The sequence below is a fragment of the Musa acuminata genome, chromosome BXJ2-8 (genome assembly GCF_036884655.1).
Source record: "Musa acuminata AAA Group cultivar baxijiao chromosome BXJ2-8, Cavendish_Baxijiao_AAA, whole genome shotgun sequence".
Taxonomy (NCBI): domain Eukaryota; kingdom Viridiplantae; phylum Streptophyta; class Magnoliopsida; order Zingiberales; family Musaceae; genus Musa; species Musa acuminata.
The window spans coordinates 38,654,104-38,726,192 of NC_088345.1; the positions used below are offsets into that span (position 1 = coordinate 38,654,104).

At 36.1% G+C, this 72,089-nt stretch overlaps 4 protein-coding genes across 7 annotated transcripts; 2 read left to right on the top strand and 2 right to left on the bottom strand.

Moving 5' to 3' along the window:
* Nucleotides 1-10,753: 10,753 nt before the first annotated feature.
* Nucleotides 10,754-18,666, bottom strand: LOC135619439 (vacuolar protein sorting-associated protein 9A-like). The gene is made up of 5 exons (XM_065121448.1): nt 18,401-18,666; nt 16,979-17,126; nt 15,195-15,365; nt 13,740-13,919; nt 10,754-11,993 (listed from the first exon to the last, which is right to left on the bottom strand). Exons 1-5 carry the CDS (start codon nt 18,517-18,519, stop codon nt 11,202-11,204), a joined length of 1,410 nt encoding a protein of 469 aa, XP_064977520.1. The 5' UTR covers nt 18,520-18,666; the 3' UTR covers nt 10,754-11,201.
* Nucleotides 18,667-20,019: 1,353 nt separating this feature from the next.
* On the top strand, nt 20,020-24,188 carry LOC103994899 (uncharacterized). Of its 3 annotated transcripts, none has more exons than XM_018830795.2 (3): nt 20,025-20,175; nt 22,442-22,496; nt 22,999-24,188. In XM_018830795.2, exon 3 carries the CDS (start codon nt 23,010-23,012, stop codon nt 24,024-24,026), a length of 1,017 nt encoding a protein of 338 aa, XP_018686340.2. In that variant the 5' UTR covers nt 20,025-20,175; nt 22,442-22,496; nt 22,999-23,009; the 3' UTR covers nt 24,027-24,188. The 3 variants fall into 3 exon arrangements, with proteins under 3 accessions (XP_009413633.2, XP_018686340.2, XP_064977521.1); XM_065121449.1 differs by lacking the exon at nt 22,442-22,496 and adding an exon at nt 21,794-21,900 and having other exon boundaries at nt 20,027-20,175; XM_009415358.3 differs by lacking the exon at nt 22,442-22,496 and having other exon boundaries at nt 20,020-20,175.
* Nucleotides 24,189-25,459: 1,271 nt separating this feature from the next.
* Nucleotides 25,460-38,224, bottom strand: LOC103994898 (probable protein phosphatase 2C 12). The gene is made up of 9 exons (XM_009415357.3): nt 37,806-38,224; nt 36,908-37,079; nt 36,552-36,705; nt 36,383-36,446; nt 34,413-34,520; nt 33,624-33,749; nt 33,311-33,546; nt 25,965-26,166; nt 25,460-25,883 (listed from the first exon to the last, which is right to left on the bottom strand). The coding sequence occupies exons 1-8, from the start codon at nt 38,001-38,003 to the stop codon at nt 25,965-25,967; spliced, it is 1,260 nt and encodes a 419-aa protein (XP_009413632.2). The 5' UTR covers nt 38,004-38,224; the 3' UTR covers nt 25,460-25,883.
* Nucleotides 38,225-50,490: 12,266 nt separating this feature from the next.
* Nucleotides 50,491-56,361, top strand: LOC135619440 (uncharacterized). Of its 2 annotated transcripts, XM_065121451.1 has the most exons (4): nt 50,497-50,631; nt 50,881-52,633; nt 54,255-55,342; nt 55,411-56,361. In XM_065121451.1, exons 1-4 carry the CDS (start codon nt 50,558-50,560, stop codon nt 56,333-56,335), a joined length of 3,840 nt encoding a protein of 1,279 aa, XP_064977523.1. In that variant the 5' UTR covers nt 50,497-50,557; the 3' UTR covers nt 56,336-56,361. The 2 variants fall into 2 exon arrangements, with proteins under 2 accessions (XP_064977522.1, XP_064977523.1); XM_065121450.1 differs by having other exon boundaries at nt 50,491-52,633.
* The last annotated feature ends 15,728 nt before the right edge of the window (nt 56,362-72,089 follow it).

Genomic DNA, 72,089 nt, shown 5'->3' on the forward strand with positions numbered 1-72,089 from the left:
TTTTCTTTTTATTTGTCAATATCTATTTACACGAAGGAGGAAAGTCATTGTGAGCTTACTTAAATAAAGTTAAATAACGATAAGAGATTAAATCATCATTCATTTTTACACTGATCAAGATATGCATGTGAATTAAATCCATGCAAGTGTTTATCTCAAAAGGAAATCTTCCTTCGTCAAGAAGGAATTTATATAAAAGAATCATTTCATTTAAAAATTAAAAATTCAAGATAAATCTATGAGAGATATATTTTCATATGTCAAAAATCATGGAGCATTGATATAAAAGAAACTTGATACATTGATATAAAATCATTTAGGCTCATGAAGTCCGGAAGAGAAATACAAAATCATGTATTCGGACAGTATTGTTAGGATCAAGAAAGTCTGAAAATGAATATGTATTCGGATAAGGTTTTGCTATAGATTTTCAAACACAATCATGAAGGTAAAATATGCTTATCATCATAGAAATTTTGCATTCAAAACACATAATTTTCAACATGTTATTAAGGCATGTAATCGTGTAAAATTCTCTTTATAGCAATTAAGTGATTGAATCAAGAAAGTTTGAAAAATGAATTTAATAAGTTCGGACAAATCAACATTCCTAATTCTCTTCTAATGAAATCAAATTATTCTTCACTTAAAGGCTTTGTAAAAATATTAGCTAGTTGATGTTTAGTATCAATGAACTCTATAATTACATTATGATTAGTGACATGATCTCGTATAAAGTAATGTCTAATATCAATATGTTTTATTCTTGAGTGTTGAATGAGATTCTTTGTTAAACATATTGCACTTGTGTTATCACATCTAATGGGAATATTTTTAAGATGAACTTTATAATCTTATAAGGTGTTTTTCATCCACACAACTTGTGCACAACATGCACTAGCTACAATATACTCAGCTTTGGTTGTTGATAGTGCAACCGAGTTTTATTTCTTGGATGATCAGGAAACAAGAGCATGTCCCAAAAATTGACATGTTCCTAATGTACTTTTTTCTATCTAGTCTACACCCAACAAAATCCGTATTAGCATAAGCAATTAACTCAAAATTCACGGATTTTGGATACCATAATCCTATATTTGTGGTACCTTTAAGATATCTAAGTATTCTTTTAACTACTTTGAGATGAGATATCTTAGGGTTCGATTGAAACCTAGCATAAAGTCCTACACTGAACATGATATTCGGTCTAGTTGTAGTGAGATAAAGTAAACTTCCTATCATAACCCTATAAGTTTTTTTATCGAAGCTTTCTCCACTTTTATCAATTTCTAACTTAGTGGAGGTGCTCATAGGAGTGTTGATAGCCTTTGAGCTATCCATATTAAATCTTTTTAGCAAATCTAAAGCATATTTAGTTTAACTAATAAAGATGTCATTGCTTAGTTGTTTAATTTGTAAACCTAAGAAGAAAGTTAATTCTCCCATCAAACTTATTTCAATTTCAAGGCTCATAGTTTTAACAAAAAATTCACAAAGAGATTCGTTCGTAGAACTGAAGATAATATCATCAACATAAATCTGGACAATGAGAAAATTATTTTCAAAATTCTTGATAAATAATATAATATCGACTTTGCCTTTTAAGAAATTATTTTCAATAAGAAAAGAACTCAGTCTCTCGTACCAAGCCCTTGGGGCTTATTTTAAACCATAGAGAGCTTTAGTTAATTTAAACACATGATTAGGGAGGCTATTATTTTTAAATCCAGGAGGTTGTTCAACATAAACTTCTTCAGAAATAAAGCCATTAAGAAAAGCGCTTTTGACATCCATTTGAAACAACTTAAAATTATTACTACTAGCATAGGCAAGGAGCATCCTTATGGCTTCTAATCGAGCCATAGGAGTGAAAGTTTCTTCGTAATCGATACTTTCTTCTTGGTTGAAACCTTTGGCCACTAATCTAGCCTTGTTTCTAACCATGATATCATATTCATTTTGCTTGTTTCTAAAGACCCATTTAGTACCAATAACTAAATCATCATTTGGCCTAGGAATAAGCTTCCACACCTCGTTTCTCTCAAATTGATTTAACTCATCTTGCATTACAATAATCCATGAATTATCTTACATGGCTTTGTCAATACATTTAGGTTCAATTTGGGAGAGAAAAACGGCGTTGGCACAAAAAATTTTAAGAGAAGAACGTATTTGAACCCCCTTAGATGTGTCTCCTAAGATTAGCTCCTTAGGATGAGCATCTACATACTTCTAATCCTTGGGTAAGGATGTTTCAGAAGTGGATGCATCCAAGTTGCTAGTTGGAGAAGAGGTTTCATTTAAATTTAAAGAATCAAAATTAATATCATCATCAAAATTATTTTTCTTGATTTCTAAAATCTCATTGAAAACAACATGAATGGATTCTTCTATAATTAAAGTTCTTTTATTAAAGATACAAAATGCTTTAGGAATCCTTCATCGGATTTAGCATCAAATTTTCCTAAGACATCTTTTTCATTCAAGATAAAACACTTATATCCAAAAACTTTAAAATGTGAAACATTGGGTTTTTTATTGTTCCATAACTCATAGAGAGTTTTGGTGAGTAAGGGTCTTACTAGAACTCTATTCAAAATATAGCATGAAGTGTTTACGGCTTCAGCCCAAAAATATTTGGGTAGGCTATGTTCATTCAACATGGTTCTTACCATTTCTTGTAAATTTCTATTTTTTCTTTCTACTACTCAATTTTGTTGAGGATTTCTTGGAGTAGAGAAGTTGTGATTATATCCATTCAATTCATAAAATTCTTGGAAATCATGGTTTTGAAATTTACTACCGTGATCACTTCTAATTGATGAAATCATAGAACCCTTTTCATTTTGAACAAGTTTAAAAAACTTGGTGAAATATCTAAAGCATCCATTTTTGTGTTTCAAGAAATAGGTTCATGCGTATCTACTATAATCATCTACAATAACAAAGACGTATTTGCTACCTCCTAGGCTTGATGTAGAGATTGATTTAAATAAATCCATATGGATCAATTGCAAGGGTCTAGAGGTGCTTATTTGATTCTTAGATTTGAAGCTACACTTATTTATTTTCCTAATTGACAAGCATCACACACATTATTTTTTATGAACTTGATATGAGGAATTCCTCTTACAAGTTCTTTGGGTGAAATTTGAGTGATTAGTTTCATACTAGCATGACCTAATCTCCTATACCAAAGCCAAGCATCGTTATTCAAAACCGAGAAACACATTTCATTACAAAGATCATTGATGTCAATGGTGTATACGTTATTTTGTTTTAATGCAATCATAGATGTGTTTTTGTGTGATTTTTCAATGATGCAAGCATTAGATTCGAATTTGACAATATATCCTTTATCATACAATTGACTAATGCTTAAGAGGTTATGTTTTAAACCATCAACTAACAAAACATCTTCAATAAAGAAGTTAGATTTGTTACCTATGGTCTTTTCCCACTGATTTTACCTTTGTTGTTGTATCCGAAGGTGACATAGCCTTCGTCTATGCTAGTGAGCTTAGAGAATTAAGATGGATCTCTGGTCATATGCCTTGAGCATCCACTATCAAAGTACCATCTTTTTCTCCTAGCTTATGATGAAAGGATGATTTTTAGGTACCCATTTAATCTTGGGTGCCTCAAAAACTGATCTAAATTATTTGTCATGTTGCATGAAATTTATCATGGTTCCTTTAGGAACCCAAATCAATTTGTTCAGACTAACTTTCTTGAATGGACAACGATAAGTTCTATGTCCATATTTGCAACAAAAGTTGCATTTGCTTTGGTGTGAAACATGCAAGATAGCACCTTTAATGATGGTGGCTGGATTTTGGTGAGGACTTCTCACAAATCCAATTCCACTTTGTTTAGGAACGTGACCCTTATTTGTAAGGATCATATTCAAAGACTTGCTACCAACCTCAAATTTCTTCAAGGTGTCTTTAAGTAGCAAGTTCTCCTTTTGGAGAGTTTCTAGATCATGACATTTCATATATGGAGGTAAACTATCATTATGTTCAGTTTTTAATTTATCAAAATTACTAATAAGAATATCATGCTCCTTTTTTAACAATTTATATTTTCTACTAATTGTTTTGTATTCATTAAATAAGTCATGGAAAGCATTTAATAATTCATTAAATGATAAATATGCATCAGTTAAATTCGTTACCTCCTCTCCGATGGCCATTAGGGTGTAGTGAGCAACTTGCTCGGTGTTGGACTCCTCTTCTTCATACGCGCTTGAGTCATCCCACGTTGCTTTGAGCGCCTTCTTCTTTGGTGTTCTCTTCTTGGCTTGGGGACAATCACTTTTGTAGTGTCCCGGCTTCTTGCATTCATAGCAAATAACTTGGTATTTTTTGGGTTCAAATTTATTTTTAGTGTCATTTTTAAATTTGTTTTTTTTAATAAATTTTTTAAATTTCCTTGTTAGAAGTGCCAAGTCATCGTCAAAGTCCTCATCACTTGAGTTTTCTCTCAAGTGGTCTTCTAGAGTTCTAAGTGTCATATCCTTCCTGTTCTTTGGAAGGTTGTCTTTTGCTCTTCATGAGCTTTGCAAGTCATTTGGTAGGTCATTAATGACCTGATTAATTCTTCAAGAGGGAAGTTGTTTAAATCTTTAGTCTCTTGAATAGTAATGACTTTAGGGTCCCAACTCTTTGGAAGGGATCTTAGAATTTTATTGACGAGCTCAAAATCCGAAAAACTTTTACCGAGTCCTTTTAGACCATTGACGACATCCGTGAAACGAGTGTACATATCACCTATGGTCTCGCTCGATTTTATTCGAAAAATTTCATAAGGATGTACTAAAAGATTAATTTTTGACTCTTTCACTCTACTTGTACCTTCGTGAGTCACTTCGAGTGTATGCCAAATATCAAATGCAGTTTTACAAATCGAAATACGATTGAACTCGTTTTTATCAAGTGCACAAAATAAGGCATTCATAACCTTTGCATTAAAAGCGAAAGTCTTCTTCTCCAATTCATTCCAATTGATCATTCGAAGAGAAGACTTTGAAAATCCATTTTCAATAATATTCCAAAGTTTAAAATCCATGGAAATAAGGAAGATCCTCATTCGGGTCTTCCAATAGGTGTAGTTCGTCCCATTGAACATGGGCGAACGTGTAATAGAGTGACCCTCTTGGTTTCCGACGTATGTCATCTCTCTTGGGTTTTAATCTGATTGAGAGTTAATTCCACTATGATACCAATTGTTATGATCAAGAGCACTACGAGGGGGGGGGGGGGGTGAATTAGTATAGCGGAAAACTTTCGACGATTAAAGCGACATTCGCGTTTTTGATGAAAAACCATTTTGGAAAGTTCTTCAACTTAAGATCAAGCGAAAGTATAGTTGAAGTAAAGTAACGGAGGCAGTTTACAGTTAAGATAGAGAGCAAAATGTAAATGCAAACCGAGATTTAGAGTGGTTCGGTCAATCTTAACTTACATCCACTTTTGTCTTCCTCCTCCGATGAGGTCATCGACGTCCACTAGAGGCCTTCCTTCAATAGGCGAAGGCTAACCACCCTTTTACAGCTTTACTCCTTTTGACGGGCTTAGGAGACAACCCTTACAGATTTTCACTCCTCTCTTGAATGATCAAAACTTAGAAGAAAAGAGGGAGAAGAACTTCTAGCCTTTTACAACACTTTTAAGCTCTCAAATTCCCATAATAAATGCAAGCTTTCGGTGCCCTTTCATACAGAAAATAGTGGGGTTTATATAGGCCCCAACTGGTTTGAATTTGGAGCTCAAAAGTGTCATCTCTCTGATTTTCGGGGTCCTTGCGGTACCACCGCCATAATTGGGCGGTACTACCACTTGGCATCTGACACTGGGCGGTACTACTGCTCAATCTGGGCAGTACCACCACCTGGCAGAGCTCAGAGACCGAGCTCTAGCGGTACCTGGCATCTGACTAGGGCGGTACCACCGCTTGGCAGTAAAAACTACCGGCGGTACCACCGCTTGACAAGGGTGGTACTACTGCCCAGAATTCTTGGGAGACCAAGTCTCTTGGGCGGTTCCACCGCCGACCAGAATTTCTAGGTCCGAATAAGCTGATCCATTTGGCCCAATTTAGGTTTCTTCAGGGCCCAGTTGGCCCCAGATTAAGTTAATGGGATCACCTCCCAATTCTAACTTAATCTACCTGTTAACCACAACACTTAAGACATTAATGCTGCAAATCGTGTTTCGGTGCGTCAATCGCTTCTTCCGGCGAGTTTCCAGCGAACTTCAAGCGAACATCCGACGAACCCTCGGCGATGCTCCGGCGGACTTCTGGCAAACTCCTGGACTTGCGACAATCCTCTTGGCGAGTTCCAACGAGCTTCTTTAGTAAACTCCTGGACTTCTCGGATTGTTCCTACAGAACCTCTGACGACCGTCCGGACTTCCGACGAACTCTCGAACCCCCAATGTGATCTTGGTTTTGACTCCAGCTCAACACCTGCTGCATGTCTTACTACCATCGTAGTTAATCCTGCACACTTATCTTAACATATGGATTAGATAACCAAATAATAATTGACTTCATCATCAAAATCCGAGATTCAATAGCTTTCGAGAGCAGTCCTTCGATATGTGCCCCGGTTGTTGACAATAAAAACATACATGCTATCCCATGGGGCATGAGGTGGAATCATGATCTGTCTTCCCATAGAAATAGCATCTTATGCCGACTTGATTACTAGGAGCTCCTGCTTGTTGATGCCCAAATTGTTTACCTTTGCCTTTCTTTGAGGGTCCAGAATGTGATCCCTCATACGTAGATGGTGTAGCACTAAAAGGTCATTTTCGATCCTTTGCTTATTGTAGTTCATTATCCAATTTCTCCACCACTAGAGCTCGATTTAACACTTCAGCATATGTTGGTAAAATCAGTACTGCAACGGACTTTCTAATTAATGATCAAAGTCCCCTATCAAAATAACGAGTTCTTTGATTTTCATTGAAAGCAATATATGGAGAGAACTAGGCCAACTTAGTGAAATAATGATCATATTCCATTACGGTTCTACTTCCCTGGTGAATGCTAAGAAACTCTTATTGCTTCTCAAAGTGAACCGAATCAGGAAAGAACTGCTCATAAAATGCATCCTTAAACTGCTCACAAGTTACCATATTACCTCAAGCCTCTAACATCCTCCTTTTTGAGGTCCACCAAGTGTCTACCTTCTCTTCCAAAATGAAAGAAGCGAAAGGTACTTGCTAATTTTCCCTAGCTTTGAATGTTTTCTCCACTTGACGAATCCAACGTTCAGCAAAGATTGGATCTAGTTTGCCCTAAAAAACTAGTGGTCTTAATCTCTTAAAGTGATCTAAGGTATTATTCCTACCTCATGGAATTTCAACTCGCTGCTCCTAACGCTCAAAGTATCCTCTAATAGCATTGAGGACTCCATGTATATCATCTTGAGCATTGATGGGTGTAGGGGCATTACGTGCATTCTGCGAAGTTGGAGAAGCTGACCCATAATCAGTGACAGGTGTACGTGAGGACTGGGTTTGGTCTACGATGCGTGGAACTTCCAAGTTATTGTTTGTTCGAACACCTCTTCGAGTGCGTAGACCAGTAGCATTACGACCATGAGCACCCCAAGTGACAGGACCGCTAATCTCTAGAATTGACTTCATTACTCCTATAATAGGTTAAAGATAATCATCGGTTAAAGTCAATCCAGGGACCTAATACACCTATAGGCCCTAGACCATGCTTTGGTACCATAAAAGATGTCACATCCTGGATTTTTTTATATATATATCTTTCTACATAGCCAAGTAGATAAATATCACTTTATTCATCATTTATAAATATTTATTACATTTTATTCATCAAATCACAAGTAGAAAATTAAATATAGTGATGTTAACTTCAAGAATCATCCAAGTGGCTCTACCTAATAGTAGAGGAAGGTCCGCTCTTCATTGGAATCTGATTTAGTACTAGAAGGAGGCTACTCTGAAAATCAAAAACAAAGAAAATTCAGCAACGCTGAGTAGGAATCCCAAAAGTCAACTCAAGATGAATACATGATCAAAATTCAATCATTCCATTGGCGTATATCAAATACCCGGAGGAGCACTCCTCCAACAGCGGATAGAGAGGCTTTATCCTACGATATGAGTTTATATTCTCCCAACAGCGGATGGAGGCAAACTCATATCGCACTCCTAACAACGGATGGAGTGGTGTCCCTCACCCGCTAAAGTGGGGACACGTTCCTCCCAACAGTGGATGGAGGAACCGTCCAATCGTCACGTCTAACGGCCCGCTAATCCCCGAAGGGAATCGCCCTACCTACTCTTGATAGGGAAATAACATAATCTCACACTGGTCATGTCCATATCAGGATGAAATAACTCATTTAAAACATCTCTTTCAAATATCATCAATATCAAATAATATAAATTAGCCCTCAATTGACTTTAACTCTAGTTCAATCGATCCAATTGAACTCAATTTACTAGAACCTTACTGAACCAATTTCTAATCCTTATTTAACTGGTCTGGAACCACCCTAGACTAGTATAATTTGGACTAGATTAGGTTCAATTTAGGTTAAACTAACTTGAATAAGTCAATCAATTCGGAATCACCCCGAATCGATCTAGACTAATCAAGCCTAGTTTAGTTCAATTAATATTTAGACTCAAATCCAACAACAATATTGGGTTAGTTTGGGTCAGCCCATCTATTGGTCATGTGCATTATACATGATTGGGTATACATTACACAAAGCTAGCCCAGCCCTCGACCATGGACTGGTCATGTACGTCGCATGTGACCACCCATGATGGTTGGGCTGGGTTAACCTACGGGTCAAGGCCTGATCCGGGGTTGGGCCTGGTCTACTGATTGGGCCTGGCCAGTGGACTATGGCTTGACCTATGGGTTAGGCCTAATTGTGAGCAATTTCAATCCAATTTTATACCACAGCATATATTTATTTACTAACAATTATATAAATAAAAACATAATAACATATTAAAAAATAGATCGGGAGATAAGCTTTAATACAAGAAAATAACCTTCTAAATTCAAATAAAAATCATACTTTCTAACACATGTATAATTTCAACGTATTCTAGTTAAATAAATTTTGAATTATTTTAAATTTTAGATAAAAGAATATCAAAATTTTAGATAATATATTTTAATCTAATAAAAATTTTAATCCAGATGAGATTAAAGATAAGTTGTAATGTAAGAAATATCATATATTTAATACATTAAACATGTAAATTTTTAACATGTTTAAATTTAAAAATAAAAACCTTAAACATGGGTCAAAGAACATTATAAAAACTTCAATTGATTGACTTTAATGTAATAATAAAAATTTTAATATTTAAAGAATTAATAAATATTTTTGAAACTACAAAACTTTTAACATTTAAAGAATCAAAATAAAAACTAAAACTTTTATTTTCAAGAAAGATAGTGAAACCTATCTCTCAGGGTATAACTTCTCGTTCCTCTCGTTGCTAGGCTTGTCTAAGTGAAAAACGAAGGAGAGAAATCTCTCTCCTTAAATAGGAAGAGGTGAACCTCCATTAAAGAATTTTTATTTTTATTTTTATATTTATTTAATATAAATTATTTCTATTTAATATACTAACAAATATAATATCATCCTATTTGGAATACTTAATAGTTATTTCCTAATTTATATTAACAAACAAGAAAATAGACTAAGATTTCCTAAATTATAATGACAATTAAGGAAAAAATTAATTCCTAACTTAATTATTTGATTTGATTACGGTACGTTTCAATAAACATGGGTATGACTTATCGCCTGTGAAGAGTAAAGCTACAGGATAAGTTCCTTATTTGTGGTAAATAAAACATGGGTAGAACTAAAAGCTATTTTGAATATAATCCCAAATATTTATGCTGTTCCGGAGAGAACTTGGATGTTCTATTCCTCATCCATTTAGGACTGCAAGTTTTATTGCTACTTGGTTGAGAAATTATGCCAGAATCCAAAGCGCTGATGGGGGTTTTTAGAGTGTAAACCTTCCCTTGATCTTTTGCATTTGTCTTGGAAAGTAATATCAGTCATTCTTTCTTTTTGTAGCATAGGATTCTTGCTGTGATGTGATGATGGTGCATGTTGGAACGTCCCGATTTTGGAAGTGGGAATAGGTTATAATTGATTTATAAGTGTATTGTTAACTTAATAACATAGGAATTCCTACTATGATGATGGTGCAATGTGGACCCTTTCATTAAATTAATTTATTGATGTGATGCTCTCATTTAATCCCTTATCAGAGACTTGGGCTAGTAAATCGGGTCTCGTAATAAATGATATCAAAATCGATTAGTATCTCGGTTTAAGTATTTTGAATGAATGATTTAAACTCAACAAGGTTTACATGCTAGCTAGTAATTCCATTACGTAGAATCATCATGATTACTGATAAACCAAATGCCCTCTAATCTTATAGATAATGCTCGAGTTAAGTTTAAACATCTTGCACCAATGATTCAAGTTCAATCAAGTTGACGGGTTAATTCTCCTATTTGATCAGATGGTAACAATTGATGAACCAAATGCCCTAACGATGCAGATCGGATAGTTGTGAAGACCAAAAAAAATCCACCACTTGAGGACTGTATCATGAGACCATCATTATCTCTGTTGCAGGACGGACAAAGAGGACAATAGCTTTCTTTCTTTTTGTGGTGTCACACTTTAATCTCAAGGGAAATGCAACAAATATTGCCATGAATGACTTCTCATGCTTCTTCAAAGTAAAAGGTTTCATAAATCTATTTGGGTCATTGAAACTACACAAAAGATACTAAGAGTAAAAAAAAATGAAGAATCAACAACTACACGTAGAAGCTCAGAAACCATCAGCCATGAGTTACCAGCTACCTAGGAAACAGGATAAGGTCTAATACAATACATACCAACCGGCACAAACAGCAAAAAAGAAGCTAACATTGGTTGAAGGTGGGCAATATTTGACCTCCTTTAGTTTGTAAGTGCAGCGGTTTGTTTCCTTCCCCCATTTTAAACCGAGCAAACAATGGCTTTGCTTGCAAGCTACAGTATAGCTCTCCTTTGCTTGTCCAGGGCAGAAAAGAATACCTCTGGCTTCAGTTCAGTGCACACGGAGCAAATATATATTAAGAACAGAAGCTTAAGAGTTCTGCACATCCTTTCATGGACTTACTTCAGCAGTCGAATCGTCTGCAACTTTCTTGGACTCTGCATCATCCATTTGCAAGATCAAATCCTCCACAGAACTGCCCCCTTTTCTGCTAACTTCTTCGTGGTCCTCGACTTTCATTTCCATTTCTGCTACATATTCAGATTCCTTGACACTTGAAAGTTCAGATGGTGTTTCTGTGTTGGGTAGAGAAAGAGATTCATTACCGATGCCCATTCCTTTTGAAAGAGCTACATACCGAAGCACGAGCTGCTTGTAGCAATTCAGGAGGCTTCCTACATCATCAACTGTTAGATCTCCAGCATTAGCAAATAAGAATGGGTACTCCTGAAAATATTTGTTTACATTTTCCTCCTTCAAAATGTCAGTGGTTCCTTTCTTCTCTAGATCTGAGATCGACAGCCTGTTAATTAGCGGTTTATACTTGCCATCTACATCTTTGTTTATACTATATGATTGGTTCGGGACTTGATGTCCTTCGACAGATGCTGTGTTATCCAGTTCCCTGTTAGATTTCAACCTTTCTTCCATGGCATCCAGATGGGTTTCAGTTTGCTGATGTTCTGTGCCAGTTGATAGGCCCATAAGATGTGCTCTGGCAGATTCCATTTTCTTTTGGAATTCTATCTCATCCATTGAAAGTGCTTGTGCATCAATATTCCAGATAAAAGATTCTGCAGACAGGATATTTGTGAAGAAGTATGCAGCTTCAGAGACTAAACGTGACTGACGCCTATAACGCTGTATGTATAACAGGTTTGAATGGAGTTGTGGAGGGTTTGCCTGCAAAGTATAATATACATTATTGTCTTTTTCAGCAGGAACTACAAGATAGAAGCTGAAATCTCAATAAATTTCCATAAGAAGGAAAAGTGCAACTAGGCCTGAGTTTTTCTGGTGCTTTAGAACATACATGTTGCTTTAATTTTATAATTTGGTAGTCCCTAAGACAATAGTGGCAGTAGAAGAAGCAAGTTCCTTGAATACTTTTGGAGAACAGCAGCTTATAATGCAGACTGAACACCAAAAATAAGGGTGCATGATGTCCTGACCTGATCCAATGAGAGAATTGACCTATCAACATGATGAACCTCATGAGTTACAATCTCCTTCATTTATGGCTTGATGTCCTCATCAAAGCCCAAAACCAACTCATGATCCTAAATCATGTCTGGCAGGCAGCATGTGGGGCCTAACCTAGTAATACCTCAACATCATATGATCTGCGTCTAGCTCCATCCACAAATAACTCTTTCCTACCTGGACTTCTCACTATGCTTAGTATTAGGTCCCTCTGACATCAAACATCATGTCCTGATCCAACCCAAAATGCCTTTAAGGTTAAAGGTAGTAAGTTCATTTAACATAATAAATCATCTCAATTATTTTCTCGTTCCCAATTCAGACTAGGGTGTCAAACATGATGTTGCTGCATGTACATTTAACACAAATTGTGAGTAACAACAAGTTCTTTTGTAATTCCTGTACAGTTGATTAGATTTCTTCAACAACAATTCAGTTTCATCTGGTTTGGTTCATATGGCTAGTATGGTTTGAATTGCTTAGACTTTTTAGACCTTAATTGTGATACCCTACCTAGTCCCACATTGGAGTGAAAGGTGAATACGTTGATATATAAGATTTGGTAGGCTTAACACTAGCAACTTGGTTAAATCATCTCAAGCCATGTGTTCAAAGGCACATTCTATCTTACTGTGCCAATGATACTAGAGTGAACTCAATATCCCATCGTGTATGTGTGGGAACGGCTCTCGAGTGTTACTAGGCATTAATGCGGACAAATACTTCTAAGTTATAGAGATAGCAATACACCATAGTAAGTGAAAGATGGGTTATTTTAGTATATAAGATATAATGGACTTACTATTATTAACTTGGGCTTAAGGATTATTTTGGGTCACATGGTAAAGGCCAGTTCTAACCAAGTTATTGGGCCAATAAGCGTATCAAACCAGGTCATGAATAAATATTTATTTGGTTTTTATTGCCCCATAACCAGATCCTTGTTTACTCACATCACCTTCAAGAATTAATATCATCTAATTTTCATACTTAAACTACATGGACTTTTTTGTTTGGTAGCATTAACAGATATTTTCTTTTCTAATCTTGTTATAGTCACAAATTAACTTTGGTTAGATAAAGTCACTTTTTTGGATAAAGTGATAAAATTGAGAACTTAAATACTTGCATGTAAATACCAACTTATTCACCACAATGTCAACTAAAATGAAAAAAGAAAAGGAAATCAATCTAGTTATAACCCTGTCTATTGTAACTTACAAATGTTCATGAGATATATGGAGTGAACCATACTGCAAAAATGGATTTTGGATAAGGATAATTAACTTAAGCATGTAACATCATACTTTAGTATGCTTCTATCATTCAATCATTGGTTTGAAAATGAAGTATATTGGACTAGATGACCTAATATTGAAACAAACTTAGATTTGTTAAAAAATGAGAGCAACCGCTACTTCAGTATGACCTGCATGGAAAACATACCTTTATGGTAACATAAATGAGGACAGGGAGGAACTCATCTGCTCCTGGAGGGTTCTCATTTGACGCGATTGAAGCATTTAATAGTAAGTTATTAATGACTTTGCAACAATTGAGGATACAAACAAGTTTGTCTCTAGGAGCCTTGTACATATTAATCTTCTGCAGTTCCTTCTGTGCAAGCTATGACAAATATGAACAATATATGATTAGAGATAACTATCTTGGAATTTGTTAAAATAATTTCAGATGTGCCTCATATAGTTTTAGAACCATATAATTCCCAAACTTTATCAAGAATTAACAAAATAACAACTGTAACAAAAGCTAATGAGGAATTGTGGGGTTTGGCATTCATAAAATGCTATTCAAACAATGAAATCCTGAATCAACATCAGCAACATTAAAATGAGTAGATAACAATGAAAAAAAATCGTCAAGTTGCAACAATATGATATGTGAAATGACATACAGATGCTAAAATGATAGCAAATATAGCAGCATTAAGAAAAAAAAGTATTTCTTTGCAAACTCCTGCAGTTGAACTACAAAATCAATGCAACATACAATTCATATATTTGACAACACCAAAGGCAATCTTTCAAACAAGATTATCTAAACAAGCTTGATAATAAATAACTGAACTTAAGAACATTATACAAAGGCCTTAATATCCCTAATGTCCTTCCCAATAAGATTTACAACATGCTCAACTGAAAGTAAATAATATTGCCATAAAGAAACTTAATTATGACCAAAATCCATAAAAGCCAGCGTAACTGTAAAAGCATGGGTCTTTTCTGCATCGTATTAACTTATGCTCAGACATTCAAGAACAAACAGCCGCAAATAAAATGAAAATCTTCTTTTTCTCGCACCAAGATTCATCCAACAAAATTTGCATGTCTTACATCTTTATGGTTTACTTATACAAGAATCCTCCAGTTAGTCTGCATCAATAAACTCCTCCATGAATTCTTTGGTGGAGTCTGAATAACAACAGTAACCATTGAATTTATTCAGACCGAGTTATTACACGTTGATGTTAATTACCAAAAAAATCTTCTTGTAATACTTTAGTTCTTCGCATAATATATTATCTTATGCTACTAAAGACACTATGAGAACAATATGATGTTCAACGGCCATATCAACCTACAAACAATTCTAATAACTTGAATTACTTATGTGCTATTACTGTGACAGCTTTGTTGTTGTTATTGTTGTTGCTGTTGTGCCCATAAACTATTACTATGATAAATGATTATACAAATCATTAGACAATATCTAGTTTTAGTTGTCATTAATGGTTCAGGAACAGCAACACAAGTCCAGATAGGTTGAGACACACAAATTTGCTGCTGAAGTATGAATTAAGTGGAAATTTATGGGTGGTTCAAATAAATCTGATGGCTCCAAGGATATTCTAAAGTTCAGTAGCTCTGTTAATCAACTCACCAGCCATGATGTTTCATTTTGGAAGGCCGGCTGTATATCCAAATTTTCAGGTCGTACAAATTGTTGTAGTAAAGCCATCTTCTCATAAAGTTCTCCATCACTGTTTGCATCTTCTGGAACTGATGCAAATACACGGCTGAAAAGTTTTGTCATGACATATTTCTCCAGACCCTGTACATATACAAACAAAAGGGCGATGTCCAGAAACATTCTTAATTTCAAAAAGCAAAAAGGAGAATCAAAGAATGAACAAACATGAATATGGGCCAAGATAATGATATAATGAAACATGCAAGAATCAGCAAATGAAACTACTGATCAACTTGTATAGAGCAATGTCATTCTAAAATACATGGGAACAAAACTAGAACTGAGAAATTTCAGTTAAGTTCTGTGAATGGGCTCTGAAACTCTTTTGCTGAAAAGAGAAGACAGTACAGAACACAAGCTTGCAACTTTTACAGGCATCAGCACTTGTTAAGAGCCATACATGTAGAGCCTGTGTGACTTGCAGATAATTATTGAAAATCACAAAGTGCATGGAAAGCAATATTGATTCTGCATATAACTAAGGGGGAAACAAAGACATACAGTCCATATATTCCAGTAAGACATAAGGTCAATAAGTTTTTTTAATACATGCTGACCTAAAAAGATTCCCTTTCAGAGAGCACCAGAAACCTCCTGTAAAGACATTGAATGGCAGGACACTTATATAGTGAATATATAGGTCAAGTAACAGCTAGTCAAGACTTGCCAAATGAACTTTCAACACAGAAGGTTATCTACTATAAAACTCCCGTGTTTTAATTCACTCAATAACCTATGGCCCTTGTGCATCTTAAAGAAAAGGTAGAGTAAATAAAGAATCTTTTCTTAATACCCTTTAATGATACAAGCAGGAACAATTCCTTTTGTCTTAAAATTTCCAAGGTTGAGGTGAACCATGTGCAATTTAAATCTTAAAAATTGATGTGGTACTGCAGACATTCACCAGTGGAGAAACTACAACAAAGAGGTTGGAATCTTACAAATCCAATGTTTAGCAGTATTTTTCTTGATACTCCATTTCTAGATTTTGCTATAGGGGGTTACTACCCAAATTGGCTATCACCAAGATAGTCCTATTATAGTCTTCTATTTTTGTTACTGTTTAATGATTTTTTTAAAACTGTTTAATGATATTGCATGCATCCATCCTCCTATATACAGTTTTGATGCAATTCTACTTTGGAAAAAATTTTGTTATTGCTCATTATGCTATCAAGAGAGAGAATTTCATGGAAATAGATTATTGTTTCCAATAAAAGATTTAGTGAAACACAGGAATGATTGTTCAAATAGGACTAATAGAATATATGGAATCTTACTTAAATATTCTATAGAAATATATTGAGTTAGCATTGATGTCCTGGAAGGTTTCTCCTTTGTGATTTGGGTTATCAAGTTTCAACTTACGGAAACAATCTCTGTTTCCACAAGGTTGTATGCATCAACTCTCTCTAGACCCCGCATAGGCGAGAGCCTTACGAATTAGATTTGATCTTTATTTTTATTAATAAAAATATGTTATGCTTTGTGTTCAATTGGTTAGAAGATAAGATATCCATGTCCTTTTTTTCACCTTTGGCTTTCATGTGTTGGTAAAAATAGTATTATCCCCTCATATAGATTAGGATAAATGGATCAACTTCTCATTTCTAGAAACAATTTTTCCATTCAGCACAAAAAAGTTTGTCGTAAATTCAGATGCATTCACAGCAAAGAGAACTGCCAAGGCTCACCTCTCCAGCACTTTCCAATTCTTCTTCTGAACTACCAGCCCAAAGCGTATGGGCTCTAAATGCTCCTTCCATGTTGGTAAGAAAATCCTGAACAGCAGCACTGTCATTTTCTGGATCAGGAGCTTTGTTTGAAAAGGAGACAATGAAGCTGCCATGTTAAATGATCCATCTTAATCACATTTCAATCCCACAGAAGCATGTTTAATACATTTTTAAACTACAGATAGTTGCCTATAACAGAAATTTAGAAACTAAAAGCTGCTGAAGAATAAAATCAGTGGCATGCAGTACAAAACAGTGCAACCTATATGACAATTTCAAGATTTCCAGATAAAAAGGTACATGTGGCCATATTGTCAGGAAGGCTTTTGCGTTTTAGGAAATTAATATGTATCATTTAGATCAACCATATAAGAGAGTAATAATCTACAATGATATAATTGAAGAGAATATAAATAGAAGATCAACTCTCAGACAACGAGAGACATTTCTACTATGATCATTCAAATGAATTAAGAGCATTAGGTCAATAAGAACCTCAAAAACTATACCTACCAATCCTAAGTCGAAAATGCTCGAGTTTCAAGTCCCACGGCATTTCTTTTCTGATCGAATTTAGGATTAGTTGACCCTTTCTGAATGGTTTCTACCAAAAAATAAAAATAAAAAGAAAACTCTGGGTTCCATCTTTAGTTTATCCAACTACTTGATATCTATTGACAAATAACTTGTTAAAGAAGGAAGTTAACAGCAAATACAAGTTAACAGGAAAGTCCTATGAAGCCGTGAAAGAAATAGGAAAAGTAGCCTATGAATTCATTATACACCTAACGTAAGCACACACACCACTATATTTATCTCCCATGGAATTAATTACTTCTACAGCATGGAACTCGTCTCTAAGATCTTGCCGGAGGTGATGCAGGTATGACCTAACCAAAGGCTTCAACTTAGACGTAAAAGGAAGGCTCAAGAAGCGTTTAGCAAGCGATGTTCCAAGAGAGGCAATACCACAGGAAGCCCCTAACAAACCGTATGTGGCATCACCTCCTACCTTGAGGTAAAGTGAAGGTTAAGAACCAATAATCATCCTGAAATGAATGCTATAGCTGAGGTACGTGATAACATCATGGCTTCTCCAAGCTCTTCCAGTGTCAGATCAGCACCCACGAACCAAAGACGATCATCTAAAATCTAGGTGACTCGATCAGACGGCAGGAGTCAGGGAAATCCGCATCGAGCAAAGGTATCAGCAAGATCCAAGAGGTCAATCTCCGTCAGGTCAACATAGAAAAGAGAAGACGCAATGCGGCCGACAGACAAAAGCTAAATCAAGAAAGAAAAACCACATCTTTAAGATGGAAACAGAGCTACACAAAAGAACAACCGTCAAGAAAGGGAACGGAAGCAATGGATACAGACCTCTTGATCGATTTGACGAAATCGGCGGCGGAGGGGTGCCGCATCCGCTCCAAGAAGTCGTGCCAGGTGAGAGGGGCGGTGGAGGAGCCGAAGGCGTCGCCGCCGCCGCCGCCCTCCATCTAGTGAGAAGTCTTCGAATCCGCACCAATCAAGGCCGCGGCGCTAAAGATCGAATCTTTCGCCCGGGGACGAGAAGGGAAAGGGATCCGACGAAGCCAACCAACGAGGTCCGAAGAAGGCCGACGGTGGAAAGAGACGAGAAGAAGGCCGACCGTCCCAAGTCTTCCACTTAATTTGGCGAACTGTCAAAAATGCCCTCGATGTGTTCACGTCCGAACCCAACACAAACTGCAATCCAATCAGAGTGTCACTTTTTCGATTTAGTCCTTATTATTTTTATGTATTTTTATTTTGATTGGGTTTTGCATGAAGACGCTTATTAAACTTAGCATTCTTAACAGAGTTGGTTTCGTTTCCATCTCATTGCAAGTATCTATCTATCTGCTCATAGATTAATAAATAAATATATATATATATATATAAATAAACAAAATCTTTACCGGCTAAGTAAAATGGGTGTTGCGTTCTGTCATAATAAGAGTGCTTCGATTTAAGTGAGGTTTGGTATCATATTTAATTTGAAATTCTTTTCTTTTTTTATGATCAATGTGTAGAGATTTTTATTATATCGTATCTCATAAATAAAATTTATGTATTTTTATCTCGTAATCTTTGACAGTTCATTGAGAATTTAAGAAAATGATTAGTGCTATAATATACTGTCGTTATCACATCCCATTATCATCGATTCTAACTAAATTTATGAATTAGGATCGGATCATGTGGGTACCATTTTTATAACATTTTAATTGAACTTTACGTTGAAAGTTAGATATATATACTATTAGCATTAATTTGTGTTTTTATCTAAGACATAAAATACTATTGATTTAATAGATTTTATTTTTTTATATATAATGCCAAAAAATACTGAAATATAATATAAAAAATATATATTATAACATAATATTTTTAAAATGTTTTTACTATATTATAGTGTTTGCACATTACCAAGAAAACATTACGATATGTAGTATTTTTGTAATATGTTACATTTTTCTGATATTATTATTGAAAATTTTGTAATTGCATAGATGGATTGATCCATTAGGAGTAGGAGAAAAAAAAAAAAAAAGAGAGATAGATGATGGGGGATGTTTTAGGTATATTAATTAGGTAAAACAAAAAACACTTTCTTTGGGAATTGTGGAAACGGAAACACCTTCCTCGGGTCACCTCTGCTGCCGCAGCCGCCAATTGGTCGTTTCCCGGCGGAACCCACAAGTAACATCCAGCTTTAACTACCACGTGGCGGTGAGAGATCGGAGCGGCACCGTAGACGATCCACCCCGACGCACCGTTTTTCTAGTTGGCGTTGGGCTCTGGGGCCCACACTAGGGGTTTGTGAAAGGCCAGGTAGGAGGAGATGGATTTGGGGGACGATCATCCGGGGACGCGTTTCTGCGGTACACGTGATAAAGTAAATGTCGTCACAATAGCGTAACAACCAAGCGAGGCGATACCCCCCCTTCTCTCTCTCTCTCTCTCTCTCTCTCTCTCGCGACGCCATTCTATATAATGTGGGAGCCACCATCTCCTCCTTCGAGTGCTTCCCGGGATCTTCGTCGCCGTAGAAAGGGCGACCCCTCTCCGGCCGCCCCAGACATCGGTCGCCGCCGCCTTCCTCCTCTCCTCCCTCGCGCTCGGCACTCCAGGTACCGCCTCTCCTTCTCTTCCATCTCCCTTGCCTGTCCTTTGATTTCTAGGGCTCGACGCTGTCAGTGTTCATTTTGCTCGCCCGCGTCACTGTGTCTTGCATCACCATTCGCCTGTAGATTTCGCCTTGCTCGTCTTCTACAGGTGGAAAAATTCACCAATTGGTTGTAGGTTCCGTCTTTTGTGGCTCTTGTTTGAGGCTTAAGGTCGAATATTTATGCTTCGTGATCTCCCGCGCCCTTGTTCCTTGAACTGTATCTCGATATGCACAAGTATTCGGGTTGAATTGCCTCAGGTCCCCCCCATTTCCCCCAAGAGTTTATCTTTCTTTCTATTTTATGATTATGTCATCTTGTGCAAACGTTCTAGTCATATTCTATTTGGTAGCCGCAAGATCCAGTTTTTAGGGTCATGGATGTGCTTTCAGCTTGCCACTGATATAATTCCTTCTGGTTTCTGGCAATGAAGCCTTAATGGGCATTTTTTAGGCCATATTTGGGGTTGGTTGCTGCAACGCAAGTCCCCTCTTCTCTTTACTTTCTGAAGAAAAGGAAAGTTTAGGAACTAAGTTCTTGATTCACATTTCTGCAAGCTTTTGCTTTCGGAATCCATCTGCTGAAGTCTTCCTTCAACTCTTGCCATTTCTTGTATGCGGTTCTTGCGACTTTGGCATTGTGTCATTTAATAATGCATTAGTGTTTGATCTGGTTTGAGTACCTCTTGATCTCTTTCTTTTTTTATTGGGGGAGTTTAGAATGTGAAGCAAGATATCCGTGGTCTGTTTTTTTTATTTTTCGTGTTAGTTAGTTGTCCTGCACATGGGTTTTACTGAGCGCTTCGTAACACACTTGCCAACTACTATTTTTAAGTCTTCCACACCTCTGTAAGCAAATTAAAAACTCTAATCTTATTATGAATTTTACCACTTGTACACATTCACAACTTTGTTTAACAATCCAGGAAACTCAGATATTACTCAGTGTTCTCTTCTCTAGGATCTTAAGTTCTTTTGGTTAAAATGTATTTTCCTTTTGAGTTTGGTCCAGACTCCAAAAAATTTTGCAGCAACTTAACATGTTAACTGGTTTTCTGCATTGTTTTAGAAAATCTTCTAAGGATTTTTGTTTAAACAACATGAAACTCATTTTTGGCCAACTTGTTGGGCTCTCATTGTTTGCTATTATTATTTCTTTTGTACTAGTACTGTGGCTGTGTGGCAATCTTACATTTGACTTTCTAAAGATTTTAGAGTTGTGTTTTCTGATATATATATAATGAATTTGTTTGAATTGCTATTTGCAGCCATAGATAGAAGAAATTCTAATAAATTGTAGTGTACCTTATTCTAATTAATGTGGTCCAACATGTGGACTATCATCATCCTGCGTGATGAAAAAGCAGCCAAATTAAGATTTTCTTTGGCTGCTTTTTCATCATCGTGGACTATCATCATCGTAATGGACTGAAATACGAACCTTGCACAAGATATTCTTCAAAGTCCGCAAATGTTATGTGATATAATTCTTACCTAATTTACATTGATTTTGCTAAACTTATGCTATTACTATATTTATTTCTAACTTAAAAACCATATCCTAACTTTTTTTATATTTTCAGGTATTTTCAGATGGTTTTACACCTAAATTAGATGTACCGCTCAGTATGCCCTAGCGTATCGCTCGGTACATGGTACCGTACCGTACCGAGCCAACCTCAAAACATCGGTATGGTACGGTATTGCATACCTTGGTATCTGTAGTAATTATTTATTGTAGTAGTTGTTTATATGATATTATTAATATATCTTAGTAAATATATTGTAGTTATTTTTATGTTATCTTGTATACAATTCAGATGAAACAATTGTTTCCAAGCATGTTAAGTGTGTTAGTTTTAGTTTTCTTTGCTTAAAAATGACACAAAATGAGAACATCATTTACTTTTTTGATTAATCTGGGATGTTAGAGCTTTCCTAAGGTTATGATTTTGAGATACCAAGGACTAGTGAAGTGTAGTTGAATTTGTATGTGCCCTGATGGTTTTGATTGTATGTACTGTAGATAAGTAGTGTGGCTTTTATTTTTCGCTGACGCTGGTTATTACAACTTTTCTCATAGATACTCTGAATCAAATTTGTTTTGCTAATGGCTAAGCTTAGTCGGATCTGTAAAAATGACCTCTTTACTGAAGTTCCTTAAAACTAGGTCTTTAACACTTAAAAGTTGAATAAGGTTTCCCTTTGACTTTTGGTGGTTTCTGTTTCAGAACATTGGGAGTTTCTGTTACCTTTTCCAGAACAATCTTTTTGAAGACAAGAATTGTATGAATCTCTTCTTTGTCTTTTATGGGATTTTGTAGGGCCTGGATGATATGTTAGCAATCGAATTTTGAGATCCCTATATATTATGGGATTTTGAAGACAAATTGTATGAATCTCTTCTTTATCTTTTATGGGATTTTGTAGAGCCTGGATGATATGTTAGCAATCGAATTTTGAGATCCCTATATATTATGCCAGAGCATTTGATCTTTTGTCACCTACTTTTAACTAAATTATCTATGTTTCATATGATGGTTTGCTCATTATTAATGAAACAAATACTTGGACTCCAATATTGTGCTCCAGTGTTCTTGAAGTATGTTGATTTGTTCCTTTTTGTTCATCTTACCCTGTGACAATATGTTAATTATGAATGAAATAAATGCATCATGCCCCTTCTGATGACATCTGATCTTTTTGTTATTATTTTGTTTTCTTCTTTTCATTGCACATTTAGGGTGCATTAGCTGTTAAATTTCTTGAGATTCATGACTTCTTTCAGATTTTTGTGAGATGGCAAGAAGAATCACGAACTACCACAGAACATCTCGTAGGTTTAGGTCAACTCCATATCCATTGCCTTCATATCACCGACCTATTCCAGAAAGAGAAGAAAATTTGAAGAAAGCAGCATCCTTCACTTTGGAAAAAAAGGATTGGAAGGGTGCGACCTGCCCGGTGTGCATGGAATTCCCACATAATGCTGTCCTCCTCCTTTGCTCATCTCATGACAAGGGCTGCCGCCCCTACATGTGTGCAACCAGCTACCGCTATTCTAATTGTCTTGAACAGTTCAAGAAGGCAAATGCTAAAATGACATCAACATTGGACAATCGGATCCACTATTCGCCTGCATGGAAGAAATCTGAGGTAAGAGAGCTAGTGTGTCCCCTGTGCCGTGGCCAGGTGAAGGGATGGACTGTGGTTGAACCAGCACGAGAATATCTCAACAAGAAGAGGAGAAGCTGCATGCAAGACAACTGCTCATTTATTGGGAACTACAAGGAGCTCCGTAAACACGTGAGAACTGATCACCCTTGTGCTAAGCCCCATGCCGTGGATCCTACTCTTGAACAGAAATGGAGAAATCTCGAGTACCAGACAGAACGGGCAGATGTGATCAGCACTATAAGGTCTTCGATGCCTAGGGCAGTTATACTGGGGGACTATGTGATAGAAATGGGTGATAGTGACCCTGATAGTGATTATGACAACGAGGATGATGATGGTTTTTTTGACAATGGAAATGTGATCTTTGGCAGGAGGAATCATCGGAGTTTCTTTAATGCACTCCTCCGAGAGTCGACTCGACATCGGAGGCTTAGCAGGAACCATGTATCTGAGGTTGGGGAAGGCAGCAGCGGCTATCTTCCAACCATTGTTGATCATGCTTCTCTTGATGCAACTTTTAGTTATCCGTTGGAGGAATATGATGATGAGGAAAGTACCATAAGTATAATCCATCCCGAAAGGCAGCATCATCGTCGTAGGACCCTTGGGAGATCGGTACATGGTGCTAGATTATTGTAGTAGCACAGGATCAGATTCAAGGAAAGATATTATCCTTTAAGCATAGCTAATGCTTGAACTATTATTTTCCTCTTTTCTTCACACACATGATTGTCTGTTATAGCAAACATCAAAGCTTGTTCCTTGTGTCTGTTCCAATGTAGTTATTGATGATAATGGCTATGCTTGATTCTTTTTCTTTTTTTTTTCGTCTGAAACAAACATGGTGGAACAAATCAAAGCTCGTCATTTGGGGGTAACAATCTGGTTTTAATTGTAATCTCAGCTTTAAGAAACATTTGACATACTTTTTCTTGTCATGCTTGGTGTTTTGCTTGGGCTTGCAAGGAACCATGGAACAGGCACTTGTGGTTGGTAGCTTTAGTTATCTTCTCCATTTATGTTCCTTGAGATGATCAAGATGATGTCATTTGCCATGGAAGTATTCGTTAGTTTAATTAGAGCTGTACTTTCTCTACGAGACTTTGTTTCCTACCCATGGGGTGGTTGGAGGGGCAGCATGTATGAGACTGCAGGATGGAGAACAACTCCATCAAGCAACTGCCTGTATGACTGCACATGTGATATACTGATGTTTTTTATTGTATTTTCTGCACTGGCTTTGAGAAGCTGGGCATTTAACCTGAGCTGATATTGATTGGCTTAGATTGACCTTAATCTTATTAGTGACCATAGTTTGATGTGGTAGGGATTAGGTCATTATTAGAATGCAGTAAACTGGGGGCATTTTCAACTGCAACAGATGTTGAAAACTTGCAATGGTGGCATTTTATTGGGAATTTTGGATCTGCAGTCAGTGTGGATACTATGAACCCCATAAATAGTTTACATGGAAATAGTTTAGGAAATGTCCCAAATCATATTCAGCTCAAACATCTTCAAACTTGCATGTAAACCAACTTAAGTTTGATACGCGAATCAAGCTCAAGTATATGATTCAAGCCATATAAATTGTAACTAAAATTTAAATTAAATAAAGATTTTGATTGTGTCATAAAAATATCAAAAGCTTGAAGAAGAAGCAGAAGCAGATCATAAAAACTTGATTAGAAAAAGGAAATAAAAAGTTCTGATGACCAAAAGAGAGGTACTGATCTCTGACACTTATATGTAGTAGTAGTAGTAGCGGTAGTAGAACTAACTAAACCCAACATGTAATCAATTTTTCTCTCAATAATCAATTTTTATTTTTGTGCAAACTGCAAGTGGCGAAAGTGAATTTTGATATCAGGATATTGTAGATAATACTATTCATCGCCATTAAAATCATCATGATTGAATGTCCTGCTCATCATAATAATTTATAGTGCTGTAAATTAAAGGGAAAACCACAAAAAGAGTATAGCATGAGAAATAAGAAACATGGAAGCAATGCCTCTGATGTAGTCTGCAGTTGTTTGTTTGTTTGCTCCCCAAACTTAGCAACATTTAAGGAAAAGAAAATTACAATGTTTAATTAATTTTAAATAGGAGGTAGCTGTTGCTAGCAATGTGCTCGAACAAGGAAAATAGAAAAAAAAAAGATATATAAATGAGCAAAATACAATTTGACCATTTTAACACCTACGGGGCGATTCATATACATAGCAGAGAACCAGGAAAAGGATTTCTAATCCAGGCTTCTCTTACTCAGTAACACTTGCCATTCACAAAAAATAATCTCCAGAATCTAACCCAGCCTTGGAGAAGAGAGACTACCAATTACCTCAATTTTTGTTGACATGGCTGCAAAGATAAAGTTAGGAGGCTTTCAGCTGCTGATCTCATTAGCTGTTGAATCATCACTGAGATTGCCATCGAAGTATCATCCAAACACCAACATTCTCAGTGATTATTTGGATATTTTACAAGCATAATCTGGATAAAGAGCGAAAAAAATTTACAAGGTAAGTGATTTGTATTGCAAGTAAAAGTTTGGTAGAATCCTGGTACACCTACCTACGTATGCCTTCCTTCCATGGCTTCCTTCTTGATTTGGCAAGTTGAGCAGAGGAAGGGACCATCCCAAGGATTGATTGTTCCAGGCTTTGATGAACCAGCAGCATGTACAGAAATGCCTTCACCCGGTTTCATCTCCAACTGGCAAATGGCACAGTTGAATGGTTTGAACATGGTAAATGCTGGATATTCTGGATCCAACCTGCCATTGTGATTACTTGTTCGTAAGTCTAACACATCAGATCAACTTACATAAGCAAACAAGATGCTTTACAAAATCTCCTTGTCATAAAAAAGAAACGCCTTACAAGAGCTTCCAGATCAGGGAGGTCTTTGTTTAACACTAGGGAATCCATTTGACATGAGATACATGAAAGATGTGGGAAGATATATTTAAGTCAATGCTCATAGTCACATCCACATGAAAAAAAATTATAATCTATTTAACTAGCAATCTTCTACTTCCTCGAGAATTTTGCAATTGCAGGACCTACAAATTCTTCAATATCTCAGACTTCTCCCTTCTGTCCTCTCAGTCAGATGAGAAGGCACCACTTAAATCTGCCAATCAAATGTGTGGATATCACATGGAAAACACTACCTGATAAGATTTTCCTAACATTTAGATTTTCCCTCGTATTTGCTTCTAATAAGATGCATTTTTTTTCAGGAACAACACCAAAACAAGCAGATATTTCCGAATATTTGGGTTCAGCTATATACATACTTTCTAGTCGTCTTCAATCTATTTGGTTGTCTACGGCTCTACATGTAGCTGAACTAAAAAGTGGCATTTAGAAAGCTACACATACCAACGTGGTTTTCAAATTCTGCTGTTTAGTTTATCAGATGTTGCTATAGGAAAATACGCAGATCATAACATTGAGCAAAAGGACATGACCAGGTGGAAGATGGATTAAAATAGTGGTTTTAAGAGGATATGGAGGTTTTGAGAGGATATCGAGTGTCCTAAGTGATTTCTTTTTTGAGCTGTATGTTTTTCTGTTAATATAATTATGAATGCAGTCGAGGTTGGTTAGTAAGATTACATAGGATTGATCTAAACCTGACACTATCAGACAACAAATCCAGCCTCCCAAATCTGGACCTGAGTGATATAACAAGCAAGTTAAATGAAGCATACTTAAGTCAATGATCAAGTTCACAAATGAAAATCACATTATTATTGTTTTTTTTTCTTTTCTTGAATAAAGTTGGTCAGGTTGGATTGATCTGTCAAGTAGGATTTTGGATCCTCACTTTACTAATAATAAGATTGATTGCTCCATTTCAAATGACCAAGCCGTAAAATTGGAAACGACCAAAATAAGCATTAAGTATAGAATTCTAACTGCCTGTGCTTTATTCCTATTTCATGTTGCCCATTCCTGGTTTACCTTGTAATTCACCACTACCTAAGAATTCCCCCTTTAGAAAGTGTATTTCAATTACTCAACCAATGTTTAAAATCAAGAATTTTGACAGGAATAGTTGATGCATTGACATATCATTTGACATTAATGTGGCACATATTTAGGAAATGTTGAGATGGAGTATATGTGGTGACTGTACTTGCCATCTTCATTCTATACAAGTATCACATGAGCATCACATCTATATTGTTCTCATGTGGCAGATGCGGGTGGCATCCATGTGAGTCAATATGGGTCCATACAAGGACCTTTTTGTCTGCCATATTGTCACGGACTTAGCTGGTTTTGCCTAAGTCGTTCGGCACCCCTGCGTATCCGTCCGCAAAGGTCAGCCTTCCCGAAGCCTCCCATTGTCCCTTAGGACCAACAAAAGAGAGAACGGGTTAGAGAGAACGCCTCATTCGGGATCCCCAAGCAAACATTTCCGAAAAACACTTCATAGACAATGCAAATTACAAACAGACTTTACAAGCTCTGAACAGTTGCACAACAAAGGGTAAAATGGTTCATTACAGACCGAAAATCTCTCACACGTGTCCACATGACACAACCTTTATTTTTAAGTTTAAAGCGGCCACCAACCTAACTAAAATGGGACTATTAAGCCTTCGACCGTCCCTCTACATGCTGTACAAAGTATGAACATACAAAAAGACATGGACATACATAAGCATTACATCAAACATCCAGTTTAGAAGTTTGTCCGTGACATTCTCCCCCACTTATTCCTTCGACGTCCTCGTCGAAGCCTTTGTCGACACTGCAACTCCTCGCCTTTGATGAGTCTTCAATCTTCTGCTTCAGCTGCAATGTGCCTCCTGGCTCCCAGTTGCTCTCCGCTGTTGCTTTTGTGTAGTCGAACCTTTGATCCGCCATGCTGTTTCAACTCGCCAATGACTCTGACTCTAGTGTGGGGTTGGCTGAGTTGTGTTGATCCATGTTGGTTCCTGCGGATCCTCCAGATGAAGGAAAAGACCATCCTTACTGCACCAGTCTCTCAAATGCTTCATGCTGCTTGAACTGGGTGTTTGTTGGAGTTTAACGAGCATCATCTCGCAAACTTCTGAAGTTTTGGGTCCTTCCTCCATAAAATTTACTCAACTCTTTTTTCACTTAGTTGTCACATCCAAGTAGGTTCGCATCACTTCCGCTTTCGATTGGCATTTCGTTGGGAAATGAAGCGGATAATCTACTCTCAGTAGCACTGATCACCATTGGTGAGGATTTGACAACTATTGTCTTCCATTATCTTCTAAAGGTCTTTGAACTTGTACAGAGCTCCTCTACTGGATAGATAAGAGAATTGGGGTACTCGGTTTCACCCATTCTCTTAAGGGTTGAGAAGGCAAAGGTTACTTGACTTCGCCCGCCTCCTCGAGGTTGTACTCCATGCATCGAGCTGGTTACTAGCATTCGCCTGCTCTTTACTCACACTTCTGAAGCACTTGAAGTGTTTGCACTCTTTGCATTGAGTAAGTTACTATGATTCACCTTCTCAATGCCATCGAACTTCTGGAATGCAGGAAGTTTTCACCTCAACTTGGAGTAATTCTCTCATAGGTTTGATCGCCTCTAGGATTGTACCGTCTTCTCCATCAACCCTGCCGCCTACTCCACTGAGTAGCAAAGGTACAGCACCGCGTACTGCCTGCTTCGTTCCTTGGTCATGCACTCTTGCATGACCCGAAGTCCTTCACTTTCGGCTATCATGATGAGAAGCTCGTTGACACCGGTCTTACGAAGTTCCTTGGCCTCTGCCCTTCAGCCTTGTCTCGGTACTTGGAGTTTGCCTCTGCATGCTCCACCTCCTCGGCCCCTTTCACGATCAAGCGCTCTCCCTCCATGAGAGCAAGGGATCAATGACTTTCACGGAAGTCCCGCCTCTGCGGTACCATAGCGTTGCCATGCCCATGGCACTACTATCTGTCGCCTCGCATCTGCATCCCTTTTCTTCACGATCAATAAATATGTCTCCATGGCACTCCTTTGAGTCCACCTCCATTCTAACTGATGCTTGATTTTGGATAGCTAAGTCCCTTTGGACTCGTCGTCGCTTCCTCGCCCCTTTCGACCCCCTGCTTCAACACCTCTATGTTCTCCAAGCAGCTCCTTTTGGTCGATGGAAAGACAGACTGCAACTCTCATGCATGGCCTCTGCCATCGCATTATAGGGTTTGCACCGATTCTGTTCTCCTTAGCTTCCTTGGTAGCAACGTTCGTTTACTCGACCTTGTCCTCTGACTTGCCGGGCTCCTTTAAGCGAATATGAGCTCTGGAGCAGTCCAACTCTCCAGCTGCTTCGATCATACCTCTGTATGATCAAGTCCCTCCCATGGGACTCATTGGTACTTACATTCGAACTTTTCCCTTTGTGGAACCCAGCCCCCATATGCTGATGACCAAGGTTTTCATCCGATGCAAAATTCGATGCACGCACGGAAGACCCGCCTTTGCAGTACCATGGCCTTCACTCCTTGAATCCATAGCCCTTCTTACCGTCGTGTTGTTCACCGAAGTGGAGCTTCCAATAGCTCCCGATTATGCCTCCGTATGATCTAGTCCCTCGCGGGTCTATGTCGTGTGTATCGCATTGCCACAAACTATTCCACCACGATCCGCTACACCATGTCGCCTCCTGGTGACATCTCTATTGCATTCTGATCCTTGTGGGATGAACTCGAATTGTGAACCTTTCATGTGTGGCCTCTGCCAGAACATCGCAGGGTCTCTTCCACCTTCGATTTTGTTCGCTCCTTTGGCAATCGACCTTCATCCACCCAATCTTGGGTCACACCTAGATGAAGCACTGCTCTAGGACAGTCCGTCGCCTAGTAGCTCCCGAAGTCCCCCGACTTCGCTGCAATTAATGCCCCATTGTCTGTATCCTGGGCCTCTGCCCCTACCAGCACAATCTCCGTTGCGCACCGCTTCCTGCCTAGCAACTTGATTTGCAACACTGTGGCATATTCTTCAAGAGTACCCGCCTCTGCGTCCTCTTGCCCCGTGCTAAGGCCTTCTGAACCCAACTTCGCCTCCGCAAATTGAGTCGCCTTAGCTCCTCCATCAAATGCTTTTCCGAGATAAGGTGCATGTGCCCAGAAGCTCCCTTCGTCTTTGGTACCATGCAAGATGAGTCTGCTCCGTCAGAATGAAGGACCCATGGAACAACATGATCCTACTCTTGCCTCTGCAAGAGTTCATGTCCTTGACCTCTGTCTAAGGAAAGCATTGTGCCTCTGCTCCATGTTCCAACTTCTATGTTGGCTCCCTTCATGCGGCTTGGGTACTTCGCCAAGTTACACCCAAGTTGCTCCGCTCCTCGTTTTTGCATTGAGTCGATGGTGGCCCTCGCGCCCACCATTCCATGGGTCAGCCCTCCCTTGAGTCCGATCTCCATATCGACTCTAAGTGTGCCTTCATTTAAGTTGCTTTGGGTCGCTCCCCCACTTAATCTCGCAATGCATCCACCAATGTATTCTCTCGAGTGAGATCATGCGATGACTCCTCCCCGCTTGCTCAGTCCATTGAGCTTCGTGGAGTAGTTGTTTGTTGAGGTACTCCTCCTCAACTTGTGAGGTCTGTCCCATATGATTCTCCCTCTGGAGAGCCAGGACTTATCCCTCCTGGATAACTGTCCTGTTGGAGCAACATCTCTCTTTGTTTCGAAGACCACCATCCCCTTGGACTACTCCGATCTGCTAAACAAACTGTGCATTGTTCTGCCTCCTGCAAACGCACTTGCTAGATTGCGACTCCACGTCAATACAGCCCCCACTGCACCACTCAAGGCCTAGCAACATGCTGAACTCGTTGCACACTTCAGCCTCCTACAAACGTATCCTTCACATGCCGAAGAGAAAGTTTCAATGCTCTATGGCGCCGAGTTTCGGTCGCCTTGGGATGGCCACGAACATCCCATCGTCCGCATACAAGCCCATGCACGAGTACCAAATTCTTCGAGCTAGCAATTCCCCTCACCTCTGTGAGCTTTGCATAACTCTTTTGGTCGTTGAGCAACTCATTCCACCTTGCATGGTCTCATCCTTTACCAAGCGCCTCACTAGACTTGAGCACCATCAAGTATAGTTGTCAACGTTGAGCCATAGCTCAAACTCAACCATCCCAACCTTTGTGCGCTCCGCATTCTTCCAAGCTTGCCTGTTCTCGTGGTGCCTCTTACGCAAAGGATTGGCCATTCCTTTGAATGTCAATGTCAGATGCCCGCTCCTCCGAGCGACTCCTTTTCCCTACATCTCCATGCCCATTTTCCCCCAAACGATCGCGCGTGTGCTGATTGCCCTCAACGTAACCCCACTAGGTCCCCCACGTTTGCATGCTAAGTGTTTCTATGAGTGCTTGTCCCGCTCTGATACCATCTGTCACGGACTTAGCTGGTTTTGCCTAAGTCGTGCAGCACCCCTGCGTGTCCGTCCGCAAAGATCAGCCTCCCCGAAGCCTCCCATTGTCCCTTAGGACCAACAAAAGAAAGAACGGGTTAGAGAGAACACCTCATTCGGGATCCCCAAGCAAACATTTCCGAAAAACACTTCATAGACAATGCAAATTACAAACAGACTTTACAAGCTCTGAACAGTTGCACAACAAAGGGTAAAATGGTCCATTACAGACCGAAAATCTCTCACACGTGTCCACATGACACAACCTTTATTTTCAAGCCTAAAACGGCCACCAACCTAACTAAAATGGGACTATTAAGCATTCGGTCGTCCCTCTACATGCTGTACAAATCATGAACATACAAAAAGACACGGACATACATAAGCATTACATCAAACATCCAGTTTAGAAGTTTGTCCGTGACAATATGGGCATCTCATCAATGCCATGTCAGGATTTATTTGTATAATTACACTATATATATTTCTTTTTTTATTAATTCTAATCTTTGTATGACCTTTTCCTTGTAAATAACAAGTATAAAAAGCCATAGTGTCTCGACTATCTGAAGTTGGGCACATGGGTCTTTTCCACCATTGACCTTTTCCTATATTATTTGAAATTAATGACAGCAAATGAGGTCTTTTTTTTTTTTGTTGCATGATTGCCAAGTAAGTTAAGTGTCATAAAGTGAACCACACGTAGGTTAAGTGAATCGAGTTTTACCAAAGATGAGTACACTGTAGCTAACCCTTCAAATTAATGGTTATGCAAAATGGGACTTTGGATAGCCTCGAGCAATGTAGTTTAAAGTTTAGTTTTAGTGACTACTTCTAAAATGATGCAACACATGTTGCCCACCACCAATGAGCACAATGCTAAAAGCAATGCCTTGGTCAACAGTCTAACATCGTTCTTCATGAGGAAGTTTTCTTTGTCTACTTTTATTTCCCCTGAAACTTTGGCATCCTTTGTCTTCTTTGGATATGACTAAACCATCTTAAATAATGTTTCCTCATCTTTGCCTCTGAGATAGCATCAATGTATTTGTTTCTACTTCTATCTAGTAAGCAGATATCCAAGCATCCTCTCTCAGCTAATGCTAATTGAGAAGCCAATCTAGATAGCTTCACAGAGAAGCCTCACATATAAACATCATCATATCGCTGCCTACCTATATGAATGTAATATCATATGCTTCACAATGGAAATACAAAAGCCTACCTCAAACAATTATATACAACATGTGCTTATGCATCTGATTTAGATCATCAGATTATGCAGTATTGAAATAAAAAATGCATGCATCTACTAAAACTTGAGAAAAAGCGCTGATCATAGAATATGCAAAATTTTGTCTCTAGAAGAGCCACCAAAATGTTTTCTGGCTGGAGAAAAAATATGCAAGAGTAAATTTCAATCCATACTGAAACCTCGGCCGGTAATTTAACATACTAATATGCAATAGAATTCAAGCCTGATTTTGCAGTCAGGTTTGGCTTAATATATACGGACCTTTGGGCAAGGATTGGAGACCCATCCTCAAAGATTTCTTCTACCATGTCTGCTTCAGAATAGTCTCTATCTGAAAATAATGATGACTCAGAAGATCTTCGGCGGAACATATTCTTGAATACACCTTTCCCTGGTCTCTTAAAAGCTGGAAAGGAAGGTGATATTTTCTCCGGTGGTAGTATGTCAACCACAATGCATGTAGTATCATCTCGAAGTCCCTTTAACTGCACAGCTTCCTGAATGAAACTTGAATTATATCTGGCTACCAAAGACTGTGATGTACTATGATCTAAGTAACAATGTTCTCCTGTACCTTAATAATTCTGATAGCTGCAGCTTCTGCCGGCAACCCACGAGAACAACTAAGAGCCTTTTCTGCAGTCAAAGCATCCCATACACCATCGCTTGAAATGACAAGCCGTCCTCCAGCATTTGACAGCTGTAGCAATTATACAAACCATTTATTAGCATAAGCACTTTCATCTAACAATAAAAGAACTGAATACTGTCATAAATTACAGTCAAAATACATAGATTACTGCCTATAAAACCAATTTGATGTGTTTGCTTTCATGAAAGAGATTAATTCACAACACAATGGCAAAATTGAGACAGAGATGCAGAACAAGTTCTGTATACTTTTTAGATGTGTTACGTGCAGGCCAACAATAAAAAGCCATAATTTTGAAACAATGTCCTTCACCAAAGGGCCACTGTCCTTTAGGGGATTGAAAAACTCCAAGAAGTTTTGAACGTGATTTATAACAGAAATCAAAAGAATGAAAATGAAAGATCAAGTACCTACTTACTTTTTATTTTAACATAACAACAACCAACATAACGATCAGGATGTTTTTCACCTTTTTCATTTTACCCTTTTGACATTATATTGGCAGGGATTTTAAATGCATAAAATGTTAGTACTCTTTGTAAACCTAGAGGCAACTGTGATTTAAGTTAGGAACATAGACATAAAATGTTACTGCTCTTTGTGATCTAAGTTAGGAACATAGAATACATCAGAAAAATGAAAATATGGAAACTGAAAATATGGAAAAACGATTTTCTTTCTTTCAAGAAATTAGGAAAATTACTTATGCACCTTCACTTGCTTCACATGTGGAATAGGAACAATAAATTCGCCGACATCCATATCTCCAATTGATCTTGATAGGCATAAGCCACCTGGCCAGCTCCTAAGGGGGCCAAACTGGAAAGTGTTTTTGTCAGTTAAATAAGTGGATGAAGGCAAGATAAGTTCCCAAGAAACTTAAGATACATTCTGCATCCAGAACTTGTGTTTCTGTGTATCTCAACAACAATAACATGAACTAATGCCAAGCATCACTTCCAGTTAGCTTCTGTAGATGCAAAGCTTCATATTATACAGCTATGAATCATGGGCAAATATACACCATGATGTGGACATACTGACACAGAAAACTTTATAAGAGCATCACACGACAGAGCATGTAGATGATGACTATTACATGTTCTAAGTTTTAGCCTTTATGGTAAACTTTAGACAATCTGGGAATCCACGATAATCATATATGAAATTTAATAAGGAACAAACATTCACAAAAATAGTTCAACCGAGTATACAAAACATTAAGTGAAAATTTCAAATTACATGCATATTACCACAATTCAAATTGTGAAGTACCAGATATATGATAAATTTTGGTGTCCAGCAACAACATGGCAAGCATGTCTAGACATCCATGCTTCAGAGGTTTTACAAGATTATAAACCAAATTTTCTTTTATCCTTCACAACAAACATCGATATCAGCTATGCCATTATACACATCTATTATTATATGCCAAAAAATAAAAATGAAAGAAAGAGGAGGTGGAAAAGGAGGAAAAGTGACATGATTTTTTCACTTTAAAATTAAATGGTATGCTTGAGAGCTACACTTTGGTTCAACTCTAAACATACATGCATCTGGCCACACTTAAACCTACAAATGTATCACTTGAAAGAATGGCTAAGCTGTGCTTTCAAAAGAACATATGTCACTTGAAAGTAATTCTAAGGTTTGAAGTTAATCATAGCACAATCACATGCCTTATTCAACCATTTTGTAATGACAGGGTTGCAGGCTTGAGAAACATATGTGCTAATTCCTGCTAGATGTATAAGAAGTACATGCTCAACACTACTTACACTCATTTATCTTAACAAGACATGAGGATCACCCATTGAAGATTTGGATCCATTTATTATCCGATCGCCAATGTCAACCTTTATAAGTTGCAAAAAAAGTTGTACAGGTATATTTTGACTAACAGGAAATGTGGGAGACTTGAATGATCTTAGATGGGGGATCAAATTACATTTGCCATTTTATTTATTTTAACTTCATCTCTTATTTCTTAGCTTTAAGTATTCTATGTTCCTCATACAATTTAGCTTGGTACATGTGAAACAAGCTAGTTATTGCTTGACCATAGTATCATAATTTACTGATCAAAATTGATATATAATTTTCTGGAAACAAAAGAATTTCTTCCTCAATTAAGATTTGGATAAATAATGACACTCACATTAGCAGTCGTTAAACAGCTGCTAGGTGGTTCAGCGAATTTGGTTGGATTATGTCTTTTTCTGTGTAGGAAAACATGTTTCTTAACAGAGCCATAAAAATTAAAAGAGACCTCAAGAAGGATACAAAAGCTAAAAGAACTGATAATAACAAGAATAAGGTCTATCTCACAATATGTTCCAATTTAATCAATTCTAGGAAGAAAAACTCAATTCTAATTATGATAGACTGATGATTGATAACAGTCGCACATAATATATCATATTTTGTTGCTAATTATGTCTTTACTACAGCAATTATTATATAGCGCTAGCATGTTTAAGCCAATTCACGTGTACCAATTGCAGTAGGCTGAACTATTTATAACAAGTTCAGAAACACCAACAACGCACAGTAGAAGATTAAAGAAATGGAAACAAGAGATGCTATAAAGCAGAATTCAATTGTTCAAATAAAGTTTCATAAACTGTTCTGCTACTTAAAAAAAAAGTACTCGCAGTTGGTAAAGATATAAAAGATACCTCTGCACCACCGACAACATTCATCCTTCCAACTTCTCCACCGCAAGCTGTTATACGTTCCACCCTAGGACAGAACCGACCTTCTTAAGGGAGTGACGATGGTTGCATGCATAAATATCGAAAAGCAGAAACATGCCATGTCTAGTATTCAAAAAGTGTGAGAACATACTCTTCCTCGTTTGCTTCCAAACGGTGATCGGCTGACAAAAAATAAACTGAACCTTCAGCAGATTCTAGTATGCAACGAGAATCACCAACAGATGCCACAGTCACAACCCATCCATCAATTATGACAAATGTCACAGTTGTTCCAGAAACACTTGCTAAGAAAATGACAGACGTCAGTTCGTCACAGAGGAATTTGTGCTATAGAAAAACTGTCTCATGATCATGTTAGTTGCAGAGATGAAGTGCTCCATATAGGTAACTAGTGTTATACACTAAAAGTTATACCCTAGAAGATCATTAGTCATGCTATATGTAATCTCTAGAAACTCAACACAATTTTGTTATCAATGTTCATACCAATTTTTTTAAAATCTTTATCAGTTTTAACAAATCCTGCAACCAAAGCTCTTGGTAATGCTTGAATCCACTCATTCCTGCTAAGGTCTGATGGAATTGCACTTAAAACATTGTTCAAGAGATTCTCCTTGGAGTATGTAGCAGCTGCAGCCCCATTGTGACCATCAAAAAGCTGCAGGAGAAAAAAGAGCCCAGTGAAAAGATTCTGCAAGCAGTAGCAACAAAACACATACAAATTTTGATGAAACATCAGATTTATGCATTAATATAGAACAAAATTTGCATACATTTGATTTCTGATATGCCTGTTTCTTATTTCATAGCAAGATTCTTCCAGTAGCTGATACAAGAAAAAGAATATAAATATTCATCCTTTCACAACAGCTGTTCTTGGCTACAAAAGTTATCAAATAAATGCCAAGTCCCCCTTCAATCCAATTAAGGCTTTACCAAACCACTAGCCTGGGATGTGAATCTTGGGCATCCAAAAGCAGTTTCTTCAATTCTGCCTTTCTTGTTATGTATCGTTTGGTACAATAGATCTATTTAGCCGACCCCAAATAGTTGGAACTATGTTGTTGTCGTCTAGATGATCTTATTAAACTAAACTTCCAGCCTGTTCATAACTAAAGCACTACAATAAATCAAAGTCTCGCTGAGCTTTCAAATTGAAATTTCAAGCAACAATTTGCCTAAACCCTTTCAGAGATTTGATCGGTTCTATCAGCACGCTTCAGTCAACGTACGTCAAACAATTATCTAATACCATCGCCTGAACAAGAACAACGACTGTTAGACCCACGAATCAGGCAAAACAATGTCGATTCTCGAACTAAAATGGACATTGCATCCTACAAAAGAGAGCCAAGATGTGAACTTTGGAAGCGAGAAACATTACAGCAAAGACTGAGAAGGTGGTGTCGCCTTGCCCGGGAACTCGCTGGCACTCGGTCTTCACGAGGGTGAAGTCCTCCCCCTTCTTGCTCTCGCTCGCCTCCCCGTAGAGGATGTCCGGTTTCTCGATCCTCTCCCATGACATCTCCCGCCTGAGGAGCACCGCCAACGGGACCATCCCGTCGCCATCCATCGCCGCCATCCGCCCGCCAATCTCGCCGCGAGAACAGCTTCGGTCTTTGGGGGTGGGAACGGAGAAAGGAGGTAAAACCCGACGGAGGGATCAACGGGTTGGCATCTTCGAAGATGCGGACTGGAGAAGGGGGAGATGGGAGATCTCAACAGGAATTGGGAGGTCGGAAGCTATCGAATTCGACGCAATGGGGAACGAAAAGAGAAAAGATTTATTGTGTTCGGCGTTATTTTATACAACGTAGAAATGGGAACGGAGAGGGAGGCAGTCACGGTGACATTGTCCTGGCGGGCCCGCAGACTAACGTGCGCCGCAGCAACGAGGGGAGTCGGAAGCTGCCGGCGCGCTTCAGCGAGCGCAGCAGCTTTTTATTTCCCTTTTCTTAAATCAAATATTCAGATTTTTCTAGAAAATATATATATTTTTAGTTTTTTTAATTGATATCCTCTCTTTTATTTATTTTTTAGATTGTTATAGTATTTTCTTTATAATATATTTTCTTTATAATATCCTCTCTTTTTATTTCCCTTTTCTTAAATCAAATATAGTATTTTCTTTATAAATATAAAATATATTTTTTTATTAAAATATTAAAAATACTGTTATAAAAACATTATAAGTGACATCATTTTATATCTCTTTAGTTATCATTGCTCATAGTAGTCCATTTGGATCATTTATAGTGTTTTTTAGTAATTATTATAATATTTTTATTATTATAAATATAACATTATAATAAAATTATCTTTTTATTTTTATTTTGATGATGTTGTTTCTAAATTATTATATATACTAAATTTGAATCATAGTAGATATATCAAATAGTTTCTAATGTGTTTTGATTTCATTTGACTCATTTACAGAGTTTTCAAGTTGGCTTTATAATATTTTCATTATAATGATCAAAACAATACAACAGGCTAAACAAATACTATAATAGATGAGAAATTTTTTAGGGATAATTTAGATTTTTTTAAAAAAAATTAAAATTACTATTTGAAGAAAAAGTAAAATTAGGATTATTAATTGGAAAATACCCAAAATATAGGTATTTTATGAAGAAAAAAAATTTATCCTAAAATATTATATTATATTATATACATGATAATTTAAAAGAAAATATTTTAGATTTTTCTGATCGGTGTCGCTTTTTATTTTTCTCTAATGATGCCTAATCTTTCTTTATATTAAAAAATATCCTTTATATGATATTAGAAAAAAGTCTCACTCCTACTAATATATTAGTTATAATATATCTGAATATGATTATAGTGTCTTTAGATATATTATAATTCGTAAACCGACAAAAATACCTATTTGAAACTCATATACAGTAACAATAACTTAGTTTGTATTTAATTTTCAGTCTGTTATAATATACCTTTGTATAGTTTGTGGTGTTTTGTAATGGTGTCAAAAACATTAAACTATATTCAAAAATTAGTATGGGATCAATTCACCATATAGATCGGTCCAATATAAAATTGTGTTTTTTTTAATCTTATTAGCAGCATTTAAGGGATATAAAAAAGTGAGAGGAACTATACTAAAAAACAAAAGATGATTTTTCCTCAAGATTTTGGCTTGTGTATATCCCATCCCGTAAAGCAAAGTTTTCTCTGGCAATTAATGTCTCTTAATTAGTTCCAATTAATTCGTTGACAAATTTCTTATGATATTGTCAAGTATAGGTTTTTATATTTTGTACATTATATTTATATTAATATGTTTGTTATTTTTGAAATAGTGGATTGAATTTTAGTAGACGGACTTTGACGAAAATTATTATTATTATTATTATTATTATTATTATTATTATTATTATTATTATTATTATTATTATTATTATTATTATTATTAAACTTAACTATTTTCTGATGTCAAAACTTACAATAAATTCTTATATTGAACTTACACTAAATTTGAATCCTCGTTGGTCGAAAATTCAAAATCTCGATATCCATAAATTCATATGGGGCTTGTTTGAATAATAATAATAATAATAATAATAATAATTATTATTATTATTATTATTATTATTATTATTATTATTATTATTATTTGCTGCTTATGTTGTGAATGTTTATATGCCTTATTTTTGGGCCGATGTGATTGTATGATACATGCAAGAATCCCTAGCATTGCCAATTCATCTTCTCATGCACTAACAACGGTACTGCTGATAGTGTCATTCAGCACATAATTTCTTAGTTCGTCGTGTGAGTAATAATGTAGGATATATATTAGCGTTTGTTTTGGTATGTTTTCTATTGAATTGGAGTTGCGACTCCAGCAATATTCCTTCTATTGTCTTCATACTGCAATATGTTCATTATCGATTCATGTGGATTATATAACAAAAATATATACCAGTGGGTAAAATTGGGCTCACGATGTTTCTAGAAGCCTCGGCCCTTTAATGGGTTGTATCAAATGGGAAGCAATGGGAATAAATTAGATACCTAATTTATTAAAAATATCTATATGTGTAAGAAGAAGAATAAGACGAAGAAGAACGATGAACTAAAAAGATAGTCTAGTATCGATAAGGATCGAAAAAGTCAGATTATAAATACCTTAATATTTTGGATTGAATTGATGTTCAATATAATATACATTAACTCTAATCACTACTCAACAATGTTAAAATTCTAAAATAGAGAACAAAATTTATTTTTTGTGAGTCAAAATTAAAAGAAAAAAAAGATTGAGTCAAGATCAAATTATAGAAATAGATGAGAGGATGATCGAGCAAAAAAGTCAAATTATATATACTAAGTTTGACCTATATAACTAAATGTTTAAACTTGTGGCTTAAATTAATCTTCGATCTAATGTATTCTATGACTAATTTAACTTACTCATCATTATTAAAATTTTGATGTGGTATCAGAGACACACGTGTTACAAAATTTGGCCCGAATAAGTTACATTTAAAAGAAAAAAATTTGATTGAGCAATGATGGATCACACTGACGACAAGGTCTCGTAACTTAAGATGAGAACGAAGAAGTAGGGATGGCATTAATAGGAAAGATAAAAGATTAACTCTTTGGATCGATGTTTGATCTCATACTGACTAATTTATTATTAAGTTTTCATAAACTTGAAGATTATACGATCACTACATCTTATTGTTGCCTCTCTTCCATATTATTCTTCGTCCTAGGACACAGAATATTCCATGTCTGCTTTATGAAGAATAGCCCATAAACATATATATATATATATATATATATATATATATATATGAAAATGAAGCATGGTGGAATGAATTCGAGGAGGGCCAACCAAAGCATAAGCATGGATTGGTCCGTCAAAAAGCGATGATCCATTTGGTATAAATCTTAGTCACTGGACACACATTTGCTATAAAATCTTTCATCACATTTCGACGATCAGAATCTGCTTTCGAAATACTTATCACAACTTAATCACGTCAAACTAATTATATTATGATCCCACATAAAGCGTGCCATGTCGGCTTCCGCGAGCAGACCTAAACAAAAAGGCAGAGAGCACTCATTGGTCCGTGCACAGCGCGTGGCGATGGGACGGCACGGCACGTACAAAAGGGCGGGAAGGCAACATGTGGTGCTCCCCAAGAAGCGATCCCGTCGCTTTCCTACCCGATACCATCGGTCGGTTTCGGTACCCAAAGCCACGCCCCACCCCAATCCCCGTGGGCCCGACTCCCGCCGCAAGCGAACAGAAACCTCAGATCTAGCGGGTCCCACCCCGCCAACGCTCGCTTTACGGGGGGACCCGATCCAGGCCCGGATAACGGACGCAGGATTCACGGCAGGTGATTCATATCATCTCACGTTGTTTTACGGTCACGTTTATTCGAAATAGACATGAATTAAAAACTGAAAATAAATTTGAAGAGATAAGTGTATATCTCTGGTTTTTTATAATAATAATAATAATATTTCTTTGAACTATTTTTCGATAATAATAATACTAAAAAAATTTATTTCTTTTCATAATCCTGGAGATACCTCTCATGATTCAACAAACTTTTTTGGATCGAAATATCCCACTCAAAAAAAATCAAAAAATTATTAAAAACTCAATAAAAATTAATATATATATATATATATATATATATATATATTTATCCCTATTAGTTTAGGAATAAGAACGATTAAGAATAGACTTCGATGTCAATTATGATTTTTTAAATAGGTTTGTAGTGAAAATATGACTTCAAATATTCATCCTTATTGATTAAAAAATAAATAAATAAATAAATAGAGAGAATTTTTAATAGATTTATATTATTTTAAAAAAATATTATGTCTATTTAAAAATACTGTAACTAGAATTTAAGATCGATTCACCCTATGAACAGATTCTAAATCGATGGATCAAGTCACTGTATAAATCGATCCTCTTGAAAAATATGAAAAAAAACACTCTCAGTAAAACAATTTTTTTTTTTTTTATGAATTCGTTTATTAAAAAAATAAAATAATAATAATATATTCCTTTAACGAAATGTAGGGAACATACGAACGCAGAGGTGTCGACCGATGAGTGGGCCGTATCCCTGCTTGGTGGTTGGACTGAGACAGGTGGTCCGCTCGCTCACGGCGGAGTTCCGTAACCGGACGGTGTTGGATGCGTTTCAGCAGCCTTTTTGTGTATTTAATGTGCTCCATAAAGCTTACACGATGACTCCATTAAATGTTGGGCGTGCCGTACTTTTAATACGCTTGACGTAAGGTTCCACTTTAGCTGCAAATCCCAATCATGACCTTAGAGATTTCAGATGGGAAATTAATTTATATGTCCGGCTTTTATTGATTTTGATCGAATCTATCGTGAAATTTTGAGCTGTTCTGATCGGCTTCTTCGATTGATATCGTCCTCAAATCCCAAATTTTAAATGAGGTTCTTCCTAGTGTATATCTTGCGACTTGAATTCCTAGTATTTTTTTTTGCATGACTTTATATCGTGAAGGAGGTCCTTTTGATTAATTAATTATTTAAAATAAAATATTTTTTAATCATAGAGCTCAAGTTATAATTTTATTGGATAAATTCTTAAATTTTTGTTTTTTAGATTTTTGGAAGAAAAGTGCCTTCTAGAATTTCATAGCAATACATTTTTGTTTTTACGTAATACCCAAAATATCTATAGTCACCCATCTCTTTTCACTTTTTTTTTCTATAAATAGATCTAATTATAATATTTTATATTATATTATAATATATATATATATATCTATAATATAATATAAAAATATTATAACTGAATGTTAATTTAACACATCAAATACTTTATAGACTCAAAAACGAATTTTAGAATGTTTTCATAAAACTTATTAAATCCATAATAACATATATGAAATCCTACAATAATTACGAAACATATTAACATTGAAGTGTACATGATGAATTCATCTAAGTATTTTGGTTTAATTGGTGAATTAGTCTTCCAGTTGTAGAGTATCTTTAAGAACCTTTTGTTTCTTTTTGACGAGAGAAGAGAAATATAAAAAATTAATACTGCAATCAGGAATCATAACCCTATTTATAGAAATGCCTCATGGTATTTCATATTCCTAACTTATCTCATCATCAAGTTAGAAATGTAACTTATGATATAAACATAATTAATTTTCATAATAATTATGTCCATTAGTCAAATAATTTTATTTTAATTAGATCATTTTAATTTTAGCTAATCAAAATAATAGTTTAACATAATTAATTATATATGTGTGATCCTAAAAATTTTAACAATCTCCCACTAGGTCACATATGTATCCTTATAAATGTGCTATATTTTATAAGCTTAAAATTGTTACTATTATTAAACAGGACATACAAAATAATCTTGTTCATTGGTCATATTAGTATAGGACGAAAGTAGTCTTCACTATATCAATCATAACTAAACCCATCAATGAATACTAATATTAACATAACCAAATGACATAGATCAATCATGAAATGTGTAATATGAAAATTAAATGAACGTGATCTATACATATTAATTTTCAACTGGTCTAACTTAATCTTTATGAGATCATTAATAACTTTAATAGCCATAATGTATAAAGTATAATAAACTAAATCTTTATTTTTGATAAGAAAATATCTATATAAATATAAAATCTGGCATATAATATATGACAAACATATGACAAACTTTCACTAAATTAAAATTTTCTCAAATTCTAATATACACATATGAGCAGTATGCTCATCAAAGACCTTGGGTGATATACCTTCTACGAGAGGATCTACCAACATAAAGTTTGTTCCTAAATGTTTTATGAAAATTTATCTACTTTGTACCCTTTCTTTCACAACTAGAAACTTGATGTCAATGTGCTTTGATTTAGTTGAGCTCCTATTGTTATTGGAGTATAAAACAACTAATTTATTATCATAATATATCTTTAGTGGTCAACCCTTTGTACTATTTTCAATCCTACGATAAAATTCCTCAACTAAATTTCATGATTAGACACCTCGAAACATGTTACAAATTTCACTTCTATAGTGAAAGAAGTAATAAGAGATTGCTTGGCACTACGCCATGAAATCACCCCACTAGCCAACATATAAATGTAGCCTGAAGTGAATTTTCTATTATCTTGGCATCAAACAAAATCGAAGTCAGAATACCCAATGATCTCCAAATGGTCTGATCTCCTATATGTGAGCATATGATCTTTTGTCCTCTTTAAATATCTGAGTCTTTTAGTTGTCTTCCAATGATCCATTCTAGGATTGCTTAAGTATCGACCTAAACATTATAATAATGTACACTATATTCGGATATGTACAGACCTATGCATACATTAGACTCCATACAACTGATGCATAGGGAATATTCTGCATTTCTTGAGTTTTCATATTTCCTTTAGGGCACGGATTGAGACTAAACTTGTCTCTTTTTACAACAGGGGTGTCTCCTAGTTTGTAATTGTGCATGCCAAACCTTTTGAATATCTTATCAATATAACTTCTTTATGATAATCCTAGAATATCTCGAGATCTATCTCAGTATATCTAGATTTCTAATATAAAAGAAGTATCACTAAGATCTGTCATCTCAAAAGTTTTGTATAGAAATATCTTGGTTTCATGTAATATGTCTATATCATTTGTAGCAAGTAGAATGTTATCCACATATAATATCAAAAAAATGAATTTGCTCCCACTAAACTTGTGATACACGTAATCATCAACAACATTCATCTCAAAACCAAATGAGATAATTACTTGATAAAATTTATGATACCACTAATGAGATGCTTATTTTAGCCCATAGATAAATTTTATCAATTTATATATCATTTTCTTTGGGTCTCCTCATACAAAGTATTCTAGTTATACCATATAAATTATTTCATCAATAATTTCATTAAGAAATGTTATTTTGACATCCATCTCCAAATCAAAATGTGTGGCTTTTTGAAACCAGAGAGAATGTCTCTTTAAAGTCAATTCTTTCTTTTTGAGTATAGCTTTTTGTCATAAGACGTGATTTATACCTCTCTACATTATCATTAGAATCCTTTTTGGTTTTAAAAATTCATTTATAACCAATGAGTTTCACACCTTGGGACAAGTTTCTAAATGTTATTGTCTGAACTTATTCTCTTGATTCATTGCTTCAATCTATTTATCCGAATTGGAATCCTCCATCATTTGACAGAAGTTGATTGGATCATCTTCCATTATACTACTACTTTCTTCATGTTCTTAGAGAAATACCATATAATCATATGAAATAACACTCCTCCCTACCCTAGTGGATCATAGCAAAGGTGTTGGCTTTTATGGCACAAGTTCTTGTGGATGTTGAGTTTGTTCTTCATGAACAATTTTCTCATACTATTTGGGGCTGAAATGACTATATCCTTTTGAGGTACTGAATTTGCCACATCAGTGGCTACTATATGAATTGGATCATACTGAACCAATTCTTCCTCCAAGGTAAAGTTTTTAACCTTATTTCTCCCCCCAAACTTAATATCCTCAAAGAATGTAGCAATACCCATCTAAAAAATATTTTTTGATTTGAGATCATAAAATTTATACCCCTTAGATCGCTCAGAATAATCAATAAAGTAACTACTCACTGTTCGGGGTTCTAATTTCTTTTCATTATGCCTTGCCTTAACTGGACAACCCCATATGCGAAAGTGTCTTAGACTAGGCTTTCTCCCAGTCCAAAGCTTATAAAGTGTTTTTGCAGTTGCTTTAGTTAGTACTTTGTTAAGAATGTAAGCTGTAGTCTTTATTGCTTTTCCACAAAATGACTCTAGCAAAGTAAATTGAGAAATCATACTTCTTACCATGTCCTTAAGTGTGCGATTTCGTCTTTTAACTACACCATTCATGCTAGGTGACCCTGACATTATATACTGAGGGATAATTATATACTCCTCTAGGTACAGAGTAAATGGTTCTGAACGTTGTTCACCTGAGCCATCATTTCTATCGTAATACTCCCCTCTATGGTCAAATCTGATACTTTTTTACCATTTTGTTGAGTTGATTTTTAAATTCAACTTTAAATGATTTGAACACATAAAAAAACTGAGATTTTTCATGTATTAAATATATGTATCCATATCTAGAGTAATCGTCTATGAATGATATAAAGTATTATTGATCATTCAATGAAGGTGTAGGAAATGACCCACAAATATTTGTATGTATCAATTCTAAGACATACGTAGCTCTATATGCATCTGAACTCTTAGGTTTGGTTTGTTTACCTTTAATGCATTCAACACAAACATCTAAACCCGATAAGTCAATAAGATCAAGAATCCCTTTTGACATAAGTCTTTTAATTCTATTTCTAGAGATGTGATCTAAATGTTTACGTCATAATACACCTGAATTTTTAATTTTATGTTTAATACCTCATAATTCCACATTCAGGGATTTATGATAGGACGCTATAGTATCAAGTAAATATAGATTGTCATAAGCCATAAGTGAACCAGTTCCGATCACATTTGAATTTAAAGATAAAGTAAACTGATTATTTCTAAATGAACAAGAATAACTAGATTTGTCCAAATAAGAAACATAAATTAAATTTTATCTAAATGATGGTACAATAAAAGTTCATTTTAAATCTAAATAGTATCTAGTATACAATAACTATCTAAATGTGCATATAGCTTCCATATTTATTGATTTTCTATCTTCCACATAAATGCATTCATCAGCATCATTGGGCTTTCGGTAGCTCAGGCAACCTTGCATTGAAACACTGATGTTAGTAGTTGCACCGGAGTTTAACCACCAAGTTTTCTATGTACTAAAGTTAAATTAACTTCAGAAGCAGAGTGCTTGTTTCCTCCTTATCGTTTTAAAAAAAATATTATTTTATTTTGACAAGAAAATCTTTGGCCTTGGTAATCCCTTCAGATACTGCACCCCTAAAGGCATTCGAAATACCACGCTTAATGATCATGAGACTCATGCAATTAGACATTTCTCACTTCTCATATAGTCTCCTTTCATCATGAGTACTATTTTCTGTAAGAGAAGCGGGTTGGTCTTCCCTTAGTACAAGGTCCAGATCCATGCAGCCCAAAATGATCAAAATGTCTTTCTTCTAATCCTTAAAGTTGGTTTCGTTTAAAGTTGGTACTGAATTGAGGCTAATAGATATTGTTGCGAGAACCTAAACAAGAGTACAATAGACGATCATAAATTATGCTCATATATATTATCATAAACTTAAGTAAATTCAAATAATGATATAACTCATCTCAAGATACTAAGTGCAACATTAATTTCTTATTTTTGGACTTCAATATTAATTGCTAGTGATAGTCTTATTGTAATGATTAAATACTGAAAATAAAGCATGTCAAATGATAAATCCATTTTTGGATTGATTTATTATTCATATGTATAATTTTATAATTGTCACATGTTTATCATTACAGGCCTATAGAATCTACTAGTCATTAACCTTCTTTTTGAGTAGAATTACCACATGAATTCCACATGAGAGGTCACTTTGATAATTTCATGCATCAAATTACACAATCTAATATCAAACAATTATATAATCACTAATTAAATTTGAACTATATTGATCTTAACCTTAATATATTGATTCAAACATTTGCTACATGTAACCTATTTGATTTATGTCAAAAATCAACTTTATTAAACCAATATTATGTTTAAACCAACTATTATTAATTAAATTTACTTAGATAAACTGAAAGACGTACTGCAGCGATGAGGTTTATGAGTTGCAGCGTGAAAATGATCAATAATAGAAGCTCTAATACAATGTGTTGTGCATACTATAAAGAGGAAAAGACACAAAGAAAAAAAAACTGCATGTGTTCGTGTATACTGTGAAGCATATTACAACATGATTACATAAAAAGGAAAAAAACATCTCAAATTGTGAAGCATGTTACAACATGATTACATAAAATTATCATCTTCTCGGATCATAATAAAACTGAATCATGCTAAAATAATGATGAAAAACATACTTTAAATGCATAAAAAATAAGTCTAGATGTTTAGTAATAATTGTAGGATGACTATGATACTATGTATTGATTAATTTAACACATCAAATATACTTTATATACGCAAAGATGAATTTTAGAATATTTTCATAAAACTTATTAAATTCATAATAATATACATGAAATCCTATAATAATTATGAAACATATTAATATGAAAATGTACCTGATGAATTCATACGAGTATTTTGGCTTAATTAGTGAATTAGCCTTCCAATTGTAGAGTATCTCTAGAAATATTTTATTTCTCTTTGACGGGTAAAGAGAAATATAAAAAATTGATACTGAAATCGGGGACCATAACCCTATTTATAGAAATATCTTAGGATATTTCATATTCCTAACTTACCTCATCACCAAGTTAGAAATGTAATTGATGGTATCCACATAATTAATTTTCATAATAATTATGCTCCTTAGTTAAATAATGACTTTATTTTAATTAGATCACTTTAATTTTGATTAATTAAAATAATGACTTAATATATTTAATTATATACCTTAAAAATTCTAACGATCGCTTCACTCACAAACTAGCTCATAGCAAAATGAAAAAAAAGAGATAGGTAGTTGACTATCAAATTAAGAGTATTTTATATATTAGATAAAAAAATACTATTAGAAAATCTGAAAATGAGAGATATTTTTTTCTATTAAAGCTATTTATAGAGAAAATAAGAACTAAATTGCATCTAGTTTGAGGAATATTGATGTTGAGTACAGTGCAAATATGACGTGATCATTAGCATATGCCATGTCTTAATTATATCAAGTGGTATGATAATTACTATGACCATGACCTATTTATCCGTGCTTATATTGTGTCAATCATGTATAATCCATATATATGAAAATTATGCACTTATGTCTCAGTCATGATAACTAACCCAAATTAATTTGACGTACTTATGTCTTCGTATTGAGTCGTTTTTAGCCTTGTTTGATGTTAAGATAATTAACCAAATGCTAAAATGACTGTTTAGAGAAATAAAGAGAGATTATAAATCATTGTTGATAGTACCATCCGATAATGACAAATCTAAATTAATCAACATCATCATCATCATCATCATCAATAACAACAATAACAAAAGTCTATCGAACATCACCCCCTCTCCATACCAAACCTTTGAAGCTCTTGCTTAACAAGAAAGACAGTAATTGTTGACTGATGATCAAACTATAGTCTTGACATGCTTACCAATGACAGCAATTTTCTTCATGTGTGACATCAACGTTACGTATGAATGACTGACTCCACTTGGTATAACTATAGCTATAGCTATGGATGTATTAAGTGTGCTTTGATCAACTTAGGATTTCCTCAATCTCATTAAGACCATTCAAATTAGACTTATCAATGTGTATATCATAATTTATTTATTCTCAATAAAACCATAAATTATTATTATTATTATTATTCCTTTCTTATAATTTTAAGGATAAATTATTGAGAAAAGTTCTTCTTTTTAGATTTTTCATGAGAAGTATATCCTAATTTCAGAATTTTCTGCCTGTGCATTTTTTTCCCCTAATTTCTAAAATACTTTCATCCACCTACCACTTTTATTATACTATAATATTTTATTTTTTCTGATAGTGTTGAAAATACTGCAATATGGTGTAAAAATATTATAACTAAAATATGAAGCGATTCACAAGAAAAGGGAAGAAAAGAGAAAAAAAGATATATAATTGATTATAAAATCAATGAAATTTTAAGTATTAGGAAAAAAAAGCTGTTAGAAAATTTTAAAAATATGGGTCAAATATACGGAAAAAGCTCAAATAAAAGGGTTTTTCTTTCTTCGGAGAATTTGTCCGGCTCATGCCCTTGCACGCGACAAGCACGTGGATAGTGTATGGAGGGGGTACGATGGTCATTTTAACCTGCAATAAAATTACCAGTTAAGTGGTAGATTCTTGTTCGCTTGGCCACCGCCAGAAGCCTCCCTCCCTCCCTCCCTCCCTCCTTTCTCTCCGGTCACCGGCGGTGGCCGGACACCTTGGGGACCGTCACATGCTCCGCTTTTCCTCCATGCGTCACCACCGATCGCCACCACTTGGTGCCGCTCACCTCCTCTCACCATCTCGGTACACTTACCCCACCTTCCTTCCGCCACTCGTCTCCTTCAGCTCAGCTTCTACAACCTTTCCCCATCTTCTTCTTCTCTGAGATAAGAGTTTGACGGTCTACCAAACTCCAAAACCACCCAAGGATTGCGTCTTTCTTCTCCTGTGCTTCTTTATTGGCATGGGTTTCATCGTCGAATTTAGTACTTCGTGGGTGCCGATGCTTGTGATGATCTTTTACGGTGGCGTGTTCTTTTCCCGTCTTTTCAGAGGATCGTTGCGGCGGTGGAAGGGACTTTCTCCGCTTCTTGGATGGTTCTTGTTGATGCTTTGCTTGTCGATTGTGTTTGGCACATCGGTCGACGATGCTTGTGGTTTCTGCGCGGATGATTCGCCCCGGGATGTCTGCTCCGGGTTTTCTGCTTCCTTGTGGTTCCCTTCCACCCTGATGGGTTTTGGCTTCCGGGGAGAGGACAGCTGTCGAGGACCTGGTTTTGTAGCTCGGGCGGGCGGCTCCGGCTCGGAGTGGCGACCGGCCAATGTCGCAGCTTTCAAGATGGCCGATGGGGGCGTCGTTTCATGTCGTCTGGTGGATACCGTGGGCGCGACAGATGATGACGGGCTGAGCTCCGGTGGGGAGAATAGCGCCGCGGATGATGTCGCGTCGTGTGTAGCTCCGCTTGTTCCCGATGCTTGGATGAGGACGTCGAGTGGGATCGCTGCCGACCTCGATTCCGGCATTCTCAATGGCTCTTCGTCTCTGAATGTGGAGGTCAGTCCTCCTCTTCTGGAATGGGGGGAAAATACTTTGTACACCCCTTCGATTGCGTTATTGACAGTGAAGAACACCTACAAGAATGGTGATTTGCATGTTCACGAACCCTTTAGTCCCGACCCCCAGTACTACGCCTTTGGTTTCAGAAGGCTGACACTGGCACCTGGTGAATCTGCTTCCATTGCCTTCGTTTTCTTGCCAAGATGGTTGGGTTCATCATCAGCACATCTCGTCTTGCAGACGAGCTTCGGGGGATTCATAATTCAAGCTAGAGGAGTGGCTGTCGAGTCCCCTTACAAGATAGAGCCTGTGATAGGAATTGGTGTTCCTTCCAGGAGAAGGCTGAGTAGGAACTTCTCGTTATACAATCCGTTTACTGATGCCCTTCATGTGGAGGAAGTGAGTGCATGGGTTTCCTTATCTGGACATTCCAACCAATCTGTGCATGTTGTTTGTGGAATGGATCCATTGCAGCACTCATCAGCTAAGTCCGATTACCTTTTATCTGATGCTGAATGGTTCAGAGTGGAGAGTAGTAAGTCGGGAATCAGATGGCTAGACATTAGACCCCACAAGCAATGGAAAGTGTCTGCTCACAAGACTGAGCCAATCCTAGAGATGAGATTGTGGCCTTATGCAGAAGGAATGATTCTTGGGGCTATCTGTTTAAAAATGCAAAGTTCCACACAAGATAGAACGAGTACTGTTGTTCTTCCCCTTGAGCTAGAAGTGCATCGGCACACAAATTACAGCGATTTAAGTGGTTCAGTTTCTGTAGATATTGAGTCTTGTGGGACCTGCAATGGAAGGCAGACAGTCCTCATCATCTCTTTAACAAATGATGGGGAAGACCTACTTAGTTTGGTTAATGTTAGTGAGATTACAAAGAGATCAAAGCTTTTCAAAGTCAGATACAACAAAGGGTTATTACTTTTTCCTGGGACTTTCACAAGAATAGCTTTGATTAGTTACTCTTGTTCCATTACTCCACAGTACCTTCTCCCTGACATTCCTACTGAAGTTATGGAATGTAAACTACTAATAGAAACAAATGATTCTGTCAGCCCAGTAATCAAGATTCCATGCCTGGACTTGGTATATGCTAATTCTAATAATGAACATGGCTCAGGCATCAATGTGTCAGATAGCTCATATATTAGCGGGCTATCGCGTAACGAGGAGGGAAAACATACATATGCAATAGCAGGATGTTCACAAAGCCTTGCTGATGCATCATTTCCCATGAAGGTAATTTTGCTTTTCTTGTTCCATGTGACTTTCTATTTTCTTGGTGTTCTTTTATATAATTTTTAATACAGAATTACGGATATTTGCAGTTACCTCATTTGTACTTTGTTTTCCTTCTCATTTATCAGATACTGAATGAGGATTTTTTTTGCATAGGTTATTTGTTGGAAATTTTGTTCCTTGTCAACTAATCAACCACCTTACTCTTTCTTGTTTTTACATATATCATTGCACCTTTTTTTTCTTGCTATAGTTGTGTGGGAAAAAACTTTTGCTTTCTTGTACTTCGACCACCATATATTTTGAGTACTATTTAATGTGTAGCTTTTAGACACGTTTTAACTGGAAGAAAGAAAAAGAATAATAAGATAAGAGAAGCGAAACAGAACAAAAGGTGCCCTGCATGTCTTACCTCTTCGCCAAAGCAAAACCTGACAACTAAAAGAAAAGGATGTTTGGAGATTGGAACAATTAGCATGTTATTATTAGTGTTTTATCTACTTAATGGGTTATTACTGCCGTATATTGATTTGCATCTCTGCCTTCCTCACCTCTTATCATTGGTAACATGCATTATGCATTTTTTAGCTGGAGTAATGCCTATGTGGAAGAATACCTGCATGGTTTAACCAGTCCCTATACTTAATGCTTATATGGATTGCACAGGAAGTACTACAAGCTTGTCTTGTGTGGGTTTATCGCAGTATGTCTTCTTTCCTGTCAGACAACTTTTGCTTTAAGGTGAAGATGACTGGCTGCAAGACAATGGTTTGCTTGCCATAGCTGTGTTCCTTTTTCATCAGGCACAAAGAATTTACTCACCTTACCGAGTAGTTACTTTGAGAAGACAGTGCTCCCAAGGTGATAAACATGGTCTCAGTAGATGGTCCCATGTTTTGGCCCCCTGATTACAATACATCTTCAAACAGTGTTCTATTCAAATGAGTATTTTAAGATAAACTAAAATTTGAGGTAAAATGTTCTTGAAGATCATGCCTATGGGTGTTCTTGTTGATTATGCTGTGATTTTTTGTGGCAAATCATCATTGATTCATTATTCTACTACTGATAGCCTCTCTGCTACATACTAGACCATCAAATTATTATTAGGATTTTGTCATATTTAAACCGCTTTTTCAGTGACTGTTAATATGTTCTTTCCAACACCTGCAACAACAATGGTGTCATACTCTATCGCCATCGGTGTCATAAGGTTTTCTAATTATATTTTACAAAAAAGAGCTATTTAATATAATTCTTAGTAACCCTTGGTCTCTGATCAAGATTCGGGGCATGTGTTTTAATTGAGAATTGAACTTTGATCAAATTGACATTTTTGTGATTGGCCACTACATCACAAACAAGATCTTAGTATTTTGGATTCTTTTTAAAGAAGATTTCAGTAAAATACAATTTCATTAGTTACATACTATGCTTGATTATCAAATATTGTTTGAGAATCACACTGGAATCCTTGACTTGCTTTTAGAGCAGCTAATGAGAACTTCTCATATTGTATGCCATATGATTGATTATCTTGGTATATTGCTATATAGCTTCCTGTTCTTTTTTTCTTTTCAATTTTCTTGTACTTATGTAGGTTGTATTTTACTACTTGCAGCCAAAACTCATGGAAGCATTTAAAGCAGATGAGCTGATACTTAGAAACTGGAGATCCCAAGGCCGTGTACCTGATGTTTCTGTCCTTGAAGAACATGAGCTGACGTTTCCAGTTGTTCCAGTTGGCACCCATTTCTCGAAGTGGATCTCTGTACACAATCCTAGCCAACAAGCTGTTATAATGCAATTTGTGCTGAACTCAGGGGAAGTTGTCGACAAGTGCGCATCTGCTGATGAACTACACGAGCATACATTCTTCAGTAGGGTTTCTGAGATTGACTCTGTAGAAACTAGGATAGGATTCTCAATGTCCAATTCAGCAGTAACAGAGGCCTTTGTACATCCTTGTGACAGTGCATTGTTTGGGCCAGTTGTCTTTCGTCCCTTGAATAGATGTATGTGGAGAAGCTCAGGTTTGATACGGAATAATCTTTCTGGTGTAGAATGGTTTCCTATTCGAGCATTTGGTGGGTCACATTTACTCATCCTTCTGGAGGATTCTGAACCAGTCTGGAAGCTGGAATTCAACTTTCACTTGCCAACTAACAGGCCCTCTGCAGATCTTTTTTCCCATATTGAGAACACTAGTTCTTTATGCAATCATCGGTTGTCCAAGGAGATTTATGCCAAAAATATAGGTGAACTTCCTCTTCAGGTGAAGAAAATAAAAATTTCGGGAACTGATTGTGCTTTGGATGGGTTTATGGTACACAGATGCAAAGGTTTTGCTCTAGAACCAGGGGAATCAATGAAACTGCTAATTTCATATGAAGCAGACTTTTATACAGATATTGTTTACAGGGATCTCGAGCTAGCATTTGCTACTGGCATCTTTGTGATACCTATGAAGGCAAGCCTTCCAGTTCAAATGCTCAACCTTTGCAGGAAAACATTTTCCCGGACAGTGCATTGGAAAGTGCCTCTACTCATATTTGCTGCTGTATCTATATTTCTGTTGCTGACCCGCATTATTCCACACTCCTTTTTACTGGATACTGAAGAATATTATGTCAATGTTGATGACACCATAAATGCCACGAACAAGGCAGGAAAAACTTCTTGTCTTCACCATAGCACAAAATTCTCCAGGTCAGTTAGACTAATTCCTATTTGTTATTTTGAGGGATAGATTACTTCATGACTTCTATACAATGCAGATCATCTGATGAAGATGAGAACCCTAAATCTGAATTTGTCGATGAGCATCAGATATGTCAGAATGTTGTTCTTGACAGTCCTAAAAAGAGGCAAGACAAGCAAGATTTTGTGCATCAGAAGGAAATCACGTTCTCACCGCCGGCATTAACAACAAAACCTGTAGAAGTATTTGACAAGCACAATTTGTTAGAAGCTCCACAAAGTGGTAGTCTCACTATAAGAGTTGTTAAGGAAAAAGGGAGAAGAAGAAAGAGGAGGACCATCGGAACCGGATTAGCAGCAAAACTGGAAGTTGCTGGTGGTCAGAGTGGGAATTCTACACCAACGTCACCGTTGTCCCCAAATGTCTCGACTCCAAAGCAACCATGGTGTCTTTCTCCTGAAAGCGACAGCATTCTAAATGCTGGATTATCGTCAGAACAGAAGCATCAGAGGACACATGATGCAGTAGACACTTTGGGGACGAGAGTATCAGAAACCGAGAAGCACTACGAAAGGTCTTCGATGATGCCTAGTCGAAAGCAGTATCCGATAACTCCAAAATTGACTGGGAAGCAAACTACATCACCTTCTGTTGATTTTCTGCAATCTGTCTCGAATGAACCTTTTGTGCCTGCTTCAAGTGTCTCGGACGCACATTCTCCAATTGCACCACATGCTCGTGCTCCAGGACCCAGGAGCCACAAGAACAAATCCATAGAAATGGAGATGGGAAATGATGGGGTTGGAAAAGAGTACACCTATGACATATGGGGAGATCATTTTTCAGATAGTTTCATGATTAGGAAACCCAGGATGGTTGATGCTTCGGAAGGTGACTCACAGAGTTTCTTTGCAAGAGATCCTCTGTCCCTGATGATGATGCCATCAACATGGTATGTATCTCCTGGGCAAAAGTTATCTGATACTGTTAAGTTGCCATGATCAAATAAATTAGGAAAGTTCTTTCACATCCTCTCTATCTCTCTCAAACCCTGCTTTCTATATTACTATCAATCTTTTACCTTCCATAGCTTTTGAATGGAGAAGAATAGAGCTGACAAATCACTTACATTGTTTAGTTTCTTGGTAATTCCTCCCTTTATAATTTGGAAAATCTTACAACCACATTGCTTCCGGCTAAATCCCCCAAACCATAAATAGGTACCAACAACTTTTTTTTTTTGTTTGACATTAAGTTACACAATGATATTAGAGTATGGGTCAATTCGTTACGATTATATTATAAGATCCGACTTTAAATAATTGAGACTTTACGGTTTTATTATTGTTAAGGTATATTTATATTTTGTCCATTCATAGGTTAGCAAAATTGGTATGTTTAATTATGTGTAAGAATAGATAAAACTGCAATTTTCAGAATGACTTTGCAGAACAGATAATTCTAATCTCAGTGTTTATATATACATGAGATCAAGGAATTTGATGTTGATAGCTTTAGCTTGATCAAACAAGTCTGAAGGGAAAACTCATTGCGAGGATGTGTAGCTGTAGCTCTACCTCAGTTCTGATCACAGTCAGTAAGAATAAGATCGCAAGAACAGAACGCTCAACTGGTAAGCAATCTGAACGCTCGACTCTGCTGGCCCTGGAGAAAGACGCATAGGTTCTGCTCACCGTCGGTGCTAATAAGAAAAGCGAAATATCTACCATTCGAACTCTCTGGGTATCACTTTGACACAAACTGATGAGCCATAAGAAAAATCCTCGACGGGTAAGCTTACCTTCAAGTCGGAGAGAAATGGTCCATGTTCCGCTGGCCGCAGCAACCAATCAGAACTTCCGCAGCGCTGCAATTACCTCCTCATTGCCAGCGTAAAGACTCGAGCTAATGTGATTAGAAAATGTTTATATGAGTTTTATAGGGGATATATTATCGGTTAATCATCTGCGGAGCCTATCGAATGCTCTTAGGTTCTTCAAAATTGATGGATCTCATTATTGCTAGCAAAATTTACTAACCAATTAATAAAATAAATTTAAACAAATAAAAACACTTTACATATTACTATAAATATAAATACATGGTTTAGGGATACTATTTGAATTTAGGATGATTGTCCCTCTTTTTTGATTATTTTTCAGGATGATATCTTCTTTTTATAATTCCCAAACATATTTTAAAATCTCAAAAATACCCTCCAAAAGCTGTCATGTATATATACTCAATCTAAAATTTGTGGGTTAGTTTTCATCCACAAAAACAATGTATAGTGCTTTAAAAACACTCTATAATATTTTTTGTTTCAAAAACAATGTGACGTCAATATTTAGTTCAAAAATATTATATAATATTTTTTATCTTAAAAATATTTAAAATAAAAAACTATAGAGTGTTTTTGAATTGGTCTTACAATATTTTGTGGATAAAAACCAACCCACAAAACACTATAAACAATTGATGAAATTTCTTTTTGAATTTGATGGAAAAAAATAATTTTCAAAAGATATTTTTGGAATATTAAAAATAAAATATGACTGTTTCAAAATTATAAAAGAATCATCTGATAAATGCTTCAAACAATATTTTCCCAGAAAACAGCCAATTTATATGCAGACATTTCTTGAATCCTCCACCACGAATCTTTTTCTTTGGCAGCGCACATAATGTGCAAACTAGCGGGTTGTCTCCTCGAGGCAGCCACTGGACGTAGCAGCTCATGCAAGAAGAACATGGCATTTTACTATACGGTCACCCACTATTTCCACAGTCTCATCCTTGGGAAGCCACCCATACCACAGATTCCCATTGATACCCCATTGATACGGAAGAGGAATCGAATCCACCCCTCACCAAATCATCCCTTTAGCTCCATATCTCCTCGAACTCTTTGCAATCCACTTTGTAGTAGTGTGTCACCATTTACCTTCCTTCATATAAGACCCCCTTCTCCTTCCTTTAGGATTCCCTCTACAGTCCTTGATCTACCATAATGGGTGTTAGCTGCAGATATGTCTCCTCCATCCTCCTGTGCCCGGAGGACAGCAACAGCATAGAACAGGACATCGCCGATGGTGGCATTTTGAGAGATTTCACCTTGCAGTCAGAAGATTACGTTGGGGTGATCGTGCAGAGGGAATCACTGCATCTCCCCCAGGGAGACTATGTACAGAGGTTGCAAAGGGGACAGTTGGACATGGCTGTGAGGAATGATGCCATTTACTGGATTCAAAAAGGTATGTCGAGTTCGTCTTAGTTCTTTCTGATAAGTTATCATGTCAAAATGAGTGCTTGCTTTTCCCATATTCATGACAAAATAATTATGCCATGCTTTCTCCTGCATATGAATTAGCTTTTCTTTTGTTGGCATTTGTTTCAGGTTCATGGGCATCACAAGTTTGTCCCTCTAAGTGCCTATTTATCAGTGAATTACTTTGATAGATTTCTCTCCTCCTATCAACTCCAAGTCAGATAACTTTTACCAGCAAGTGTAATAGAGAGAGCTTTCTTAGCTTATCATAATCTTCCTATATCTCTCTTCTTAGCAAGACGAGGCTTGGATGAGACAATTGCTATCAGTGGCCTGCTTGTCTCTTGCTGCCAAGGTGGAGGAAACTGAAGCGCCTTTATCTGTGGATTTACAGGTAAAACAAGATGTATACAGATGTATACATATATGTATATATATACATGTATATAAATATCTATATATATATATACATACATGTATTTATATACATATATATACATGTATATATATGTATATATATACATGTATATATATACATATATATACATGTATATATATATGTATATATATATATATATATATGTATATATATACATGTATGTATATATATACATGTATGTATATATATACATGTATGTATATATACATGTATATACATGTATATATATACATATATATACATATATATACATATGTATACATATATATACATATGTATACATATATATATATATATATATATATATATATATATATATATGTATATATATATATATATGTATATATATATATATATATGTATATATATATATATATATGTATATATATATATGTATATATATATATGTATATATATATATGTATACATATATATATATACATATATATATATATACATATATATATATATATATACATATATATACATATACATATATATATATATATATATATGTATATATATATATATATGTATATATATATATATATGTATATATATATATGTATATGTATATATATATATATATATATATATATATATATATATATGTATACATATATATATATATATATATATATATGTATACATATATATATATACATATATATATACATATATATATTTATATATGTATATATGTATATATATATATATATACATATATATATACATATATATATTTATATATGTATATATGTATGTATATATATATATGTATATATATATATGTGTATATATATATATATATATATATATATATATATATATATATATATATATGTATATGTATATGTATATGTATATATGTATATATATATATATATGTATATGTATATATGTATATATGTATATATATATGTATATGTATATATATATGCACATATATATATATACACCTCTCTAAGAGAGGTGTGAGGCTTATAAAGGTTGTCTCCTAAACTTGTTAAAAAGAAGAGTTGTAAGAGGTTAGTTGATCCTCACCCGTTGAAAAAAAATCATTAGTGAACGTCGATGGCCTCGACTAAAGTAGATTTGGGAGTGGACGTAGGTCACGACAAGCGAACTATTATAAAACTCGGTTTGCATTTCTATTATGCTTTTCATTCATATTGCTACATGATTTACTTTCTTACTACTTTTATTACTCTTACGAACTTTTTCATGTTAAACATCTTTATAATACGAGCTTTACCGAATGAAAATTTTGAATCGTCAGAAGTTGTACAAAAGCACTAATTCACACCCCCGCCCCTTAGTGTCAATTTCAGTTATAACAATAGGTATTAGAGCCAAATTTCTCTCTATTTAGTTTAACACGTAAGAGAGAGTTTTTTTTTCTAGCTTTTAAGAGGGTCACTCTATCATTCGTCCTCCTATGTTTAATGAGATAGACTACATATTGAAAAACACGTATGAGAATTTTCTTGCTTTCTATAAATTTAAATTTGTGAAATATTGTTGAAAATGACTTTCAAAAACCCTTTTGACATGGATTGATCTAGAGAAGAAAATGTTTTCTTTAAATGCTAAAGCTATGAATGCTTTATTTTGAGCCTTAGACAAAAATGAGTTTAATCGTATTTCTTTATGCAAAACTATATATGAGATTTGACACATACTAGACTAGAAGTAACTCATGAAGGCACAAATAGAGTAAAAGAGTCTAAAGTCAATCTTTGGATACATTGTTTTGATTTATTTCGAATGAAACCAAGCGAAACCATTGGAAACATATATACCCATTTTACAGATGTCATTAATGGTTTGAAAGTACTTGATAAAAGTTTTTCTAATTTTGAACTTGTTAACAAAATACTAAGATTCTTTCCAAAAAGTTGGGATCCGAAAATGATGGTAGTATAAGAGACAAATGACTTGAACAATTTCTCTCTTGAAGAACTTATTGTTGAATCTTAGATTTTGATAATAAAATTAATTGATGAGTTTATGATCTAATGTACATTTTGAGTGATGTATGACTAACTTCAATCAGAAAGAAAAATTGATTAAAGCATGAGGAATCAGACGTTGGGCTGGAGTAAACATGTCAGAAGATTAGACGTTGGCCAGAGGATCGGTCGATGTGTCGGTAAAAGGACTTCATGCCATGAATTCGAGCATCGACCGAAGGATTAGATATTATGCTAAGGAGATCAGAAGTTGTGAGAGTCAACATATCGATTGGGTAATACGCCAAATAAGAGGACTATTAGGATCAAGAACGACACTAAGAGAGAGAGGGTGGGGGGGCGGCGTGAATTAGTGCAGTGGATAAAAATGATAAATTTCAACGATTTCGAAAAACTTCGTTCGATGAAATTTTAAGTTTGATGAAAATCATTAGTTAGACTCGAATAAGTTTGCAAGTGAGTAGAGAAGAGGGGATTGGACAGTTTATAATGAAGTAAAGTAAAATGCAGTAAAGAGAATAAGTAGTAAGGAAATAATACACCGGAATTTATAGTGGTTTGGTTGTTGTGACCTACATCCACTTTCGATTTCTCCTCCGTCGAGGTCACCGGCGTCCACTAATGGTCTTCCTTCAATAGGTGAAGACTAACCACCTTTTTATAGTGCTTTCTCATTTTCATGGGTTTATGAGATAACCCTTACAAGCCTCACACCTCTTCTTGGATGATTACAAAACTAAAGAGAAAGAGGAGGACTCTTGCACTTTTATATTACTTTTTACACCCCAATACTTAAATATTTTTCCATACTTAGATATCATTTTGTTACCCTTTCATACAGAAAAGGGTGGGGTATTTTTAGGCCCCAATGGTTTCAAAATTGGAGCAAAAAAGTATCTCATCTCGGGTTTCCGGGGTACTAGTGGTACCATCGCCTGACACTTCGATAGTGGACAGTACCACCGCCTGACAGAGTCTCGGATACTGAGCTTTGATGGTACCATCGTTTGACAATAATAACTATGGCCTTAGTTTGGGTGGTACCACCACCTAGACCACTTGGGAGACCATTCCCTGGGCGGTTCCATCGCCCCAGTCTAACGGTGCCACTGCCACACAGGGTCCAACAACCTGGTTGGGCCTTGAATATGGCCCAAACCAGTCCAATTACGGGCCCAATTGGCCCTTAATAGGATTAATAAGATTACCTCTCAACCTAACCCTAATTATGTGTTAACTATAATTTTTAAGTCATACACTAATCTAAAGAAGCCCGGTGAGTCTACGTTTCTTCCGGCGAGCTTCCGACGATCTTCCGACGGATTTCCGACGATCTCTCGATAATCTTCTAGCAGACTCCTTGTAAGCTCCTAGACCTCACGACGATCTTTTTGGTGAGTTCCGACGAGCTTCTTCTTGGTCATTTCTAGTAGTATTTCTGATGAACCTCCAGACTCCCAACGAACTCTCGAACTCCCAATGAAATCTCGATCTTGACTCCGGCACTTCGTTTTTCTTTATGCCTTAATCGCTATCGTAGTTAATCCTGCACACTTTTCTCAACATATAGATTTGATCAAATAATTTACCAGTTGATTTCATCATCAAAATCTAAGATTCAACGATCTCTCCCTTTTTTGTGATGCCAATCAATTGATGATGGAGTTAACCTTAACTCTCCTTTTCTATATGTCATACTTGAGAAAAGACACTCTTGAATTTAAATATCAAACCAATAAGTTATATGCATTTAAACTTATCAACATGCACATCATGATATCTATCGTGATTTATCATATCAAAATATAATATAACGTATTTATCACAATAAAAATGATGCCCAAGCATGACATCCATTTTTAACTCCAATATAGAATGATGATAGACAATCATCATTTTCTAGTATAATACAAATTTCAAATATGAAATCTAGCAAGATTTAAATTTCAAGATTCAAATTTCAAAGATGACAATTCATCAATCCGAGGCATGATATCAATTGTAAGTAGGAAATTAAGTATGATAGTTACAATGATAGACATTTATCATCTTGATTCGAAATCAAGTATGATTTTAAGAATGAAATATTTTTAAGTATTCATGCCATATTACGATACGGTTTAAGCTCATGATGTATTTTAAGTATCTATAATACATATGATGCATATGTAATACATTTAATATTTTTCAAGTATTTACGATGTATTTGATGATTCTAATCATATTTCAAGCAATCTTAAAACATTCAAGCATTTACAATAAGATACATTTGACATATTATTTCAAACATTCATAATGCCAATTTGTAATCAATTTGCTATATTTCTTCAAATATTTTCTCCCCCTTTATCATCAACAAAAAGGAGAACCATTCAACAATGCAAGTGTTAAAAAAACTTCAAGCAAGTTCCTTACCAATTTATCCAAGCCAAAAACGAAGGTAAGCAAAAACTTTGCATGATAACTACTTTTGGTTTTTAAAATAGATAAGCTAACATTTTTACTTTAGCTGTGCACAAGCTTTTTGGGTTTTCTTGAGATGTACAAGTTTCTTTCTTCTTTTATCATAAAAAATAAGAACAATAGAAAGAAGAGTAAGGGAGAAATTCATCAGGAACCAAATTCATGAATGAAGTCAAATCTAAAACAATAAATGAGTTTCATTAAATCAAACTTCTATTTTAAGAAAGAGAAATGATTTATTAAAAGGATCAAGGTGTCTATACAAAATCAAATCCTTATTCTTGCAAGTGATCATCACATACTAAAAGTCCATAAAAATTCTTCTTTCATGAGAAGAGTAAGAAAGAATTCATAAGAAAGAAGCATCAAATGAAGGATAAAAAATCCACTAATGAAATCCATGAGTGAAGGGACTAAGTGTATCAAAAATCATTAAGTGATGGAGTAAGGGTATGAAATAAATTTGATACCAAGTAAATTGATATTCTAGATTTTATGAAAGCTTTATTTATGAAATAAAATAATTTCATGAATGCTTTATAAAAAAAATTGAGAAAGTCTGGAAAAGATATACAACAAACTCATGCATTCAGAAAATTTAACATCGCTAACTCTGCAAATAATCATCACATGAGAAATAAGACCAAAAGTCGAATCTTTACTTTTATAAATATTACGAGAAAGAAAAAATATTCTCAATTTAAAAAGAAAATGAGAAATTTGAAGAATGTATCAAGAAATTTATGCATTCAAAAGATTTATCATGCCTAATTCTTAGAGTGTTGCAAGCATTAAACCATCATCAAGAAGCACATCATAATATTGAAAAGCACATGACGTCAAAGGGTGCATCATGGAATATAAGAAGTATCAAAGAGTACAACTCATTATGGTGCTTTTTAGTTCCCTACTTCCTTTTATTAGCAGAAGAAAATACATAACACATTAAGTGGTGGTAAATCAAAATGCTTAAATAAGGTGTTCAATTGTTGATGAATTTGCTACATCTTAGTTAAAGATTTGATCTTGACGTAGTTCAATTCGATCCAATTGAGTCACTATTGGATCGGTATATGAGGAGGGTGCTTGCTCTGTCGAAGGTGTTGCCTCAAAGGGACTAGTAGGAGGAGAATGACTTTTTCTATAGATAGGTGTTTCTGGTTCAGGTTCAGGTGAGGGAGGTTTAGTCCTCCTACGCAATCTAGTCTAAATTCCATTTCTTACTATGCATCTTAATCTCCTTAATAGGTTTCCATTGATGACATTGAATCGATCTAGTTTTAAGGTTTCTTCATCAGATGGAATAACTATGTTATGTGCATATATTAGTTTAGTGATTAAACTATCATAAGAAAGCATCATATCTTTTGTTGATAGTTCAATCATGTTTTATTTTATCATATATCCAAAATAATTATCGTGTCCTATCATAATCCAATATATTGTTCCTAATTCCATTTGACTAATTTTATCATGATGGTATTGTTTTAGAAGTAGGATACTTATCACTATATGATGTAGCAATTTTATGCTAAAGGGTAGCAAATGTTCAAAACTTTTTGGAACGATGGAAAGATTTGAGTTACCAAAGATAGTTCCTAATGCCTCCGAATACGTAACCCCAACTTCTTTATCCCATAGGCCTCTAAAGTAACATCTTCTTTTCTTAGGAATTCCTATAAGGTTGTAAATTACACTAGCCGTGATGGGTACGTGATGCCCTAAGAGATAAGTGGACACCCTATCATTTCCATCCACATGTAAGTTATTGTGAAACAACTGAATAAGTCTAGGCTAAATGGGTTCACTTATTTGAAGGATTGAAAGGGCATCTAAGTTGGCAAACCATTGAATTAGTTCTAAATTCCCCAATTCTTCTAGATCTGCATATTTTCCCTTATGAACACTTCTAGATTCAAAGGTTAAGAATTTAAGGGCATATTGAGGGGAATCAAAGAGTATGGAATCATATGTTTCATCTACTCTCCTCTTTCCTTTATCCCTTGAGGATCTTCTAGATATCATATAACTACACAAGTTATCAATGGGAGAACTACAAGTAAGAAGCAAGATCTTATCAATGAATTGAGAGAAAAGTTTTGAGGATTACTCTTGTAGTGATCCCTTGTAAAGTTAAGATTGATCCTTAGATTTGTAGAAGAAAAGGGTTTTCTTGAGGAAGAGCAAAAAGAACGAGAGGTGGAGAAGGGTTTAGAAGTGTGAGGAAGAGGTGTAGGAAGGCTTGGGGGTGGTTCTACCATCGGTCCTAAAAGTGTTTATATAGGGCAAGGTTGCAGGTGGTGCCACTGCCTACAACCGGTGCTACAGCCAGTCCAACGGTGCCACCATCGGTGCACTATTTTTCCTCAAGGTATTGTTTTCTTTATCTAGCATCATTGTTTATGTTTTGAGATATAGCAAACAAGTACTCTTGCCTCCTTTTCATTTAAGACAAGCAAGATCACAGTAATAGTGTAGTGCAAACGCTTACGTGCGTAAACATCATATCAACTCATTTCGAAGTTTTGACTTTCATAAGAGTACTTACAAAAATGATTAGTTCAACCATATCGATGATCCATGAATCAGATCTTTTGTTTTGTGAATTGCAAAGAGAAGGAATAAAAGTAAACGATCTCAACAAAGAAGATTCAATTTTCTATAAAAGAGGAACTCATGTATAAGAATTTTCAAGTTTCAAATATTAGGAAATTAAGATCAAATGTTTATAACATAAGATTTCAAATAATCATTGCATCATCAAGTCATGATTGAATATAAAGCATCTTCAATCATTTTGTGACCAATAGTTCTACTTCTAATGATCTTTCCTTTATTATTTTGGCTAGAGAGCTTTATGGGGTATTTTGGAACTCTGGTCATAAGCTTGGAGCATCACTATCAATGTATTATTTTTGCTCCTAGCTTATGATGGTAAACATTTCTACAAAGAAGGGCAATTTTTAGGTAATCATTTAATCTTAGGTACCTCAAAAATCGATCTACTTCTTTAGGAACCCAAATCAATTTGTGTGGACTATATCTCTTAAATAGATATTTATAAGCAATGTGTCCAAGTTTGCAACAAAAATTATATTTAGTGGGAGGTGATACATGTAAGGTAGAGCCTTTAACAAAGGTAGTTGGATTTTTGTGAGAGCTACTCACAAATTCGATTCCGCCTCTTTTATGAACGTGACTCTTATTAGCAAGGATCATGTTCAAAGACTTGCTACCAACCTTAAACTTTTCTAGAGTTTCTTTGAGTAGCAAGTTTTTCTTCTCTATGTCCTCTAAGTTCACACTTAGTGCATGGGGGCAATGAAGGATTATCATGTTTGAGTTTTTCAAATTCATTATTTAAAAGGGCATGTTCTTTTTTCAAACAATTAAACTTTTTGCTCATTATTTTACATTCATCGAACAAATCATGAAAAGCACTTAAAAGCTCATTGAAAGATAAATTTATATCTAATGAACTACTTACCTTATCTCTAATAGTCATTAGTGCATAGTTGGCGATTTTCTTATTACTTTGTTCTTCGTCTTCAGAATCGCTCAAGTCATCCTACGTTGCTTTGAGCGTCTTCTTCTTTTTTGGTTGTTTATTCTTCACTTTGGGACATTTGCTTTTGAAATGTCCTAGATTTTTGCATTCATAATATATAACTTATTCTTTTTTGAATTTAATTTTATTTTTAATATCATTTTTAGATTTATTTCTTTTTATGAATTTTTTGAACTTTCTTATCAAGAGTGCCAAGTCATCATCATAGTCCTCATCACTTGAATTTTCTTTAAAGTGGTCTTCATAAGTTCTCAGTGTCATATCCTTCTTATTCTTTAGAAGGTTGTTCTCAAGCTCTTCATGAGCATTGTAAGTCATTTCATAGGTCATCAAAGACCTAATAAGTTCTTTGAGAGGAAAGTTGTTCAAGTCCTTGACTTCTTGAATTACTGTAACTTTAGGTTCCCAACTCTTTGGGAGGGGTCTTAATATTTTGTTAACAAGTTCAAAATTAGAAAAAACTTTTAACAAGTCCTTTTAGACCATTGACGACATCCGTAAACCAAGTGTACATATCTCCAATGGTCTCACTTGGTTTCATCCAAAATAATTCATAACTATGGACCAAAAGATTAATTTTGGACTCCTTTACTCTTCTAATGCCCTCATGAGTGATTTTGAGTGTATGCCAAATGTCGAAAGTCGTTTCACAAATAGACACTCGATTGAACTCATTTTTATCTAAAACGCAAAACAATGCATTCATAGCCTTAACATTTAAAGTGAAAGTCTTCTTCTCCAACTTATTCTAATCATTTATTGGAAGAGAAGACTTTTGAAAGCCGTTTTCCATAATGTTCCATAACTCAAAACCCATAAAAATTAGAAAAATTCTCATTTTAGTTTTCCAATAGGTGTAATCTATCCCATTGAATATGGGTGGATGTGTGATTGAGTGACCATCTTGGTTTCTAGCAAATGCCATCTTTTTTGGGTTTCAAACTAAAATGAGAGTGACCTCACTCTAATACCAATTGTTAGGATCAAGAACGACACTAAGATGGGAGGGGGGGGGGGGGGGGGGGGGGGTGGTGAATTAGTGTAGCGGATAAAAACGATAAATTTCAATGATTTCGAAAAACTTCGTTCGATAAAATTCTAAGTTTGATGAAAACCATTAGCTAGACTCGAATAAGTTTGCAAGTGAGTAGAGAAGAGGGGATTGGATAGTTTTCAATGAAGTAAAGTAAAATGCAGTAAATAGAATAAGCAGTAAGGAAAGAACACACCGAAATTTTTAGTGGTTCGATCGTTGTGACCTACATCCACTTCTGATTCCTCCTCCATCGAGGTCACTAGCATCCACTAATGGTCTTCCTTCAATATATGAAGACCAACCACCTCTTTACAGCACTTTCTCCTTTTCACGGGTTTAGAAGATAACCCTTATAAGCCTCATACTTCTTCTTGGATGATTACAAAACTAAAGAGAAAGAGGAGGAGGACTCTTACACTTTTACAAACACTTTTTATACCCCAACACTTAAAGATTTTTTTAAAAAGGTGGGGTATTCATAGGCCCTAGTGGCTTCAAAATTGGAGCTAAAAAGTATCTTATCTTGGGTTTCCGGGGTACTAGAGATACCATCGCCTGACACTTTGATACTTGGTGGTACCACCGTCTAGTTTAGTACTATCGCCACTTGATAAAGTCTCAAATACTCAGCTTTGGCTGTACCACCACCTGATAGGGTGGTACCACCACTTGGTAGTAATAACTGTCAGTAGTATCACCACCCAAACCACTTGGGAGATTGTTCCCTAGGCGGTTCCACTGCTAGATAGGGTCCAACAACCTGGTTAGGCCTTAAATCTGGCTCAAAACAATCCAATTATAGGCCTAATTGGCCCTTAACAAGGCTAATGAGATTACCTCCCAAACCTTGTTAGGATCGAGAGCACTAAGAGGGGGGGGGGTGAATTAGTGCAGCGGAAATCTTATAATAAATTAAAAACCAAAAGCTGCGTTCGTTCAAAAACTATTATGATGCAAAAGCAAATTCTCAGTTTGTATCTAAGTGCAGTTTGCGACTAAGCGCAGATTGCGTCTAAGCGCAGTTTGCGTCTAAGCGCAGTTTTGCGTCTAAGCGCAGTTTTGCGTCTAAACTCAGATTTACGTCTAAATGCAGATTTACGTCTAAACGCAGATTTACGTCTTAATGCAGTTTTACGTCTAAACGTAGTTTTACGTCTAAACGCAGATTTACGTCTAAACGCAGTTTTACGTCTAAACGCAGTTTTACGTCTAAACGCAGTTTTACGTCTAAACGTAGTTTTACGTCTAAACGCAGATTTACGTCTAAACGCAGTTAGACGCAGATTTACGTCTAAACTTTAAAACTCGTTTGTATACTCGCAGAAGGCAGTATGCAGTTCAAACCAAGACGTAAACGTGAACTGAAATCTGATGATTGAGCGAAGAAAGCCGATTTACGTCTGAATGCAGTTTTACGTCTAAATGTTGAAACTCGTTCGTAAAATCATAGAGGACAGATTGCAGTTATCAATAGGATTAAAATGTAAGCGTAAACTGCAAGGAGGCTCGTTCGTAGAAGCACAGAAAACAGTTCTGCAGAATCAAACGTAAACGTAAACTGTAATGTATGAAAATACGAGTTTACGTCTGAATGCAGATTTGGAAGAACAGCACTTAGAACTTGTTCGTGAAAGCGCAGAGAGCAGTAGTGATGAGGGAGGTTTGCAGTAATGATAAAGTGCTCGAAAGTAAACGCAAACCAGAGATTTAGAGTGGTTCGGTCAGCCTTGACCTACTCCACTTTTGGCTTCGTCCACCGATGAGGTTGCCGACGTCAACTAGGTGCCTTCCTTCAATGGGCGAAGGCCAAACTTCCCTCTTACAGTTTCTCTCCTTTTGGCAGGCTTAGGAGACAACCTTTACAGACCTTTCTCTCCTCACTTTACAATTGAAAACTTGAAGAACAGAAGGAGGAGACTTAAAGGCTTTACAACACTTTTGAGCTCTTTAGAATCACAGAAAAGATAACAATTTCGGTATGGGTCTGTTTCTTTTCAGTGCTGAATGGGTGGGGTATTTATAGGCCCCAACCCAATTCAAAATTCGAGCTCAAAACGATCAAATCGATCAAATCCTAGAATTTCTGGGATCAGGCGGTTGCACCTCTCGACTGGAGAGGTGGCACCGCCTGGCAGAGCTCGAAGACTGAGCTCTGCCGATTGCTCCTCTCTGCCAGAGCTCGAAGACTGAGCTCGATGGTTGCATCACCTGGCAGAGCTCGAAGACTGAGCTTGGTGATTGCATCACCTGGCAGAGCTCGAAACAGAGCTCGGTGGTTGCATCACCTGGCAGAGCTCCAAGCTGAGCTCAGGCTGATCCACCTCTCTGCCAGAGCTCGAAGACTGAGCTTGGTGAATGCATCACCTGGCAGAGCTCGAGACTGAGCTCAGGCTGATGCACTTCTCTGCCAAAGCTCGAAGACTGAGCTTGGTGGTTGCATCGCCTGGCAGAGCTCGGAACTTGAGCTCTGGCGGTGCAACCTCTTGGCTGGGGCGGTTGCACCTCCCAGCCGTGCAGCCCTGGCGGTTGCACCTCCTGGCTGGGGCGGTTGCACCTCCCAGCCCCACAGCCCAGGCGGTTGCACCTCCTGGCTGGGGCGGTTGCACCTCTCAACCCCACAGCCCAGGCGGTTGCACCTCCTGGCTGGGGCGGTTGCACCTCCTGGTGCAATCAGGGTCCGAATGGTTCACTCCATTCGACCCACTTTGAATCTTTTCAGGGGCCCAATTGCCCCAAGATTAAGCTAATGGGATCACCTCCCATTTTCATGCTTAATCATCGTGCTAACTACGATTATCTCTAAGACAACTTCTGCAGCTTGCTCCGATGCGTCAATCGCTTCTTCCGGCGAGTTTCCGGCCAACTTCCGTCGATCAACCGATAACCCTCGGTGATCCTTCTGCGGACATCCGGCATACTCCTGGACTTTGCGACGATCCACTTGGCGAGTTCCGACGAGCTTCGCTTGGCAAGCTTCTGGACTTCTCGGATCTGTTCTCTCTGAACCTCCGACGACCGTCCGAACTTCCGTCGAACTCTCGAACTCCCAACGTGATCATGATCTTGACTCCGGCGCAACTCCTGCTGCTTGTCTTACTCTCATCGTAGTTAATCCTGCACACTTATCTCAACACATAGATTAGATAACAAATGACAATTGACTTCATCATCAAAATCCGAGATTCAACAATCTCCCCCTTTTTGATGATGACAATCAATTGATAAAGGAGTTATCCTTAACTCCCCCTATCTATATGCCATAGTTGAGATAAGTCAACCTTGAATTCAAGACCTAAGAATTCAAGTGACGTATTGATAAGTTAGATCAGTTAAACTTATCAATGCTCCCATCATGATGCCTATCATGATGTATCTCTTCACGAATTATGTCAGAGCATGACATACATCATCAAGTTTGTATGATTGTGTTTGTAACCATTCATCATGTAATCATAAAACAACGAAGGACTTTTTACATGATGCTCACATTTGAGATTGTCTAGCAAGTTTGCATTTTCTTCACAATATCAAATCAAGATATGATGCAAACTATAGTACATGTTCACATATCTCTTGGTGATGCAAGGATGGCATAGCATTGTTTATGGCATCACTCAAGTATTTGTAACTATGACATAGATATGATTATGGCAGTTCAGCTATGACATAGTGTTTATCAATTCATATTTTTCTCCCCCTTTGTCATCAACAAAAAGCATGATAGCATTATCAAGCATATAAAGGAAGTCATGACACATATATCACTTTATTGTTTTTGCTTGACGGAGGAAAAGTCATTTTCCAAGGAGTTTTCATAAGAGTGTACGGGAACATCCCATTTTTAGCATACAACCCGAAAAATGAACTTCTTACATGCATTTGGTTAAAAATATTTGTCACATAATTTGCAACATGTTTTTTGATCAAGCGTTGTCAAGGCATGTAATAGTAATAGCATCCGAAAAATAATTTTGATGTAGTAACACAATTATTTCAAGTGCAGCATTA

Excerpts from the sequence above, each read along its gene's own strand:
- LOC135619439 (XM_065121448.1), bottom strand. The coding sequence starts at position 18,519 with ATGGAGGGCGGCGGCGGCGGCGACGCCTTCGGCTCCTCCACCGCCCCT. Across the intron at positions 17,127-18,400 it reads TTCGTCAAATCGATCAAGAG|CTTCATTGTCTCCTTTTCAA; the intron begins GTCTGTATCCAT and ends TTAACATGGCAG. Across the intron at positions 15,366-16,978 it reads AATTGGAAAGTGCTGGAGAG|GGTCTGGAGAAATATGTCAT; the intron begins GTGAGCCTTGGC and ends GTATATGTACAG.
- LOC135619440 (XM_065121450.1), top strand. The coding sequence starts at position 50,792 with ATGGGTTTCATCGTCGAATTTAGTACTTCGTGGGTGCCGATGCTTGTG. Across the intron at positions 52,634-54,254 it reads ATGCATCATTTCCCATGAAG|CCAAAACTCATGGAAGCATT; the intron begins GTAATTTTGCTT and ends TACTACTTGCAG. Across the intron at positions 55,343-55,410 it reads CATAGCACAAAATTCTCCAG|ATCATCTGATGAAGATGAGA; the intron begins GTCAGTTAGACT and ends TATACAATGCAG.
- LOC103994898 (XM_009415357.3), bottom strand. The coding sequence starts at position 38,003 with ATGGCGGCGATGGATGGCGACGGGATGGTCCCGTTGGCGGTGCTCCTC. Across the intron at positions 36,447-36,551 it reads TTGGAAGCAAACGAGGAAGA|GGTGGAACGTATAACAGCTT; the intron begins GTATGTTCTCAC and ends GTTCTGTCCTAG. Across the intron at positions 26,167-33,310 it reads TCTCCAATCCTTGCCCAAAG|GTTGGATCCAGAATATCCAG; the intron begins GTCCGTATATAT and ends TCACAATGGCAG.
- LOC103994899 (XM_065121449.1), top strand. The coding sequence starts at position 21,825 with ATGTACCGCTCAGTATGCCCTAGCGTATCGCTCGGTACATGGTACCGT. Across the intron at positions 21,901-22,998 it reads GAGCCAACCTCAAAACATCG|ATTTTTGTGAGATGGCAAGA; the intron begins GTATGGTACGGT and ends GACTTCTTTCAG.